The sequence below is a fragment of the Phyllopteryx taeniolatus genome, chromosome 17 (genome assembly GCF_024500385.1).
Source record: "Phyllopteryx taeniolatus isolate TA_2022b chromosome 17, UOR_Ptae_1.2, whole genome shotgun sequence".
NCBI lineage: Eukaryota > Metazoa > Chordata > Actinopteri > Syngnathiformes > Syngnathidae > Phyllopteryx > Phyllopteryx taeniolatus.
In genome coordinates, this window is record NC_084518.1 from 5,897,422 (window position 1) to 5,969,510 (window position 72,089).

The 72,089-nt window shown below is 40.5% G+C and overlaps 3 protein-coding genes across 5 annotated transcripts in view; all 3 read right to left on the minus strand.

Moving 5' to 3' along the window:
* The window catches only part of capns1a (calpain, small subunit 1 a), a 17,188-nt gene extending 14,614 nt beyond the window's left edge, over positions 1-2,574 (minus strand). Inside the window, exon 1 of the mRNA XM_061751158.1 lies at positions 2,410-2,574. The gene's annotated coding sequence lies outside the window, so the exon portion shown is untranslated. The remainder of the gene's footprint in view (positions 1-2,409) is intronic.
* Positions 2,575-17,641: 15,067 nt separating this feature from the next.
* nova1 (NOVA alternative splicing regulator 1) lies at positions 17,642-48,667 on the minus strand. 3 transcript variants are annotated; one of them, XM_061752868.1, is made up of 5 exons: positions 48,566-48,667; positions 48,011-48,224; positions 39,355-39,498; positions 19,430-19,596; positions 17,642-18,696 (listed from the first exon to the last, which is right to left on the minus strand). In XM_061752868.1, the coding sequence occupies exons 2-5, from the start codon at positions 48,180-48,182 to the stop codon at positions 17,677-17,679; spliced, it is 1,503 nt and encodes a 500-aa protein (XP_061608852.1). In that variant the 5' UTR covers positions 48,183-48,224; positions 48,566-48,667; the 3' UTR covers positions 17,642-17,676. The 3 variants fall into 3 exon arrangements, with proteins under 3 accessions (XP_061608852.1, XP_061608853.1, XP_061608854.1); XM_061752869.1 differs by lacking the exon at positions 48,566-48,667 and having other exon boundaries at positions 48,011-48,460; XM_061752870.1 differs by lacking the exons at positions 48,011-48,224; positions 48,566-48,667 and adding an exon at positions 42,531-42,912.
* A 3,747-nt stretch (positions 48,668-52,414) lies between these two features.
* kptn (kaptin (actin binding protein)) overlaps positions 52,415-72,089 on the minus strand; it is a 19,862-nt gene continuing 187 nt past the window's right edge. Inside the window, exons 1-12 of the mRNA XM_061752292.1 lie at positions 71,575-72,089; positions 65,865-65,947; positions 65,711-65,795; positions 65,582-65,636; positions 65,295-65,373; positions 64,714-64,787; positions 61,754-61,860; positions 59,799-59,903; positions 58,052-58,115; positions 57,747-57,882; positions 57,264-57,437; positions 52,415-56,283 (exon numbers count right to left, since the gene is read on the minus strand). The exon at positions 71,575-72,089 is cut by the window's right edge and continues 187 nt beyond it. Of these exons, the coding sequence (XP_061608276.1) occupies positions 56,122-56,283; positions 57,264-57,437; positions 57,747-57,882; positions 58,052-58,115; positions 59,799-59,903; positions 61,754-61,860; positions 64,714-64,787; positions 65,295-65,373; positions 65,582-65,636; positions 65,711-65,795; positions 65,865-65,947; positions 71,575-71,776 (1,326 nt within the window). The 5' untranslated portion in view covers positions 71,777-72,089 and the 3' untranslated portion in view covers positions 52,415-56,121. The remainder of the gene's footprint in view (positions 56,284-57,263; positions 57,438-57,746; positions 57,883-58,051; positions 58,116-59,798; positions 59,904-61,753; positions 61,861-64,713; positions 64,788-65,294; positions 65,374-65,581; positions 65,637-65,710; positions 65,796-65,864; positions 65,948-71,574) is intronic.

The window sequence follows — 72,089 nt, forward strand, 5'->3', positions numbered from 1 at the left end:
AGCCTATCCCACCTATCTTCGGGCGGGAGGCAGGGTACACCCTGAACTGGACGCGAGTCAATCGCAGGGCACATAGAAACAAACAATGATTCACACTCACATTCACACCTATGGGCCATTTAGAGTCTTCAATCAACCTACCACACATGTTTTTGGGATGTGGGGAAAAACTGGAGTACCCGGAGAAAACCCACCCAGGCACGGGGAGAACATGCAAACTCCACACAGGCGGGGCCGGGATTTGAAACCCGGTCCCCAGAACAGTGAGGGAGGGAGGGAGGGAGGGAGAGAGAAAGAGAGATATATAGATATCTATATAGATATATAGATATCTATATAGATATATATATAGATATCTATATAGATATCTATATAGATATATATATATATCTATATATAGATATCTATATCTATATATATCTATAATCTATATATATATATATATATATATATAGATATATAGATATATATATAGATATATATATAGATATATATATAGATATCTATATATCTATATCTATATATAGATATAGATATAGATATAGATATCTATATATATATATATAATCTATATATATAGATATATATATCTATATAGATATATAGATATATATCTATATATAGATATCGATATCTATATATATATAGATATCGATATATATATATATCTCGATATATATATATATATATATATATATATATATACCTCGATATATATATATATATATATCTCAATATATATATATATATATATATATATATATATATATATATATATATATCTATATCTATATATATATAGATATAGATATCTATATCTATATAGATATATACGCCACAGCCAGTCTGTGAGAAAAATGCCTACTCTAAACCGGTCCGCGGTGCAAAGAAGGTTGGGGTTAACTGGTGAACTGTATATTTGATTTTTTTTTTTTCATAACATCCGCCTTCTAAACCCGACGCTTGTGATTGGCTCTCTCTCGTCATGCGCCATTCTGCCACAAGACTCAATGAATACTCAATTGACTGTGACAATGTCGAAGGCGCACAAGACGTTCCTGGGTTGGAAATACAGAAAACACTTGATACAGACTAAAGGGCCCGGACATTTTAGTACAGTGCATAGAGTGTTTGCCGGCACTCCCGCCAGTGAAGGTGCAGTCGGTGTCGAAACAGTCGATATCAAACCTGAGGACACATCTACAGTTATGTAGCCTACTAGCTGTAACTGCAAGCACTGACATACATGAAAAATGAGGAAGAAGTGCCAATCTTCTGTCTGTATTTCCATGCCTAGCAGGTTAAATTATGACGATGCCAAACTCTGCTTTAGTTTCATATGATTTCTAATGCAAGAACAGTGTTATGAAGTAAAATGTAGCCTAATATTTAGTCTAAAAATGACAATTTTCCCCATATATGATCTCGATGCAGCAGCTTGTGGTGCAATCAATTATCTTATATGAGATTTTGAAAAGGTTAAGACAGGTTAAACCTATAATATTAAACTTTGGAACACAAAAAAGAACAGTGAACTTTTGATTTTTTTTATCTTTATATACTTTTCGAATTTTTTATAGCAAATTAATATCATACATTTTGGGTTGTCATGTGAAACTATTGTCTGAATTGTGCACATTTGTCATTAGGTCAACATGGTATCATGTTTTCCATATGTTGTACAATGCAACAAACACATTTGTATTGAAAATGTAATCAAATGTTATTTGTTATGTTACTTTGGGAAAGTAACTGCAATAGTCACACTACTACATCATTTTCAACAGGGTAACTGTTAATTGCAACCAACCACATTTCCAAAGTAATCTCCCCACCATCTATAACGCAATGTAACATCACGGTTTACGTTTAGACTTAGAGTGACACGCCCACCAAATGTTTCCTAGGAGCCGCACCCCGAGTGCAAAAAAAACCTAAAATTAAAAAAAAAAAACCTCACCAACAATTACAAAGTTTGTTTTGTATTTGTTTTAGTTTAAGCCTTGTAACAGTGAGCAAATTGTCACAGCCCGGTAATTGGGAAGAAATACTGTCAGTCTACATAGATGATTCGGTATCATTTGTTCCGTGACTCACGCTTGAAAACTTAAGTGTAACGTTGTGTTATTGGAATCAATCCGGGGGGTGGTGGAGACGAACGTTATTTTCGTGGCTGAAATTAATTTTAAAACATACACTTAAAGCAGTGTTGATTTTGGAGGCCTGCAACAGCAACGTTTGCTTGAGCTTGCTAATACAGTATCGGCTAACACGAAGCTAGCTAGCTAACTAACTACGAGGGTAACAACCTTGTCTGTCGAATTGGACCAACCTTTTATTTGAGACAATAGTTATCTAACCCTACATTGGTCGTCAGGTATAAAAAAAAAACAAAAAACAAGGATTTACCGTAATAGGCAACAGCGTCACGGAAGCAGTTTAGCTGGACAGTCGGCCGAGGTTTGGTAAGTCTCGAAGTAGCTGGCACTAGGATCCGTCAACACAAACACACCCTGACCGCTGCTAGCAGCACGAGAGTACGTACAAGTTGCAGAACTGCTTCTGCCAGAACCCCTGAAGCGCTCCTCTCATTTGCGTGCTTACTGTTACATGGCTGCCATCTACTGGACAGAGAACCAAACTGCAAGTGTGCCCCCCCCCCCCCCAAAAAAAATGCTGTCAATAATTCATATGATATTTTGCTCCAGTTATTTTCAGGAACAGTGGCTATAAAACATAATTTTGTTTACATGCCGGATGCATAACAGCTATATTTGTATTGCATTATATTTTATTTGGAACATTTTTATTGCAATTTTCTGATAATGTCCATAATACTCTGTGTGATCGTTTTCCACTGGCGTCATGCACCTCTCGCCGCCATGTTGGAGGTCAACGCAGTATTTTAGTTTTAGTTTTTCAACTCTTAATCGAACCAATTAAGCTATAAACAAACACCAAAAAAAAACAGACAACATAGTCATTAATTGTGTTGGAAAGATATACCTTGCAAGTGTACATGTTGGTTACAATTACCAATTATTCTAATTGAAAATGTCAAGGTATTGTTTTTAGTAACTATTTCAATTACTTTCTTTTTTACTTACTTTAATGATAAGTTTTTGGTGTTTTGTTTTTTCCCTTTTTTTTAATAGTCACATAAAAGTACACAATAAAGACCTCCAATTTGAGACCAAATTCAATTGGGTATAAAGTTCCAAAATTCAGTTTTATCCAATTAGTTGTAAATGTATTATTTCAGGCGGCAGGGTGGACGACTGGTTAGAGCGTCAGCCTCACAGTTCTGAGGTGCGGGGTTCAATCCCCGTCCCCGCCTGTGTGGAGTTTGCATGTTCTCCCCGTGCCTGCGTGGGTTTTCTCCGGGCACTCCGGTTTCCTCCCACATCCCAAAAACATGCATTAATTGGAGACTCTAAATTGCCCGTAGGCATGACTGTGAGTGCGAATGGTTGTTAGTTTCTATGTGCCCTGCGATTGGCTGGCAACCAGTTCAGGGTGTACCCCGCCTCCTGCCCGATGACAGCTGGGATAGGCTCCAGCACGCCCGCGACCCTCGTGAGGAGAAGCGGCTCAGAAAATGGATGGATGGATGTATTATTTCAGATTGGTAAAAAATGAGGCCGGCATGCTTAGCACATCTGCCTCACAGTTCAAATCTGGCCTGGCCTGTGCGGACTTTGCGTGTGTGTTTTCTCCGGCTACTCCGGTTTCCTCTGAGGTTTATTTCTCCACAAAAAGATTCATTAGAATGTTGAGCTTTATTCTCATTTGTCCATTGCTCATTGTCAGCGGACCATTTCAGTGTGTATTGATGGTTGTTTATGACACGCACTTTGTCATTGTAGGTATGTTACTAAATCCAGAAAAAAAATAAAATAAAAAAAAAAAAGGCCACCATTTTCTTTCCATTTTTCTGTGCCGTATTTTGGGCACGGGAATTTAGCGGAGGTCCACTAAAATCACATTTTCTCATTGTTTCGCACAGGGTAATACTTGTCTTTTTAGATTACGTTGTCGGGACAAACCTCGTTTTTTGACATTTTCAATTGACATTTGAGATTTTCTCTGGTTCTGCAAATCCCACGTTCATAGGATTTGGTGACGATCGAAAACTATATAGTGGTGATTCACTATTCTTCTTGTTTTCTTGTGAGGTTTAAAGTTCATCTGACGATCCGCTTGCTCTCAAGTTTGAGCCGCAAAATGAGATGGCCCGATTGGACGCCGCCATCGAAAAATCGGAAAACGGACTGTTTAAACATCACCTTTCTGTCTCAACCAATAAGAAACATTTGGGCATTTTTCTATTCACACATTTCCGAATGATTTACTGTACATTGAATTATGGGGCAAGAAAATTTGGGTGGATTTGTGACACAAAAAATCGTTAATCCTTATCCGATTCTTACAAACACGGGCTCATTTTATTCGAGTATCACTCCTCTATCCAAAGATCTATTTTGATATGCAGGTATTTTGAAAATTTTAGTAACATAAAACACTCATTGCATCACGTCTTTGTCACTGAATCCAGTTTATCTATTCTCTGTCCACTTTTTAGCACTCATCTTAGCACATCTGCAGTCGCTAGATTGTAACATTCATAAAATAGCTGCTATTAACTGATTATGAACGTGTAATTCAATTACAGTTGCTTTTGGAAATTTCCATGATTATAATCTTGAAAAATAGCCACAAAAGCTTTTTTTCATATCACTTCCTCCTTCCAAAGCCGACATTTGTGATTGGCGCTCTCTGGTCATGTGCCATTCCGCTGTAGTCTCAAACATGACATATTTGTCCAAATATGACTTTGTGGTGCAATCTATCAGTTTGTCTGAACATTTTGAAAAGGTTAGACTAATTGTTCAATTTTGTTAACACATAAAAGAACAGTGACTTTTGCACAGGTTCATCTTTATAATTTATGACTTCTTTATGGAATATTCACTTATCTGGGTTGCAGTGGCGGGTGGTGAGTTTCGAACCCGGGCCTTCAGTTACCTAATCCACCTCGTTACCAATGCCAACGTGACTTCAGCCTACGTGATGGTCCAGAGTGGTAAAATCTAAAATCTGATTGGCTAGACCATTTCAGCATTGTGTGCGGGTGTGTGTGTGTTTTTTTTTTTTTTTACTTGTTTGATACCAGCACTCGGGATTCCGAAGGACTTGGGCAGATTACATTTACATGGCAACACATAGAAGCTGAAATCTGATTGGACAAAAAAAAAATGCAGTACTGTACATGACTGGGAGCTGGGCAGCCAAGACTGCATGATATGAAATTAAGATAAAACACTGTTGGAAATGAATTAAAATTAATACTATTATTATATATAGTTCATTATATTATAACATATACTAAAAATAATTAATTAATAATTTTAATTAAGTTGTAATTGTAGGTCAGTGCTTTTGAAAATGTTTAGGCCAGCACAGAAGGCTCTGAAGGCCCTCAGTAAACACCACTGCTGATTGGTTGAGCTCAAAATGAGGCAATGTTGCCTAACTTGTCCACATTTGTCATTAGGTCAACATGGTGTGATATAGTGTTTTTCCAAAAGCTGTACACATATAATGCAAGAAACACATGTTTATGATGTATTTACATTTTATTATGTTTTGTTATCAGTTTATTATTTGTGTAAATAACAAATATGTGGTTAATCCCAAAATAATGATCTATGGTTTATATTCCACTTTTTTAGAGGAAACAGCCAAGGGTCTTGTTGATGCATTCATTGATAATTAGGAAAAGTAATCAAAATACAATTGTATAATAAAATGTAATTAGTTATATTACTCAGATAAAGTAATTCATATCGTTAACCTACTATAACATTTTCATTTAGGTAATTGTAACTAATTCCATTTAATTTTCCCAACAGTGCCTTCAATAAGCACAAAAATGAATATTACAGCATATTGCTTTTTACAATATGGAAGTAGCGAGATTATGAATTCCATATTTGACGTTTGTGATTTTAAATGATTTTAAAGTTTTATATAAAGCCAAGATGTCAAAACTGGGATAGGCTCCAGCAGCCCGGGACCCTAGTGAGGATAAGCGGTAAAGAAAATGGATGCATGGATACTTCAGTGCTAATAGAATCCCACTAACAAACAATTCCAAATAACTCTTTCAACAACTCTTGCCGGAGCAGTTCGCAACAGAGTGAAGTGGTTGGCATTAGAATCAACACCTCCAAATCTTGAGACCATGGTGCTCATTCAGAAAAGGGTAGCGTGTCCTCTCCGGGACAGTAAAGTCTTGCCCCAAGTCTAGTAGATCCAATATTTTGGGGTCTTGTTCCCGTTCGGGGCAAAATGGAGCAGGAGATCATCAAGACAGATCGGTTCAGCGACTGGACCGATGCAGACTCTGCATTGGTCTTTCATGATGAAGGACCTGAGCTGAAAGGCAAAGCTCTTGATTTATTGGTCGCTCCATGTTCCCACTCTGACGAGCTGTAGGTTGGGACCGAAAAAACGAAATCATGGATACAAGCGGCAGGAATGAGTTTCCTCCATAGTGTACACGGGCTCTCCCTGAGAGATAACGTATGAAGCTCTGTCATCCAGGGTTCAGAATAGTGCCAAACAAAAGCTTGATAAGGTGGCTCGGGTATCTGGTTAGGATGGATGCCTCTCAGGTGAGGTGTTATGGGCATGTCCAACAGAGAGGAGGATTCTGGAAAGACCAAGGACACATTGGAGAGACTGTTTTCCCGGCTGGCCTGGCACAACTCGGGATGCCCCGGAAGAGCTGGACAAAGCGCGTGGCGAGACGGAACCCCGCGTAGGGTTACTGCCCCCATGATTAAACTTACTGACTATTTTTAAAAGTCAGTGTTTCACGGTGCATTGCACCATACTTGGCAATGTCTTGTGAACATCCGTTTATCCGTTTTGTATATTGCATGTCCTCATCGGGGTTGTGGTAACTGGAGCCAGTCGCAACTGAATTGGGGAAAATAACCATTCAGTGACATCCACACCTTTGGGCGATTTAGATACTTTAATTAACCATAATGCATGTTTTTAAAATGTGGGAGGAAACCAGACTACCTGAAGAAAATCCACGTCGACATGGCGAGTACAAACTCATCATGCTGCCTTGTCTTGTGAACATCATAGCGAATACAGTATACTGCAATATGGTTCATAAAATATTAGAATATATGCATCTCAGTATACTGTAGTTTAAGACGTAAGACTTGCTAGTGTATCATGTGCAGTGCAGAAAATGATATCTATCCTTCAGATCCCACTCCAGCTAAAATTACTCCATCCATGAAATAGAGGTATCCATGGTTACATCAGGAGCCATGTTAAAGGGTGCCTGAGTGAGTGTGTCTTTTCTAAAGCAGTCGTTCCTCTCTCCCCCATTCATCATTCGAATACATCACTCTTGTCACCTCAAGGTTGTCTAAAGCTATGATTTGCGTTTGCAAATGGGATTTGCAGTGTATGGTTTCAATAATTTTGATGATAATAGACTGCTTATTAAACATCTCTGAATTATAAATGCAAATATTACTCCGGCAATTACCTGGATGACTTTGAAGGATTGAAATGGAGAGCTTCAATATTTCAGGGGTACCGAGGCTGCAGGTTGAAATATTGTATAGTAGCATCCCAGTGCGACATATTTGCAGTCTTCAGAACAACCTGTTTCCTTGACAACGCAGTTTTATCATTCAAGCCCATTGCTACCTTGTCTCAAAGCAGGAATCAAATGGAGCTTGGATTTATGTTGCTGCGGGGATTCACAACACAGTGAACACGGTGGATATATACAGATGTACAGAAAAACGGGAATCATATTTTCACTGCAGCAGGGAAAGATAATTGGAAGTTGCAATGCATATTCAACAAGTGATTTAGCTTTCATATATATAAAAATAAATATTGGGCATGAAATGAAAGCAGAACTGTATTATGAACACTTAAATGTATGTTGTTTAATAAATACATTTAAATATACAGTATGTGAACGAAGCATCTGATATATATTTGTGGCAAAGATTACAATTGTACATTGTATGGGTCAAGCTGGGGGTGATTATAGAAACAATATGTCGTAGATTCACCTCAAAATAACAGTTTCAAAATAATATGAAGCTGAGTGTAAGTGGCCTATACATGCGCTGCAATGGACAGGCGATCGTTCTGAGGTTTGCCCTCCTCTCACCTCAGGCCAGCTGGCATCGGCTCCACCTTGCCAGTCACCCTGACCAGTGAAAGTGTGAGAAAAAAGACGGATGGACATTTCCATTTTTATGGTTTACCAGCTCGTCATCAAATGTCTCTGTCATTGCTATAACACGCTCATATTACCTAATTTTGTAAACTATTGTATCGTTGTACCATCTTGTGTTCAATAGTGTTGCTACTCGCTATGTCGTTTTTTTGTGCTTGTACAAACAGACCAAATTTCAATTCAATTTAGTTAGATATTGTTTATTATTCAGGCAGATAGGAAAATGGTCCCTTAATGAAATACCAATGTGAATTTTAAAGGTTGTGGAATCAGTGTGGAGTCTTTCCATATGCAGTATATACAATGGGTACGGAAAGTATTCAGACCCCTTTTCACTCTTTGTTGTATTGTAGCCATTTGCAAAAATCATTTAAGTTCATTTTCTTCCTCTTGGATGTACACACAGCACCCCCCCCATATTGACAGGAAAAAAATAAATAAATAATTGTTGACATTTTTGCAGATTCAAAAAGAAAAACTGAAATATCACACAGCCATAAGTATTCAGACCCTTTGCTGTGGCACTCATATTTAACTCGGGTGCTGTCCATTTCTTCTGATCATCCTTGAGATGTTTCTCCATCTTCATTGGAGTCCAGCTGTATTTGAGCATACCAATTGGACTTGATTAGGAAAGCCGCACACCTGCTCACAGTGCATGTCAGAGCAAATGAGAATCATGAGGTCAAAGGAACTGCCTGAAGAGCTCAGAGACAGAATTGTGGCAAGGCACAGATCTGGCCGAGGTTACAAAAAAAATGTCTGCTGCACTTAAGGTTCCTAAAAGCGCAGTGCCCTCCATAATCCTGAAATGGAAGACGACCAGAACCGTTCCTAGAGCTGGCCGTCCGGCCAAACTGAGCAATCGGGGGAGAAGAGCCTTGGTGAGAGGGGTAAAGAAAAACCCAAAGATCACTGTGCCTAAGCTCCAGGATGAAAGCTCCTGGACGAAAACCTTCTCCAGAGTGCTCAGAACCTCAGACTGGGCCGAAGGTTCACCTTCCAGCAAGATAATGACCCCGAGCACACAGCTAAAATAACGAAGGAGTGGCTTCAGGACAACTCTGTGACTGTTCTTGAACGGCCCAGCCATAGCCCTGACTTAAACCCAATGGAGCATCTCTGAAGAGACCTGAAAATGGCTGCCCACCAACGTTCACCATCCGACCTGACAGAACTGGAAAGGATCTGCAAGGAAGAATGGCAGAGGATCTCCAAATCCAGGTTTGAAAAACTTCATTCCCAAAAAGACTCATGGCTGTATTGGCTCAAAAGGGTGCTTCGACTAAATACTGAGCAAAGGGTCTGGATACTTATGGCTGTGGGATATTTGAGTTTTTCCTTTTTAATAAAACTGCAAAATTTTCAACAATTAAATTTTTTTCTGCCAATATGGAGTGCTGTGTGTACATTAATGAGGAAAAAAATGAACTTCAATGATTTTAGCAAATGGCTGCAATATAACAAAGAGTGAAAACTTTAAGGGGGTCTGAAGACTTTCCGTACCCACTGTGCGTGTGTGTCTATATATATATATATATATACACACACACACACACACACACACACAGTTTGGCTGTGTGTGCGTGTGTCTACACATTTATACATACACTCAGTGAACAGTACATACACCATGACTACAAAAAGTTTGGGATTTTCGGCTTTCAGGTAAAGTTTCTGGATTGATAAAATGCTGTTTACACACTTATTCTTAGACTTGAACCGTTCAGCTCTTTGTTTGAGAACAGCAAGTCGTGAAGGAAGTACTAAAATGTTCAACAGTTCAAAAGTTGAAAAAAGACTTTTGTTTACAGTACATTTTTGGCTCATGCGTAAATTTCACCTGAAAGCCAAATATCCCTAACCTTATATTTTAAATTACTATAAACTTGAGAAAACAGTTTTGCTGTACATCTGCTTCGGTTAGGATTCTAATTTGGATCATGCAGTTTTGAAAATACAAACAACATTTTGGGTAGTGAACATTAAGTAGAAATCATGTAATAATTTGCCTGAAAAGGTAGGACATGTTTTGAAGTGACTAAAGAATTGTTTGCAATCTTTTTACTTAACCTGAGACTCTTTTTGTTATATTCTAAAATGACACCGATAAAATAATTGCAAATAATCCGTTTTATAGGGGTTAAATGCACATGTACACTCCACTCGATGAAAACAATTGTGAGAAAAAGAGCCAAATTTAACTTGGTGTACAATCCAGTGGCTGAAGGTGATGACACCCCCACTACCTGTAAAGCTTATGGAGCTGAGCTCAGAAAATTGGGGTGCATTTCCTGGGCATCACACAAGATCGAACCTTCTGGAGGCAATGGCAGTGTGCTGTCAAAGTCATGGCAGACTGACATTTAATTGACGCGTAATTGTTATAACCAAGTTTGGTTAGTTTGCACGGGTTTATTTAAATCGTTTGGCTCGTTTACAACGGATTCGGATTCACTACTCCAGAAATCGACAACGTTTCCCTTTCATGAGATGTATTGTTTGCAGTTCTATGCCAGACAGACTCGTGTGGACAAGGTGGAGAAAACGAAGAAACAGAAGACAAGTGATGTTAAAATGAACATTTATAATGACTCTGTTGCCGTCGCAAAAATAATCTTTAAAAAACAATTCATTATTAACACTGAAATGCTGACTTCACTGGTAGTCCACGAGTCATAAAACACAACTCACTGAATTTCTTTTACAAACACAGTACTACAGTTACATTAAATAGTCATTACCGTTAAATCTATTTATGAATAATGTTCAAATAAACCAATAAAACAATGAATTTTAAAATCTTCCCCCTCTCCCGCCTCAGTAGCTGTCTTTGTCTTCAACAGTTGATCATCTCGAAAACATACTGCTTCTGAGATGTTTCTTTGACAAAAGCCGAAAACAGACTGGCAGCATAACAATGGTGCCTGAGCTCTAATGTCTTAAAATTAGGGTGATGTTTGTCAAGAGGAATGGATCCTACATCAACCATTCCAGTGAGCTAGCATTATGTTATGTAGGCTTGCTGCCTTTTGGCTCAGTATAGAATTATTTGGCACTCATCCTGACAAAAAATTGCTGTAAAAATCTTTCACACATTTTCCACAATGGAACTACAAGGCATTGGCCTAACATTTGTGAATATAATCACTTTTCATTTTCAAAGATATGTTAATTCTGGCCTTGAAAGCCCTTCAGGTTGTTAACGTTTTGGACTTTCTCACATTCTCCTTGTGACAAATGAAAGACAGAAGTGTTCCCAATCAAAATACATCACTTTTCTTAAATTGAATTACTAGCATGTATGCTGTCAGTCCATTTTTTTTTTCTCTGATATGTAACAAACAGAGGTCAACTGAAGTTTAAAAAAAAAAAAAAGGAAATAAAACAACATTTACAATGTCATAAATGTACTGGCGTGCTTCCTTCAGTGTACACTTATTAAGCAAGTGTTCAACCCTGCACAGTAACCAGAGAACCAGAAAAGAAACACAATTATAGCTGTTTGACAGTCAACATGGTGAAACATATCTAACATATACATGAGTTCTTGGGGATGAAAAAGTCAACCAAGTTCATGGGAGGTTACGAGGGTCAAAGACAAAATTATGGCCACGGTTGATTGGCAAGAATCTTCTTTTCTCAGATGAAAGTTGTCCGAAATATTTGAAGCCAGTTAAAGGGTGAACACAGTACCGGGTGGTCATTGAACTGAAACGCAAAGAGTGGGGCTGTTCAACAGTGAGGCGCAGGTAGATGAGGTTTTAAGGGTGGGGGGCAAGCAGCCTTAGCCAGTCTGTAGAGTTTACCAGTCCTAGCCTTCTTGTGAAAGGGCTCAATGGAGGCCGACGAATGTCCAGAACACATGTGGAGTGAATATACTTTGAGAATGGTACAGTAATCCATTTGGCATTCAGATATGGAGCAGCGAATGCAATAGAGTGGTGAGGGCTGGAAGCCTAAGAGAATGAGATGTAAATATCACTCATGTAACTAGGCCTTCAGCGTTCTACATCTAATTGTTTTCCTCCGTTATTTTTGTTATGTCGAGGTGGCAAAGAGAATCATCATTTTGCTGGTGCTGATTATGCCTCTTAGACTTGACTGTTATATTCAAAATGGATCCCTTAGCGCCCACAGGGAATTGGTTCGATAAATTACGTGTATTTTCTTAATTTCAAGACACGGTCAACGAGGATAGCTATAAAAAAAAAAAAGACAAACTATAGATTCCTTGTGGTCGCTCACGTTTTAGTTAAAAACAAAGCACTCAAGTGATTGACACAAACTTCTGCTGAAGGGAATGTGAAGGACAACGCTTTTGAGAGAAGAAACGTGTGCTAATTCTCTATTTTGTCTTGAGACTCCAGCCCTTTCTATCATTCGCCCAACAGGATTAATAAATACAAATTACATCAGAACAAAAACAAAGAGAGTAAGTCAACATGGTTTGCTTCATTTCACACCTACTATGACCCAATTATCAGTAAAGTGCAATTATGCAACACCAAACAAACAAGATAATGTTAACAGTGAATTGGAAATTGGGTTAAACACATCTGGTTCATGACAATGGCCATGAAAGGCCTACCTGACTATAGCTGAAATCTGATATAGATATTAACTCTACATGTTTGTGACATTCCTGCCCTGATTTTTACATTAAAAGACTGAGAAAATCAAATAAAAACTAATGGGTACATTCATAGATTAGAAGTAGTCTTTCAAGCTGTGACCAAAACAAACAAATAAATAAATAAAAATGGGACCGATGAGGATGAACCTGTTTGTAAAATAAAATAAGTGTGTGAAATCCCACCCCCCACCCAAAAAAAACAAACAAACAAAAAAGAAAACGAGCCAATTACATTTTCACATTTGCTTGTTTCCCCTTTTATCTTTTCTTTTAAACGTCTTCCTGAACCTATGAATCAAAACATCTTCTCTGACGATGTCTTTAATCTGAGATATGGGTGCTGTGTCAGTGCTGTTTTTCTGGGCCAACATGACAATAATAAACTCCCTTCCAACTCACAACATTAAAACACAACTTCATAAACATGAGGTGAGTAAACTGAAGTGCACTACATTTGACTGCATGCAGTGTTCTGAATGTTACATACGAGTCACCTCGCAATTTTTGTAACTTTTTTTCGGCGAAATATTTTTCTTTGATACCATGCATTAGAAGACGTGCAAAAAGATAACACCTAACTCCACAAACACACTTTTGATTGTTAATGGCTATGTTATGAATGCTTATAACATGTAATGCTTAGTGCATGCTGGCCAATAGAGACATTGTGAAAAAAAAAAAAAACAGCAGTACTTAAGCCACAGGTCAAACAAACACGCAAAGGATGCATGGAGTGTAAAACAACATGGATCCATAAAAATCACAATCTTTTACTCTTATTCTATGTACCTATGGGATAAAACAATGCACAGACAGTTTCATGTCCTTTGTTTTCTTACATAATGTATTTGATTATCTTTTCTTAACTTAAAAGACAGTGTTTGGTTGGCACTTGATCAGCACTTCTAAACAAGTTATTGATATCTAACAATTGATCGCACATCTACAATTTCAGAAGCTGCAGAGGTCTAGTTTGGCACAGGTTGTACTATGGAGTCTATTATTACTTTTATGATCTTATCAATACTGTATAGTATTCTATACACCTCGTTGTATGCCCCCATCTTGAGGAGCATATTTCTAATCAACTGACCAGACATCTTTTCAACTAAAATATTTTGTATAGTTTACTTATCAAATAGCAGCATCTTCATAACTTACAAAAAGTACATGTAAACCTATTCATTCAAAATTTTAGTAACTTCAAAGGTTCATACAACAGACATGAAACACAAAAACAGGACAACATGCTACTATATTGCTTCCAGTATTCTTTACATTTTCTTACTGTCAAACTAAATAATCAGTGACAGAAATATGGACACCACCGGTTGATGAGTCATCATAATGCACAAACAAATTGCAAAGCTAATCTTAATCAGGCTTAGTTGGCACTCTCATCATCCACACAAGTATAACATAGTTTACATTGTATTGACAACGCTGGACTGCATTTAGACTACAAACTAGAATAGCTACAATAAAGTACATATAGATCATATGACATGACATTGTATTCCACAGAAATGAATTCTAGTCATTTTCAGATAAGAGGATATGCATAAAGGATGTCATTGTTTCAGCTTGAGGTCACAAACAAGTTTCCAACGTACTTTCATTTAACCTATGCATTCTGTTTGCTTTGTTAAGAGGCTGTGACATGAGCTCTAATTATTCAGCTGACATATGAATATTCATGAATGCTCAACCAATATCTGCTTTCATCTGGAAAAAAAAAAAAAGAAGTCATTTTCCATTTTTTTCCCCCCCCTAAGTCCTATTTGTTCTTGTTATAGACTGAATTGGTTAAAATTGCTGGTTGGTCTAGTAGTGGGTGTCACAGTTTTGGAGGCAGGTGTTTTCTGTGCATTTTAGCCTTGTGAACTCTGCAGCCTGGCAAAATAGTTTCGTACCCTTACGACCTAGTGCATAACTCCCACCAGCAGCACACCCAACACCGCTCATGAGAAGACAAGACGGGAGAGAAAGGAGAAAGTGGGGGAGAGAGCACAGTGTACTGTACAGGAGGAAAAAAGCACAGAGAGCTATTAGGTCACCAGTGGAAACCAAGAATGATGACAAACGGCAACATGCAAGGGGGGAATAAGATGTCGAGAGAAAGAGGAAAGTTAATGAGGTGCAGAGAGATATAGTATTTGGCACTGTTTTGATCAGAGGTTTGAAAAAATAGCTCCCTGCAATCAAGCAGTCCAGTTGCATTGATAAACCCCCTTTGTTTTGTGCTTGTGTTTTGTTATATGCTAAAACACTGGGCAGTACAATGTTCTATTAGACAATTGTTTCACAAGTAGCCAGATTGGTAATGGAGGACTTTGCAGTCATCCAGGAAGAGAGGCCTACTGTGGCAATAGCCACACAACATGTTCACACAGACAACCCGTTTGCTTTCAGAAATGCTATGAATTATCAAGAAAAGTGGAGGGACAAAAGACTGTGGGTTAAAATGTTCCCCAAAAATGTCAACGGATCAAATTTTCTTGGATATTGCTTCGCTGTGCGTATAACCCTCACAGCAAGCTGATAATAGAGCTTTGGTTGACAGGGACTGAGGAGATAGATATGATATAATTAGGGAGAATAAACACGTTTGCTGATCAGAACACATCCTCTAATCTAAGAGCAGTGTGCCGGTGCTGACGAACGTCATGAGACATTGGAACATAAATGCGCTTATGGAGATGTCCCTCTCGTCAGTATTGTCAGGTCTTGTCTGTGCGTGACACAGATGTGCACATGAAATATATCCACACATCCCAGAAGTGACAGACAAGCCTCACATTGTGTTCTTAATGTCTCACAGTGCAGTCTTCATAGACCAAGAGTACTCAAGATGAACACAATGGATAGCAGCGCGGCGGGAGGCCAAGGTACTCTTCGAGTGCTTAGAAATGCTCTAAATAGTTGGCCTCCCTGCTTTAGATTAACTATTATCCATGAAAGACGGTGATTCAAAAATATTGATGTGATGTTTTATTACATTGTCCGCCCAAAGTTAGTGACGAGTCACGTGTTTTGGGATTGATAAAAGGCTGCCTGGACAAACTGAAAGAATCTTTTTTTTTTTGTCTTGATGCAAATCGAGAAGGATGGCTCACACGGAAACTGTGACCAAGCCTTCTTTTCAAGTGTCACTCTATTTCCCTTTCATTAGAGGATGCCTCTGAAGAATATTTGGTACCCTTGTATGTAAAGGCAATCGTTCGTTTGTTCACAGATATTGATTCATACAGCGTTGTTGTTCCCTTTGCTCCGAAGAGGGTACATACTACTTACAACTTGAGCGCAAGTCCGATATTTGTATTCATTATAGGGCTACGCGCATATGACAGTAAGGCAAATGTTTTGGCTATAGCAAATTTTAAGTGGGTAAGGATAGGCTTGAGACCTAAATACTGGATTGAAATGCTGAAAACCCTTTCCATCATGTTACAGCATGGGTCACATCTTCTGGGCTACTTCATGACTCGGCAATAAGTCAGCCAAGTGGGAGTTGGAGATTTTGATGTGATAATGGGGAAGGTATATACATCTAATCCTGTAGCACCAATAAAGGGTTAAAAAAAAAAGAAAAAAGAAAAAAGAACCTATTTCAGGGTGTTTGTTGCCATGACTGGATATAATTCAATGTTTGTGCATTTGTGGGAGTGTTAGCTACTGTATGTGTGTTTTCGTGTTAAATATATTTATACATTCCTGTGTGTCTTCTCTATCCTCTCACATGGATTATTGAGCCCCTGAACTATAATCGCAGACTGCAACTGTGAAGTTCAGACTGGGCTTGACTTTTACATTTCTTTCACTGCAAAACATTTGATCCCTGTAAATAAAAAGTATCAATAGGCAAATATTTTTTTATTTTTATTATTTTTTTTTTTTTTACATTCAGATCAACCTGCATTCACAGGTTTAAATAACCAATTTTTAATTGAATCTGATCAGTTGAATAAATAATGGATAAAAATATAAAATACCCAAATTTTGAAATTTCAATGACAATGTAAGATTTCAACAAATGCCAACATAGGTATTAAGTAAATTATTTGCTTCCCGTAAACTGAGGTGACCTCAGGTGCTTGTTGTAAAATGGCTCCCCCCATAACAGTGCCTTCTGCATTATATACAAAAAGAAAGATTTGTGAAACACCCCCATTTGTTGGCTGGGACCTCACTGGACATGCTCAACTCACCGGGAGCTGAGTGAGGTCTGCAACTGACATCAAAACCATTGAACCAAAATGAAAAACAAAATGAAAGAAAGTAAATCAGCAATGAGGTTTTCGAGGAAGGTGAAACCATTTGCCTCACCCTTGAATCTGCAGCTTGGCAGTGGACCAGTTCAGCTTACTCTGATCACCATCGTCAGAAAGGACTCAACACAAACTTTTAAAAAACATCAGGACACATCAGTCCTAAAACACATTCAAATATCACACACACTTGTCTTCGGTGTCTCCCCCTCCTCCTCCTTTTTGATCCTCTCATTTGATTCTGAAATATTAAACAAATATTTGGACATTTCTCTTTCTTCCTCATTGTGACCCTCTAGAATTCCCCCATAGCTCTGTCCTCATCCTTTCCTTCCTTCCTTCCTTCCTTCCTTCCTTCCTTCCTTCCTTCCTTCCTTCCTTCCTTCCTTCCTTCCTTCCTCCCTCCCTTCCTCCCTCCCTCCCTCCCTCCCTCCCTCCCTTCCTTCCTTCCTTCCTTCCTTCCTTCCTTCCTTCTCTCTTTCCTTTTAGCCCACTTTCTGCGGGTTGGTAGCACGCACGCCCTGCTCATAAGTGATCCGCTGGCTGATCAGATACTGCGCCGCTTGCGTAGCTGCTGGCGACCCTGTTATGGTGACTTTACGGTTCCGAGTACCAGGAATGAATTCTCCCTTTTTGGAGATCTGGATGCGGGCTCCTGTTAGCTCCTGGTACTCTACCAGCGTTTTTCCTCCTTTTCCCAAAATTGCACCAACCAGATTTTCAGGTACAGCAATTTCAACCACGTCCTTGGCTCCATCTGCAAGCTTCTCTGTGGCTAATAGGGAGGAGGCCATCAGTGGGGATGAAGCGTTTAAGTAACCGTTGGAAGCACCTGTAGCAGCTGCAAGAGAACCCAGGGAGAAACCACCAAGCCCAGTCGCAGGGTGGCCAGCACTGCCGGAGGCATCGCTAGCGTAGGAGGCTAGGAGGTTAGCTGCAGCAGCGGCCGCCGGGTTAGCACTCGCTGCTACTGCAGCGAGGACACCAGAGGCTGCTGCAGGGTTAAGGCCCAGGCCCAAGGTGTTGGTATTGTAGCCATAGCTGGCCAGTGTGTTGAGGGCTGACGTGATGGCCAGGAGGTCATTGCCGGAGAAGCTAGACATGGTAGTAGGGAAGGCACCCATTCCTGTCAAGCCGACCTGGCCCAGAAGGCTGGATGCAGTGGCAGCTGCCGCGGCTGCGTTAGGCAGCACCTCGGCCGTGTTGGCATAGGGGGATCCGGTGGGGTTGGAGTTAGCAACTGGGCCGGAGACGTTGGAATAACTGATGTTGAGGCAGCTGCTGCTCTGAGGGTCCTCCTGGATTTTTTGTACTATGATTTCCACTGCCTTACGGTTCTGTTCAGGCTCACCACTGATTGTTACCACTCGCTCCTGCAGGTTGATGCCCTCCGGCTTCTGGGAGAGCTGCACCCAAGCCCCTGACTGCTCCATCACTGCTTTGACTGTGGCTCCTCCCTTGCCAATAATCAGCCCAGCTGTGCTGTTGGGCACAATCAGTTTGGCCTGCAGAAAAATATAAATTATATATATAATAGCAGCAAATGAACAAGAGGACCTTTTAACAGCATAAACACAACGAGGGACAGCTCTGACTGAGTCGGGGCTATGCCAGCGTCCGCTTTACTCAGCGATTTGTTAATCCTCGGGGTTTAAGCTACAGCTGTCACATGGCTCTGTCTTGCTATGAAAAACTGTAGGTAAAAATAACCACATCCCCTCACTTTTTCCTGACCTTGCCAGCCGGTGGGTTACGGCCCAGAGAATGACTAACAGTGGTAACAAATAAACGCGGTGTCCTAGAAGTGAACTTTGCCTTGCACATAGAGACCACACACAACACAACTAGATTGTATTCAATGATGGATGACATGACAACTCCCGCGAAGGCCAAACAAAAATATCTCAATTGGCCCCTTGTGGCTGGTTGCAGTACAGTTTGTAATCCAGGCTTTTATTTGAGTGTATTCTTATTAAATCGGATTTAAGGGTGCAAAGTGAGGATAAATTACTGATTTATTTGTATTTATTTCAAACTCAAGTCATGTTATTCTGCTGTCTATAAATTACTTTTGATTGGGTCCGAATGACCCATCCACCAATCAATATTGTGGTTTCATCTATGACATCAGCACAAGGTGGCAGCAAGTTTATCTGACATCTTTTCCTTTCGGTTATAAACAAGAGGTCTTCACCATCTTTATTATACACAAACAATCTTTACTGTACAGGAACACACCTGTTTGATACGGTCAGGGTTGACTGTGGTCTGTGGCTGCAGTATGCTAACTGGTTCTGGCTTCTGAGCACTCTGGGGCATCTCACGGACTTTCTCAGCAATGAAATTGTGGACACCATTGAGGGCTTCGACTGTACCCTGTATCAGACAGACGCGCTCTGTTGTTCCTGCAATGACAGAGTAAGAAGAAAACAAACAAGTGATCAGTTACGTTAATAGGCTCCGAACGGATTTGTGGGATTTGCCTGAATCTACATTTATATGAAGACTTGTTGGCAATGAAAAATCTTCCTTGACATTTGATAAAAGCGACCCAATTACTGTGCTATTCCTTCCTTCCCCCATTTATACAATCAACGGAGAAACAGCTGAAAGAAAGAAGCATGCATGGCTAGTGAGCCACAGGGGGGAGAAGGATTCCTCTTCAGTGATGTAACTCTTTCACCACACTAACACTCAGTCTTACTTGCCATGCAGTTCTAAGAGGCTCAACAACCTCTGGGGTTCTTTTTACAACCACATTGTTACGCTCAATTTCAAAAAACACTCCCCCTTTTGCATGGACTTTGCTGTCTTGCGCTCTTTTAAATGTTATTGTCGCTCAGAAATTACAATAGTAGTCAGATTGCAGACCTACTCCAAAGCTGAACAATCCTAAATATGGCCACATGACAAATATGTTTGAAAAATCCTGAGGGGTTGGGCGATGCCTTTCCACTCTAGTCCCAGGGCTGGTCGTAATGTACATGGTTGGGTGGGTGGTGGAGGTGCGGCTCGGTTAATCGAAGTTTTCCAACCTTACATCACAATCGGCGAGGGAGGGGATGTCTGACAAAAAAAAATTCCCTCTGTCTGGAGGCTTAAGATCCGTTTCAGGGGGGCTAATACACATACATTTTGGACTCACCAGAAACAACCAAAACATTTTGGGGGCACCTTAAGACATTTTTAGGGGGGGCTTCAGCTTCAGAATGGAATCAGCTGGGAGAATTGGAATCAAAATGAACAGTTTTGGCTTTTGTGTAATCAATTGGCTTCTGAACAATTAAAATATTCCATCGAATAACTTTTGATGCAAATAGAAAAGTTTTCAAATCAATAAACTTTGCATGATCTTTCATGGATAACTGGCTCTGAAGTTCATGTCTTAGCCTCAAAGGAAAACTTTTTGTCCTGTAATGGCTCAGGTGGTAGTGTAGAGGAAAATTACTGGTGCAAGCCCCAGCTCCTCTGAAGCCTAAAGGTCATTGAGCGTGATTCTACACCCCTAATTGCTCTTTGTCATCACAGCGTGAGTGTATACGAGTTACAATAATGAGCAAAGCCCCACCACTTCGCCAAGCCCATCTTGGGATGTGAGTGCCAGTGAGGCAACATGATAAAGTAGCAAGATCTAACTGCGGCCTTTTTCCAAAGTACAAATATGGCATAATGAAAACAACATGTGCATTACACTGATGTAAAATCACGCCAAGCATGCCAACAGTGTCTAGGACTTGTCTGGAGAATGTTCTGTGTTGCTCAAGAACAAATACCACTGGGTCTTAGGTATATGTCAGGCAGCCTTTACACTTGGGAAAAGTGCTAGTTTGCTATCTCTGCTTTTAGAACATCTCTGGGGCTGCATTACTGTCACAGGAATCGAGCCAACTTGGGTCTAAAAAGTAAAACCAGAGTGAAAATACCTTACACCTGCATTCTACATTCTCCCTAATTGCCCAGCAGATGATAATAGCAGTATCTGAATTTTATTTATTTTTTTGACACATTTGAATTAATTTACAACCAGTATACTTTTTTTGCAATTACTTTGTGCTGTCATGTGGTGAAATGATGCGCAAAAGACAGCGATTTGTCATTCCAACAATACAAATAAGAAAGGAAATAATCTTAGTCTGACAACAGTGTTCTTCAACGTTTCCGTCACTTCTTTTTGCGCTTTCGTGACAATAAATTAAACTAAAATGTTACTTTAAGGTAAAAAAAAGTCACAGTTGTGTTTGTGGAGGCCAAACGCAACTATGTAAGTCACTTTTTTTTCTGCATTGCAGTGGCTGCAAAATGATTATTAGGGACATGATGAAGATGGCCGGCACGGCGACCGACTGGTTAGCGCATCTGCCTCACAGTTCTGGGGACCGGGGTTCAAAACCCGGCCCCGCCTGTGTGGAGTTTGCATGTTCCGTGCCTGCGTGGGTTTTCTCCGCGCACTCCAGTTTCCGCCCACATCCCAAAAACATGCGTGGTAGGTTGATTGAAGACTCTCAATTGCCCGCAGGTGTGAATGTGGGTGCGAATGGTTGTTTGTTTCTATGTGCTCTTCGATTGGCTGGCAACTGGTTCAGGGCGTACCCCGCCTCCCGCTCGATGGTGGAATAATGACAGTCGCTGCCCAAATCACGAGGTTATAGGCTCATGTATCCTACTTCTAAAGTACTGTAATGATTTGAAAATGGTAGGACCTGCTCTCGGTTCAGTGTGCTGTTCCCGTTTATTTACTTCTTGGCACAGGTCTGTCGGCCACATCACTGACAGCAGCAAGAAAACTGTATGTTGTATGTCCTTATGTATGTACAAACAGTAAAGAGGTGGTTTCTTTATGGCAAAGATACATTATGACTGTAAAGTTGCCATTATAGAGAGTCTCTGTCGTGGCAACTTTACAGTCAGTCATTCTGTATTTAATAAGGGTACCCACTCACATTGTCTGTTGCCGCACCAGCCAAGAGCAATGACAATGCTCCACCCACGCACAGATCGCTGCGATTACGTATCGTCCTCTTCCGCACAGATATGTCTCCGTCGAGACGGTTACTGCGGCACATTTAAAGGGAACGGGAGGAGCCGCTCTGATTGGCAGCAAATGAAGTCGGCGGTAAACACTCCCACAGCGGAGCAGTCTGCCCACTCTCAGATCCGCCGGGCTGCGCTTGTCGACGAAGTTAATTAGTCTTACCCACCCCTAGCCACCCAGTTGTGGCGCTTGTCGTGCCAGATTTACACCGTTCAAGAAAATAGCGCCCTTAAACTTTAACATTCAGAGAGCGCTTCTTCCAGCTCAACTCTAAACAGTGAAGGAAGTTAGATTAGCCATGTTAACAAGTCGGTATCTCAGTAATACTTCAACTTTGTTTTCATTTACTGTCACTTGTCACCTAGTTCATGTTTACATGATGATCTATCATCATGTAAACATGAACTAGGTCAAGGGACAACAACTTGTAAACCGCACATATTTCATTTTATTTTATATGTCATGTCATTGTAATCTCAGTCTCTAACAGGGATGAGTTGCATATTTTTACATGATTTGAGTATTGGCTGTATTTAATATGCATCATGGACTATATAAACCCCCTTTACAAAGAAGCCAATTTATGCATTTATCCAAACACAAGGCATGTCGAGAAGCAAATAAGCAGGCAGCAAATGAAATGTCTAAAGAGTTTGGGGCCGCAGAGACACACAGTTGGTGTTGTTGCACCTGCTGGTCATTTTTGAAGTGATAATGTGACAGAGGGAAGCATGCCAAAGCAGGCTTTTAACCTAATGTGTGCTTTTATGTCAACTCATAAATTCTTCATTATTTGTAATATTTCCAAATGGTAACATGCACAATTCATTGTTTTATTTAAACTAATGTTGCTTTGTAGCCATGTTCAAAGGAATGAAAAATCCAGGTTGTGTTGTTAAATAAACAACGGGTGTAATTTCCGATTAATCCTCTTCATTTGTTTTCATTTTATTTCCATTAGTCGAGAAAAGATATGCCGCACACATAACGGTAAATGAAACACTAATTGTTAAACAAGACAAGGTTCACCTCACTGTGTATGAATATTAAAACAACATTCATGTCCTTAAGAGAAAATCACCTTTTTGCCTGCTGACACGGAAAAAAAAAAAAACGTAATCAGGCAATTGCTGCAGTAGCTTGTAGTGAAGATACAGTTGTGCGTAAGCTTGTCGCTGAGCAATACTACAGCTGCCAAGCCTCTGTGATAATCTGAAGCATGCAGAGACCCGATTCAAATGTTATCTTAGATGAGATGCCTTCAGGACATACAACCATCTACTCTACAACTACTACATTTAGATTTCACAACCTACAGTAAGTTACACAGATTTCAATTCCAGCCTCTTTCTCTATAGTTGACCGATTTCACTATAACTACTTCAGGCTATACTGTAAGTATTCTTTTGTTGGCAGGGATACAGAAATGCTCTCGGGAGTAGACTTCTCTTTCCCTCAGCTTTGTCAAAGATACCAGTGACTTTCAAGGTCTTTAATCTTGATTTTGGATGAACAAAATTGTAATTCTTCTGCTAAGTTGCTTAAGCTCTTCACTGCAAAGAACGTAATGCTGCCTAAACGTTAAGTCTACTGTTTGATGTCTTCACTGTATGCCACATATCACTCCGACTTATTCATCACACTCCGATTGTCAAAGACAGTCACACAGTAAATTAAGGAATATCAAGTGATGGAGTGGTAATCAAACATTTTACAAACAGTTCACTCATTCATTGACAATCATGCTGTCAACAGGGAATAGACACATTTGTGCATAAGTGAATATTTGCTGCAATATATGTGAAAAATAAGCTCAAGGGATCCATCCATCCATTGTCTGTACCGCTTTATCCTCACAAGGGTTGCGGGCGTGCTGCAGCCTATCCCAGCTAACTTTGGGGCGAGAGGCGGTGTACACCCTGAACTGGTCGCCAGCCAATCGCAGGGCACATATAAACAAACAACCAATCTCGCACACATTCACACCTACGGGGAATTCAGAGTCCTCAATCAATTTACCACGGATGTTTTGGGGATGTGGGAGGAAACCCACACAGGCAAGGGGAGAACATGCAAACTCCACACAGGCGGGGCCGGGATCTGAAACCCGGTCCTCAGAACTGTGAGGCACATGTGCTAACCAGTCGTTCACCGTGCCGCCAGCTCAAGGGATGAGAAAGGAAAACTATGTCAACCAATTGAACAATGATGTGATTTTAATGTGCTTGTGAAATGCCGCTGGATTTGCAAGAATACAGTTTTGTAATCGCGCAACTCAAGTTTCTAGCTACTTTCAACTATTTATTTATTTATTTATTTTTACTATCGCCACAAATTAAATTACAAAGGTAAAATTTCTTCCTGGTGTGCCTTGTTGGCCATAGCATAGTAGCAGAGAGATCTGACGAGTTACAGGCCAAATTACTGTCGCGGTGTAATTGCAGTCAACTCTCAAAAGATAATGTTTTTTGTAACTGCACGAGACTAAACAAAGAGATTCACAGTGCCACAGAAGAATAGCTACCAACTTTGATTTGTTTTTAAATAATGCTATTAAAATTAATAATAAAAAATATATATATATACAAGATTTGATTAAAAAAAAATTCAAATCTGGGATGACCGGACATGTGGCCAGAAATCAATATTGTTTTACATTCAATGTTAACAACAATATAGTCTTATGGTATGAAAATATTTGGCTTTAAAAACAATAATAATAATAATAATAATAATAATAAAATAGTATAGTGAGGATTTTGTTATGAATGTCATTATATTTCAAACACGCATGATGTGTTTCGAGAAACTGTTTACATCAAGTCTGCGGAATATCTTGGCATGCATTGAACAAGGCTGTAATTCCAGCAGGTTTAGCTCTTTAAAACTAACATAAATTGTGACAAGTGACAATATTTGCAGGGTGAAAGTCCAAGATTTTAAGACTGTGGTGTTAATGGTCCCTAAATGCCATCAAAGTCGCCTGTGCCAGGGTTGATTGAACGCTCTAAGGAGGTGTTATAAAACAAACAAAAAGATATGTAACTGGTTGGCTCAACTGACACACACGACACATTGCATTTTGTTATTTTAGGATGGCTTATGTTTCAAGTTACTTTTGAAGTCACACAAACGTGCGTGTGTGTGTGTGTGTTAACAGGTCAATATACAACTGCCAATAAATAAAAATTACAAAAGGGATCAAATTCAGGGAAGCAGAAGAATTGTTTAGTTCCCAGGCATCTTCCTCAATAGTTGTATTTTTACATCAGTATGCCATTAAAGGGTGCTTTCAGTCTGATAAAACTTTACAATCCACGGTGGTTTTTATTTATGCCTACATAGTGGAGTGGGGGCAGCACAATGTTGCACTCAAAAATTATCCAGCCTCCGTTGTTAAGTACACTTAGTTTCAAAATGTGCAAAGCAGCACGGTCGTCTAATGGTTATCACGTCAGTCTAGTTGTTATCACGTCTGCCTCACAGTTCTAAGGTTTGGGTTTGAATCTCAGCTCCGGCCTTCCTGTGTGGCATTTACATTTGCTCCCCGTGCTGGCACTCCAGCATCCTCCCATATTCCGAAAACACGCATGTTGGGTTTGGTGGTAAATGTGAATGTGGATGACAAGTACCGTAATTTCTCGTGTATAATGCGCACCCCCAAAGTTGACCTCTAAATTCTGGAAAACCCTTCTACCTATGTATATTGCATTTTTACAATGCATGATTTTGCTTCTACCCATACGATCAAAACATTAAGTATTATCTGTATTTTGTTAGTTTTTTTTCTAATAATTATTCTGAAGTTAAGCACTTTATTTGAACACGTAATCATTTTTTTAATTTACTTGCTCTTATTTTGAAATTAACAGCCCTACTTTTATTTAGTAAATTTGAAAACACACAGTTGTGCTCATATGTTTAATTACCCAGGGAGAATTTGTAAGATGGGTACAATTCTTTAAAGAAAACATGAAGGGCCAGTCGAAACACATTTAGTTTTATTTTAATGGGATTCAAATTAAACTGTCAAGCATTTCAGAAAAGCATTATCATCAAAAATGATTAATGATGGTAAAATTAATGATGTTGTTCAATAAATTGTTGTTCAGTCAGTCATATTTAAAAAAACAATAATTCACAAATTGTGCCAGGGTATGTAAACTTAGGAGCATAACTGTACATATATCCAGTCATACATATCCCTGTCATATTGGAATGAAAGTGTCGGCTACAATTTCTTTATAGCCACTAGGTGACGGTGGCATTTCGGAATGAAAGTGTACAGCTTTTTCATAACCACTAAATGGCAACATACAGTTATAAAATGTGAAAGTTTTTTCCATTTGCCCCTATACCTATGTATAATGTGCACTATTGACTTTTGACAATGTCTTTGGGAGGGAAAATGCGCATTATACACGAGAAATTACGGTACGACTGAAAATATATGGATGTATGGATGGATGGTAAATTTATCAAGTAAAGTACAAGGTAGTAAGGTACAATGGTTAATGGTATTGATTAAGGGCTGTTAATTTGTATGACAGGTAAAACATCGCCTGCACAGTTAATAAAGATTTTATGATAGCAACAGTTTGGACTCAGAAAAAATGATTCCAAGCATAAAAAAATACTTCTATATATATATATATATATATATATATATATATATATACTTATTTTGTCATATGAGACCTCATCATATCTTGCCAGATTTCAGTTCAGTGAGCATCTAGAGGATTATCTTTTCTTTGGCTTTTTTTAAGATGCCACCGCAGACGAGAGACAGCAAAGATGATGACCATTGACAGCTAAGAATGTTAAAAGGTGTGATTCATGAATTTGACTTGCCTTGAGCAATCCCCTCTCTCCACTCCATGCATCAATCACTTACTAATGCGTGTGTCATTTTGTCTTTTATTTCAATTTGTTTAATTGTATTTGATTTTACACGAAGAATTTGAGCATACGGTTTGTTACTTAAATTATTGCCTGTCCGCTTAACAAACGTTTTGGTGGCAGAACTTGGAACAGATGAATTACAGTATCTCACAACAGTGAGTACACCCCTCACATTTTTTGTAAATGTTTTAATATATTGCATCTTTTCATGGGAAAACAATGAAGAAATGACATTTTGCTACATTGAAGAAATGACATTTTGCTACAATGTAAAATACTGAAGTATCCAGCTTGTATAAAAGAAAATTTACTGTCCTTTCAAAATAAGCACAAAGCCTGTCTAAACTGCGAGCAACAAAAGTGAGTACACCCCTAAGTGAAACTATCCAGGTATGTGCCTAAGGTGTGTGTCCAAGGTGTCAATATCTTGTTGGGCTACCATTATTTTCCAGCACCCGCTTGGTCATGAAGTTCACCAGAGCACCAGTCACGACTGGAATATAACAGCCATATAGACCAATTTGAATGCGTGTGCGCTATATGGTCTGAGTCCTGACAGGCTGACACCCGACCTCTTCAACCTCTGCAACAATGCTGACAGATATATGTCTATTTTCCAAAGACAACCGCTGGATAGGATGCCGAGTGTGTGCACTCAACTTCTTTGCTCGAACATGGCGAGACCTGTTCTGAAGAACCCGTCCTGTCAAACTGCTTCATGGTCTTGGCCACCATACTGCAGCTCAGTTTCAGGATGTTGGCAATATTCTTATAGCCTAGGCTGTTTCTATACAGAGCAACAATTCTCTTTTTTCATATCCTCTTGGCCATGAGGTGCCATGTTGAAATTTCATTGACCATTATGAAAGACTTTGATAGTAATGACACCAAATTTAACACACCTGCTCCCCATTCACACCTGAGATCTTGTAAGACGAATGGATCACATGACACCAGGGAAGGAAAATGACTAATTTGGCCCAATTTTGACATTTTCACTTTTGTTGCCAGACACGCTAGAATGTTTAGACTCTCATGTAGACTGACTGCTTTACATTGCGGCAAAGTGCCGTTTCTTTCGTGTTGTCCCATGAAAAGTTAAAATGTAATATTATAATATACACATTAGTGTCTATTTCCATTATTTCAAATGGGAAAATTAAGTTTCTAACTATACGCAAATTGGAGGTCAACCAGCTGCACTGGTTGCCACAAAGGAATACCACTGTATATCTCCTAATACGTGAAAATTACATTGTTTTCAGAATCCACGTGTTCCGTATGCAGTAGGCGAGCTTAGCATTATAAATCACAGCAGGAGATTTAGATAAAATGGGCACTACACGTGCATATTTTCCAAAACATTTATTACCTCTGAAGGTTGTAGCAAAATTGTAGTCTGTTTGTTTTGATCATGACAAAATCCTACTGGAAAAAAAGACAATCCCAAAAAGTTTTCATTCCTCTGCTTTCCAGTGCATGCCTCCATCTTTCGAACTGTTCCTCCACCTGCTCCCTGCTTTCACTGCAGATCACAATGTCATCTGCAAACATCATGGTACACTGGGTTTCCAGTCTAACCTCATCTGTCAGCCTATCCATCACCACTGCAAACAGGAAGGGGCTGATCCCTGATGCAGTCCCACCTCTACCTTCAATTCGTCTGTCACACCTACAGCACACCTCACCACTGTTCTGCTGCCCTCGTACATGTCCTGTATTATTCTAACATACTTCTCTGCAATCCAGACCTCCGCATGCTGTACCACAGTTCCTCTCTGGGTACTCTGTCATAGGCTTTCTCTAGATCTACAAAGACACAATGTAGCTCCTTCTGACCTTCTCTGTACTTTTCCATCAACATCCTCAAGGCAAATAATGCCTCTGTGGTACTTTTTCTAGGCATGAAACCTTACTGTTGCTTGCAAATACTCACTTCTGTCCTGAGTCTAGCCTCCACTACTCTTTCCCATAACTTCATTGTGTGGCTCATCAACTTTATTCCTCTGTTGGTCCCACAGCTCTGCACATCACCCTTGTTCTTAAAAATGGGCACCAGCACACTTTTGCTCCATTCCACAGGCATCTTCTCACGCACTAGAATTCTATTGAACAAGCTGGTCAAAAACTCCACAGCCACCTCTCCGAGATGCTTCCATACCTCCACAGTAATGTCATCAGGACGAACTGCCTTTCCATTTTTCATCCTCTTTAATGCCTTTCTAACTTCCCCCTTACTAATCATTGCCACTTCCTGTTCCACTACACTTGCCTCTTCTACTCTCCCTTCTCTCTCATTTTCTTCATTCATCAACTCCTCGAAGTATTCTTTCCATCTATCTAGCACACTACTGGCATCAGTCAACATATTTCCATCTCTATCCTTAATCACCCTAACCTGCTGCACATCCTTCCCCTCTCTATCCCTCTGTCTGGCACCCTGTATAGATCCTTTTCTCCTTCTTTAGTGTCCAACCTGCCATACATGTCATCATATGCCTCTTGTTTGGCCTTTGCCACCTCTACTTTTGCCCTGTGTAGCTTCTCAGTGTATTCCTATCGGCTCTCCTCGGTCCTCTCAGTGTCCCACTTCTTCTTAGGTAACCTTTTTCCTTGTATGATTTCCTGTACTGTGAGGTTCCACCACCAAGTCTCCTCTCGTTTCCTGCCAGAAGATACACCAAGTACTCTCCTGCCTGCCTCTCTGATCACCTTGGCTGCAGTGGTCCAGTCTTCTGGAAGCTCCTCCTGTCCACCGAGAGCCTGTCTCACCTCTTCCCGAAAAGCTGCACAACACTCGTCCTGTCTCAGCTTCCACCACAGGGTTCTCTGCTCTGCCTTTGTCTTCCTAATCTTCGTCCCCACCACCAGAGTCAAGTTACACACCACCATCCTGTGCCGTCTAGCCACACTCTCCCCTACCACTACCTTACAGTTGGTAACCTCCTTCAGATTACGTAGTCTGCACAAGATGTAATCCACCTATGTGTTTCTACCTCCGCTCTTGTAGGTCACCCTATGTTCCTGCCTCTTCTGGAAAAAAGTGTTCACTACAGCCATGTGCATCCTTTTTGCAAAGTCTACCACCATCAGTCCATCCAAGTTCCTTTCCTGGATGCCGTACTTCCCCATCACTTCTTCATCACCCCTATTTCCTTCACAAATATGTCCATTACAATCTGCACCAATTACGACTCTCTCTCTGTCTGGGATGCTCAGAGCTACTTCGTCTAGCTCCTTCCAGAATTTCTCTTTCACCTCTTGGTCACATCCTACCTGGGGGGCATAGCTATTAATCACATTATACATAACACCCTCAATTTCAAGTTTCAGCCTCATCACTCGATCTGATACGCTTTTCACCTCCAAGACATTCTTAGCCAACTCTTTTTTTAAAATAACCCCTAATCCATTTCTTTTCCCATCTACGCCATGGTAAAATAATTTAAACCCTGCCCCTAAACTTCTAGCCTTACTGCCTTTCCACCTGGTCTCCTGGACACACAATATATCAACCTTTCTCGTAATCATCATGTCAACCAACTCCCGAGATTTTCCTGTCATAGTCCCAACATTCAAAGTCCCCACATTCAGTTCTAGGCTCTGTGCTTTCCTCTTCCCTTTCTGCTGAACCCGGGCCACGACCGATCCGGTATGGAATTCTTTGGATGAACGCTCATATTTGTTTGGCAAGGTTTTAAGTCTGATGCCCTTCCTGACGTAACTCTCTCCATTTATCCGGGCTTGGGACGGGCCTACAGTTTGCACTGGCTTGTGTCCCCATAGGGCTGCATTTAAACCCTCATCTTTGACTAAAGGAAATAATCAGGCCAAATTCAAAGTTGCGGCACGGTGGACGACTGGTTAGAGCGTCAGCCTCACAGTTCTGAGGACCCGGGTTTAATCCCCGGCCCCGCCTGTGTGGAGTTTGCATGTTCTCGCCGTGCCTGTGTGGGTTTTCTCCGGGCACTCGGGTTTCCTCCCACATCCCAAAAACATGCATTAATTGGAGACTCTAAATTGCCTGTAGGCATGACTGTGAGTGCGAATGGTTGTTTGTTTCTATGTGCCCTGCGATTGGCTGGCAAACAGTTCAGGGTGTACCCCGCCTCCTGCCCGTTGACAGCTGGGATAGGCTCCAGCACGCCCGCGACCCTAGTGAGGAGAAGCGGCTCAGAAAATGGATGGATGGATGGATGGATGAAATTCAAAGTTGTTGTTTTTTTCCTAGCCCTACCATTCGAAGTCAGCAAAGGCCCGATTGTGGAATGTCACTTACAGATTATCCTGACCGATTATCCTGTTCGATATTTACGATTGCAAATATTTATGTATGTGGTCAACGTCGAGTTTGGCAGAGCGAGGAACTCAGTGCCAATTAGGAAGTGACCTGTACCTTGTGCTGTTGGGGACACAAATAGGGGAGCAAGTGACATGTTGAGTGTTTGTACAGTATATGTCTCCTAAGTCATTCACCACAATATAAATGACAAGGACAAAGAGTTTCTAACCGCAATGTAGATACTATGTAAGCTAATAATTAGCCTAGCTTCTTATATTTTTTCTTTGACTACTACTATTTACTTTTTGGGGGGTATGTGCTTATATGTACACACACATATGGATTTTTAATATCTCAACCGATTTTTAAATGTGACAGACTCCACACATGACAAGGAAAAAATAAACGTGTGTGCTTACTGTTCAAAGATGGCCATATTCTTTCATATGTATAAGAGGGAACTGGCGTGCAGCTGCACGCTCTTCTGGGTGCATAGATTTTCTCATCCACCCAAGTAATTTACACACCTTCATGCCAGATACGTGCTCTGGGCGAACCAACTCTAAAATGTGGGTGATCCCTGTCAAATTTGGCCTTGCATGTATTCTCCCATTGACTTAAGCATTTTTCCTCTTACACGCTTCAGATGCTGTAGTAAGTCAAGCGCCCTGGGAACGTGAAACATCAAATATATTTAAACTGCCACTACCACCATGTTTCCGGCTTTTTATTTTCCTTGTTTCTTTTTTACCACAGTCTCATACAGTATGCCAATGTTGGCATACACATATACATTGACTTAAAGGCTCAGCTGTCCAGCCACACCAATTTGTCACACCATGTCTTTCCAGTGCTTAACAAAGTAACAAGCTAAAAGTGACTGCACATAGAGACTGAACAAAAATATTTTATATTGTTGATGAAAGAAGCACTGTGAGTCTACTATAGACGGAGAATATTGGGACTAGAATACGTTTTTTTGACATTTTCTCATGATGATCACCTACAACTGTGAGGTGCGACTCTGCTTCAAACTTGTTGCTGGCGACATTGAACGACAAGCCTTGAGTATTTCTCTCTTTTTTTTTGTGGAAAGGAACAAAGATTATTCAAAGATGACTCGTTAAAGAGAAACGAGCACAGAGCCCACTAATTACAACTACTCCATTTATTGTAATGGTGAGTCGTTTTTAAATTGTTTTTATGGCGGTCCACAAAATATGTTGACGAGGAACCAGTCCGTGGCACAGACAAGGTTGGGGACTGCAGATGTAGAGTAGCGATTTCCAACCTTTACGGAGCCAAGGGATATATTTTACAATTGAAAAATCTCACGGCACACCAACAAACAAAAATGTCACAAAAAGTGGATAAATCAATTAATGTATGTACTTCCTGCCATCTAATAGAAGAACATGTATTTGTTTTGTCTGTCACTATGCCTCACTGGCATAAATAGATGAACAAAGATACCTTTTTTCTTGTAAATAATTTTCTTTTTGCACAATTAAGTAAACTTTTATAATTTCCCACGGCACACCTGTAAGCGCTCACGGCACACTAATTGAGAATCACTGATCTAGAGCATAGTAGGCCAGACCCTTTTTATACATGAACCTCCAAGTATGCATTCAGTCATAATCACAGTATTCCGATTCAATTACTTTTATTGGATTTATTTCATACAAAATAAAGAAAAGAACAACATGCGCTCCGTTAAAGTCTAAGTGTTGTCGGAGCAGTTTGCACACCCCGACTGGCTGACTACACACTGCATCCCCTACATAAGGCATTTTTTAATTTTGAGTTTGCTTTATCTTTTGCATGTATTTCAATGACATTGTCAAGTCTCAGGAAAAGTATATGTTCTAGTATTTGCCTTGATGTGATCTTGCCTCTTTGGTGTTTCTGCGTTCATTCACATCTTAGGCGTGGATGCGTCTAGATGAAGTGTGCAAATCCAGGCACTTAAAAAGAGGACACGCACGAACGGGGGAAATTGTCCCACAGTGTGTGGTGTACTTTAGATGACTGACACTGCACGCTGCACACACAACTATCTCCACAAACAATCACGGGTCTCCTGCTTCATACCAGATATCTGTCATACGAGAAAGTACCTGTGAGATGTGACATGAGCTGTCAACTACTTTGCAGCCTTGTCATTTTTTGGGGGGGAGGGGCGGGGTGGGGGTGGAAATGACTTGGGGGACACGTTATGCAAACAATGTATTCGTGTCCAGCAACAACGCGAGCTTCAGGTTGCTTCCTAATTGCCTATCATTCCATTCCACATCACATTTACAGAGTCTGCGGCTTGGTCTTCCTTGATGTTGACCACACACGAAGATTTTCTATATTTAACATTTACTATGGTCAGCCCTGACCTTTTTCTGAGATTAACGGTAAAGAAAAATCACTCTTAACACACCCCACTAATAATAATCACTAATAATCGCTCTGAATATGTTTTTAGAGACACCCAATAATCAAGCCTTTGCTGGCTTTGATCAGAAATGGGCATTTGGTGAAATGTTCAAATTTGTCCCAATGATCAGTATGTGTACTGTACACCGCTTTAGCGGTAAATTATGCCAGGGAGCGGTTACATACTCAGTTGATATTGTAACGGGTGTACTGTATACCGCTTTAGCGGTAAATTATGCCAGGGAGCGGTTACATACTCAGTTGATATTGTAACGGTAAAATAATGAAGTACATTTTGTTGTGCATAACATCACAACAAAAACCAACAAACTAACACGAACATATAATTGGCTCCAGCAAAATAGGATTGAAAATAAGGTTTATTTATTATTTGGTTTGTATTCAAATCCTGAATGCCCACATCTCTCCCCTATTTTGCAGCTGCTTAAACATGGTGATGTGAATCACTCACTGGGTGTGAGTGGGTGTGTGTATGTGCCGCTTGCACTGTGCGAGTGGGTGCATGTAAAGTACAGTGCGCTGCACAAACGGGGGCTCAAGAAATTCAGTCTGGCAAAGTTTTGTTTTCAAGCCAAATGTGAAAACTCCTTGTAAAAGGGGCTGTGTTCCAGGGCAGGCGTGCAAGTCAAATTTCAGTATGAGGTCATCGTATCTGGCCCAAGCTTTCCCAACTACTAGGAACCAAATCTTAAAGAAAGGCAGGATGGGGAGAAGGGAAGAGGAAACTTGGCTTGTGTTCGAGTAGCTTGAGTACAGCTGGGAGAGGGGTCATGTCTACTGAGAGAGATTGAAACGGGCTATTTCTGGGATGGCCCGCCTGTCCCCTCTCACATACGATCATGCATCATCCCCACTCTTCACTATCTCTACTCACTCATCTCTGCCATCCACACCGAGGCCTAATTTTACAGTTCCCTTCAGGACTTTTTTGAATGCTCACGTTCATGTTTGTCGTGGACACAGATGCAAGGCGTGAGGTGAGGTTGGTGGGAGTTTTAGTTCTCATCGCAGAGAGGCGTGCAGGAGAAAATGGCTGCACCGGTTGTTGTCCCCTGATTTCTCCCGTGAGTGATTGTGCTGCTGTTGGAGTGTGCTCAGACTGCCGCAGGATGACAGATGCGGGTGTGAACTGTGTGTAGTGGTATTAGCATGCTACATCAGCCAAAATGGCGAGTGATTTGTCACCAAAGGTAAACCAGGTAGCACAAACAAACATCTCGCATATTTAAAATTAAGGCACTTTAGTGTTGCCAGTCTGGACGGACTCTTGTCCAATTGTATCACAGAAGCGGCTGTTTCATATTACTTGTGTGGGCCAGGACAACCACCCGATCAAATCCCTGCCAGCACCCTCTCCATGAACTCTTCTTGTCACTCATCACAATTATGAGATGGGCAGAGCAATGGGCAGCACAATACAAAGAGAGAAGTAAGAATATACACCAATATCCTCACTTGGACCTATGCAAACAAATGGGTCTTCATTCTTAATAACCCAAAAATAAGGACAATAACCCCCAAAGGATACTATAGTAGGACCCCATTTTGCGTCGTACAATAATTTTCATTCATTTATGTTAGGGATATTCGATACCACTTTTTTCAGACCGATACAAGTATGAGTATTCACTCTTACTCACTGATGCCGATACAGATACCGCTAATACTATTGATAACATTTCAATTAATACAATGACAGAAAATTGTGAACAAAGACCTTTCTCACTGACGCACATGTTGATTCGCCAATGTGTCAAACTACCGCAGTGTAGCGGCAACTACTGGCGAGGAGGACTTACTCAATGTCAGATTTTTTTTTTTTTATACCTTAAGTATTGGCGGCGGCGGCACGGTGAACGACTGGTTAGCACATCTGTCTCACAGTTCTGAGGACCGGGGTTCTAATCCCGGCCTCGCCTGTGTGGAGTTTGCATGTTCCCCACGTGCCTGCGTGGGTACTCCGGTTTCCTCCCACATCTTAATTGAAGACTCTGAATTGCCCGTAGGTGTGAATGTGAGTGCGAATGGTTGTTTGTTCCTATGTGCCCTGTGATTGGCTGGCGACCAGTTCAGGGTGTACCCCACCTGTTGCCCCGAAGATAGCTGGGATAGGCTCCAGTACGCCCGCTACCCGAGTGAGGAAAAGCGGTACAGTAAATGGATGGATGGAAGTATTGGTGGCTGTTATCAGCAGCCTTCGTGAGTACCTAATACCTTGAAGTACGACTGGAATTGGTAAGATCCTGATACCCGGTATCAGTACTCACCCATCACTAATTGACATTAAAAAAATACAGTACAACATTGAGCCAAGCTATACACTTAAATATAAATTTTCATTGCTGGGGGTGATAGCGAATGTATTGCCTGCATTACACCAGACAAATAACTAATTTACACACATGTAGGCAAGGGGGTTATCACCAAATTTGTTATGTCCCTAATCTGAGTTGGAATGTGGGGGAGGGGGGGATCCGTGCCCTGCTCAAGGGCACCTTGATAGTCTTCGGGAAGCAGACAAGCATCTCCCCAACAGTCAATGTCCACAGCAAGATTCAAACCTTTGGTCATCCAGTCCCAAATGCTTTTGGACCAAGAATCCTTCCTCCTTTCCTGCAATGTTTCCTCCAGCCGTCCATTTTCTACTGCGTTAGTCCTCGTTAGGGTCGCGGGTGAGCTGGAGCCTATCCCAGATAAGTTCAGGCAAGAGGCAGGGTACACCTGGACTGGTTGCCAGACAATCGCACATAAAGAAAAACAACACACAACCACTCACATTCACACCTATGGGTAATTTAGAGTCTTCAGTTAACCTAAGAAGCATATTTTAGGGACGTGAGCAGAACCCGGAGTACCCGAAGCAAACCACTGCTAACAACTACCTCAACGTGTTGCCGAATTACCATATGTCTGTTCAGTAAGTGTCACACTACCTTTTTCATCAATAGGCAGTAGGGAGTCACTCTTGACACTGTCTGATATTTTTATGTTAAGACACAAGTGTCAAACTCAAGGCCCAGGGGCCAGATCCACCCCACCACATCATTTTATGTTGCCCACAAAAGCAAATCACGTGCCTCAACTTCCATAATTGTTGCTTAAATCTGGAGCAAAATGTCAAATTGTTGAATATAACAAATACACATATTTTTGTGACCAAAATGCTTTTTACATTAACTACAACAATAGCTGAACAAACTATTATCCTTGAGTTCTGATTTCCAAACTAGTTATCCATAAATTTGTTGTGTACTGTATTTTTCATGTGATGAGGCAATTAAACATTTATATGGTTTCACGGACATGACGGCTCTCTGAGGGAAACGGTAACTACAACGTGGCCGGTGACAAAAATTTGTTTGAGACCCCTGCAAGAGCAAACTCTCACGGGACTATTTGTACCATACTGTTTTGTTACAATTATCCCTCCTTGCCATGCCCCCCCCCCCCCCCCCCCTATATTCTTCACGGTAGAAGATATTAGTCTCTGCTCGGAGGAACGATCGTGTTTATCTGACTTGTCTACATTGTACACTGTTCACAACCATGTGCATGAGAGAGCACAGTGTGGGCTGATTATTTGTTCTGGTTATTTCTATGATATCAGGTGGCTGTTATGATTATAAATTGGCAACGAAGCGTATAGGAAGCATGACTACTTGCTTAGTGTGAGTGGTCCCTAAGACTCTAACCAAAGCTGGTACAAGGGCGTCCTCGAGTTCCGTTCCTATGGCTGTTCAACTCGTTTTTTTTTTTTTATTGACTGGGACCCACTACTACATATTTACAATTTAAAGCAGTAATTGTGTTCTAAATATAGACACTGTGGGGTACACTGCAACACATATACTTTTGAACGCAACCATTTAATAAACCTAATAAGCAGCGAGATGCACAGCACAGCACCTGTTATCTTTTTTTTTTTTTTTTTTAGCTGTTTGAAGCATCCCCTGAGGCATGAAGGACAAACACACACTCCTCTACGGCTCGGGCATTTGTGTATGGGGAAAAAAAAGAGAGCACTGTTCACCTGTTGCAATGTCTGTGATTTATTGAATGCTCCACATTCTTCAACTTGAAATTTGCATTTAAAGGAGCCCGGAAAACTGAATACATGGCGCCGAATATAATAGCACACTAGCCAAGCATTTTAAGTGAAACTCAAATGGTCAGCTATAACATAGTATATACAATATACACATACAGTGAATATAAAAAGTCTACACACCCCTGTTCAAATGTCAGGTCTTTGTGATAAAAGGAGACCAAGATAAATCCTTTCTAAACTTTTTCCACCATCAATGTGACCTATAACCTTTACGACTGAAAAAAAAATGTACAACAACATAGTTGCGTAACTATCCGCACCCTCACATTAATACTTTGTTGCAGCACCTTTGGCTTATATTACAGCACTCAAGTCTTTTTGGCTAGTGTAGTGTGGCACATGTTGATGCGGCAATATTTCCTCACTTCTTTGCAAAAAAGCTCCAAATCTGACAGAATGTGAGGGCATCTCGTGTGCACAGCCCTCTTGAGATAACCCCAGAGATGTTCAATGGAAGTGTTCATTATTCCATCCATCAGACCCAACGCATGACACTACCACCAAAATGCTTCACTGGTGTTCTTTTGGTGACGAGGCAGTGTTGTGTTTGCGCCAAATATACCGTTTGGAATTAAAAGTGCAAGGTTGGTTTCATTGGACCATATCACATTTTCCCACCTGCATTAGGGAGATTCCAAGTGGGGGTTTTCTTTGTATTGTGGGTTGTAACATGCACTAAACAGCCAGTACTTGCCAGAAATTCCTGCAGTTCCTTCAATGTTGCTGTCGGCCTCTTGGAAGGATGTCCAGTTCTTGGTAATGTCACTGTTGTGCCACATTTCCTCCACTTGGTGATGACTGTGTCACTGCATGCCACGTTACATTTAATATATCAGAAATTCTTTTGTACCCATCTCCTGACTGACTAATGAGATCTCTCTGGTGCTGTGGAAGCGCTCTGTGAACCATGGCTTGTGCTGAAAGATGTGACTACAAAAATGTCAGGAAAAGCCTACTAGAACATCTGAACTCTATTTAGGGTCAATCAGAGGCACTTAAAATCGTGTCAGTTGTGTGCTGGCTCCCATTTATCATGAGTTTGAATGTGATTGGTGAATTCTGAACACAGACACATCCCCAGGATTATGAGGGGATGTGCACGCTTGTGAAAATACATCATCTCAGTCATTTATGTTTACCTCCCCTCTATAAAAGATAGCACAAAATAATTTAAGTTGAACAGGTTATATGTCACATTATTGATGGGAAAAGTTTTGAAAGGATCTTAAGTCTCTTTACATCACAAAAACCTGGCATTTGAAAAGGGGTCTGAAGACTTTTTATAACCATTGTAATGTATTCCCTCATGTCTTGTTTGACATTTTTGTGATTGGTCCGTGACTGCAATCGATTTCAATTTTTACAAGAATTATGAATGACCCTCTTACCTGGGTAGAAATCTTTGGATTTCGACAGCTTAATAGTGGCACCCGTCTCTTTCTGAAGTTGTACAATGGTCTGGCCGCCCTTGCCAATTATAGAGCCGGCTGCATAGCTGGGAATCAGCACCTTCAGGAAGTATTCACCCTCCTCTGTGAGAGAGACACAAAATGTAAAAAAAAAAAAAAAAAAAAAAAAAAAAAAAGTCACATCTCATAAAGTTGCTCTGCAAGCTTATCATACACACCAGGGGTGTCAAACTCATTTTAGTTCAGGGACCACATACAGCTTACTTTGATGTCAAGTGGTCCAGACCAGTAAAATCATAGGATGATTGATATAATTACCAATAAGTTGGTGTTTTTCCCCAATAAGCACATTAGGAAAATGTATATATTTAACGAACTATCCTTTTACAAAAGATTAAGAACAACCTCTGATTTCTTAAGAAGAAAATGTGCAATTTCTTTCAGTTTATGAAGGATGACGAGGAGGTGGTCGATCAACAGTCTCTTTAATGCACAAAGGATGGGTCACTTTCGGCTAGAGCCACGCCAAAATACCAAAGTATAACTTAGCTGTGTGCTCAACCGTCTGTTACTCCACCCAGACAATCAAAAATTACAGAACTCTTAACACAACACATAACTGCTGGGTCACGACAGTATTTTTATTATTATTATTATTTATCATACCCTTTCAAATTCATCCTGCGGGTCTGACTGAATAAGGAGGCCAGTGTTTGGCCCGCCTGCCATATGTTTGACATCCCTGGTAGATACCATACTTGTCTCATTACCTGCACCTTCACAGTCAAATATTATCAATTGGAAGACATACTGTAGCTTCAGTACCACACATAATCACATTTATATCAGTCTTGTGATGTGTTCTGTGCCCTGTCCCAGATATTTTTGAGAAGAAATGATGACCTTCTTTCTGGATTGCGAGGGTCTAATTTAAGCTCTTTTCAATAGGTTTTAAGCAGCCTCTGTCCAAATGCAAAGCCATAGCAGTGTCACTCTCCGCTGCTTACTCAGAATCAGAATTGTCGTTATTTGCAAAGTTTGTCAAAAACATATAAGGAATTTGCCTCCGGTAGTTGGAGCCGCTTTAGTGCGACAACAGAAAGCCATTGTGACATTTTGAGACATAAAAACATGAAAACACACTACTACGGAGAGTCATTAAGCAATGAAAGGTTACCGGTCATGTGGTAATGCTGATACAATGACAATTGTGCAAATGATGAGTCCTCTAGCAATTTAGAGCAGTTGGAAATGACTAATAAAGTGATCATCTGGTGCAGTGACAATTGTGAAAATGGTGCAGTCTTCAAGAAATTTTAAGCAGTTTAAAGTGACTAGGAGTGCGGTTTACTTATTGTATTCATTTTCAATGCAATTCATGAATGCAGCAACACGCTGATCTATCACAATAAGCAGATAGGAGAGGAATGTATCACAGCCAAGCCCACAAATTAGTTTAGATTACTTCAATTTTGAAAGGGGCGTCGTTTGAAGACTGTCAAATGTGATTGCCTCCTTTTAGATGGTAAAGTTTTCCCGTAAAAATAAATAATTGACTTACAACGTATCTGCTGCCAATAACATCCTGACTGTAATGAGTATGCTAAATTTGTATTGACCTTGATTGTAAATAAAAACCAGAGTGCGGCAACAATATGACGACAATTTTGTGTGAGTTTGTATTGACTTAAAAATATATATGTAAATTTATGATGTCATACAAAATATTGGATAGTGGTTTGGTCCTCCTGTTACGGAGCTCTGTTACAAATGATTCCCCTGCATCCTGATTCCGATGCAGTGACGTCATGTTCAATCTTTTTGAGCTTCCTCAAAGGGTGACGCCACTCGAGTGGGCAGAGAAGAAACACTGGACATGATTTTCTCTTGAACGCTATATTTTTTTAGTTGAATATGCAGTTTTCTTTCCATCCACAGAATCGGACATAAGAGGAAATCAATTGTGGCAGGAGAAAGACAAACGCATAGAGGTGGAAACCAACCTGTTGCCTCATTATTGAACACATTTCAGTGTCATGTGGGGAATATGGCATTAGTACGTAAAGGAAGTGCACAGCCTAAATGTTAGCCCCTCTCCTCTTTGCATTAATATGCCCCTCATGTTCCATTCAGACACAGATTTGTTTTGAGAGCACCGCCCATCATGAAAGGTTCTAGCAAGCAGGGACAAATACGTGAGCGTAAATAGAATTATGGCAACATTGCGACTTTCCTGTACATTATGCTAGACAAAAAGCAACAAACTCTCGATTTATTTCTAAGATCTTTGTCAAAGAGGAAATGGCAGGAAAAACTATGTCCATTTTTCCGCAAAGGCCATTGCCCTATCTTTGGGTTTTCACGATGTGTACAGGCAATCTGTTGTTCTGTCGCAATCCTCACATCGAATAACAATAAAATGACCTTGGTGAAAAAAATAAAGATCACGCATGATCAACATGGTTGCTGGAAAGTATTTGAACCCGCGACTACTATCGCAGAATATGTAACTAATGTCAGCATACTGAGAATTTGAATTGAAAGATACCGGTTGCAGAATCCAAACGTCGAAAGACCTGTTGTTGACAGACGTGCCCAAACCCACTGCGTAACTTTCGGCTGAGAATCAAGTAAACCCACGGGAAGAGAGAAAAGCACTCTGGTTCTCTCCATCACCCTTGCAGTCATGTTTGCAGTCATTAGTCAATAATTAATTCCAACCTAGTGTCTCAGATCACAGTAACAGGTTTTAATGGCATCATGTGGTAGAGTAAACACGGCAATCTGTTGCTGCAATCCGCCAGGGAAGTCGAACAGTGGGGCACATTCGGATGCTGAGCCAGTGGGGTCCTAGTTCAAACCCCTTCTTCCAATACTGGGACGGCGGCTTGGAAGAAATGCTGAACCGAATGTATTTAGTTAAGTCATCCAAGGGGGGTGGGTCAGGCGGAGATGCCTTATGACTGTCCACGCTCCTTCCCACAACCAGTGCCCATTCTGCATTTCAATAGACTAACCTGCCGCTGAAAAGAGGCAAGGACGGCAGAACCAAAATGACCGATAACGGACATAATTAGGCCCTGAAGTGCACAAAACTGCATGTCTACAAAATGGATAAATTCAACAAGTCAGAGAAAAAGAGTTTGGAAGCTTACCCATTCTGAGATCTGCTGGTTCTCAAGTCCTGTGTCAGATCGCCATCAATGCCGGGGCACAATCGCTAAAGGGTGTCTTAACATTAGTCTCGGCATAGGTGCGACCGTAGTGTTGAGGAATGCGGCCAGTGGACCTTTTTCACTGACGTTTGTTTCATCGATGGGTGCAGAAAAAGAGATTTCACCGCAGCGTCCGAGCCATGCCTGCAGCTGGCCACAGCCTCAATTGTCTGCGAAAATGCTAATGCCGACTCTCAGTGTTTTCAGTGAAAGACGGCACGCATTGTTCGAGCCTGCATCGGTGTGAAGGAGGAGGGGGGGTCTTCCCTGCCGCATCACCCTTTTCACTGCTCTCATCCATATTCATCGAATGGCCTGTCCATCTGCGCCACCGCGCAGGAATGACACTTCACTCGACCAATGGCTCGCCTTCTCCTGCGAGCACGTCATGTCCCCACCCCCCAAAGCCAGTCCCAAAAAAATTGAATTTTCTTCCCCTACTCCGCCTCTTTTGACGCAGCACTATAAAGTATGGCAGTCCCTTCACTCACTTTTTTCGTGGAAACTGACAAGGTGAAGCATTGAGGGGGAGCGCTTTGAGCCGCGAACGGGGAAGCATGTAGCGTGACCTTCAACGCTGACTGAAGCGCTGTATTGATAATATAGGCAGATGATGAAAGATGTGGAGGAGGAGTGATCGGAGACAGCGTGCCATACGCCACCCACTCGCCTTTCCCCCACCCCCAGTCGCTTAGACGGCCATGTTTGAGAGGGCGGAGGGGCTCATCAACCATTGCAAATGGCAATGCCGCAGAATGGTGGAGGGGGGTGATGAAGCCAATCATTACGCCTATAAATCCCACACCGAGTGGTATCTTAAGAGAGTGCACATAAAGACTGCAATGTGCGTGTCTTTTAACTGTCTGCGTGTAGGCACAGTGGGTCGAGCATCATTTAATGGAACATTCAGGGGAACCGGCAAAAAAGGAGGTGCTTTTCCATCAGCATCTTCCATGAATCAAGGCCTAATATTGGTCTTGGAGCCTTCCAGAATATTCGAACAGTGTCATACAGACTCTATATAGACATAGCTTCCCCATAGACTCCATCTAGCGCTCACACTGCTCTGTCTTCCGATCCCTCGCTCTCATTCTCTCTTTCACCGCCACCTGGCAAATTCACAGTCCACTCACGTCACATCGCTGTGCAAGGGCACCTGTGTCCTTCCCACCCAAAAATTAAAAGAAAAAAAAGAACTACATCTCACATTCCTGTGCCAACCCCTCCATTAGCAAACAATAGATGATCACTTGTAATCGGGAAAACAAAGCCACACGAGGATTTTGTATATTTGTACATACTTGCCAAGCGACACAGGCTCGATGAAATGGTCACGAGAAATGAATAAAATATGTTCATTTTGAGAAGAGCAGGGCAGTACTGATAAAAAAGAGGGATTTTCCTAATTCAGTGTGTCCATAGCTTCTAAAGCATGCTGAGGGGGGCTCGGCTTGAAGAGCACACGCTTGCTTTTCTTTGTTACAACTGACAGTCGCGTTAATGATCAGTTCCCTACAAGGAACATGATCAATATCAGATGCGGACAAGAGGTTGGTGATTGTAGTGGCGGCTCAGTGCCACCATGCTGTCTGTCATATTGTGTTTTGAAACCCCATTTGTAATGGGAGCTGATATTAACTCTACAAAACATGTGCAGTATATGCGGCATCACCATATAACATCGGAGGAATTGCATTAAAGAGTGGACCGTTGGTAGCGCTGTGGTTCACAGCTAACTTTCATGCACCGCATGACCCTGAACAGGATGAGCAAAGCAATAAAATAAAAGGATGAGAGAGCGATGAATGTACTCGAGCAGCTAACCCTTCATTGGGAAAACATATCTGGTAAGACCCCAAAATATATCCATCCAATCCATTTTCTTTACCGCTTCTCCTCACTACAGTCGCGGACTGCTGGAGCCTATCCCAGCTATCTTCAGGCAGGAGGCGGGGTTGCTAGCCAATCGCAGGGCACATCGAAACAAACAACCATTCGCACTCACGTTCACACCTACGGGCAATTTAGAGTCTTCAAATCAACAAACCACACATGTTTTTGGGGATGTGGGAGGAAACCGGAGTGCCTGGAGAAAACCCACGCAGGCACGGGGAGACCATGCAAACTCCACACAGGCGGGGCCGGGCATTGAACCCCGGTCCCCAGAACTGTGAGGCAGATGTGCTAACCAGTCAGGCAGTATTTAAAAAAAATCAAAATTAGTGTGCTACTATGAGGGGCTAATATTTTGTTATTTAAATGTTCACGGTTTGTAGTTAAAACACATTTGAAGGCGTATTTTAAAAAAACAATGTTTTGTTTAAGCCTGTCTTCTTCCTGTCAGCCATTTTTTAAATGTGGTCATTGTTGGATGCCTATCAGAAGCAGAGAGCTGTGATTGAATTTCTTCCTCTGGAAGGGGAACCACCACTTAACATTTTCAAAAGGTTGCATAATGCGTATGGGGAAGCTGCAATAGGCTACGGCACAGTAAAAAGTGGGTGTCCAGGATCAAAGGTGAAGAACGAGAGCCTGCTTTGAGTGACCTCCGTTAAAAACAACCATATTCAGCGGTTAATCCTGGGAATAGGCACCGTCGTGTTTCATCATTGATGACATAACCCGAACCCCATACACATTTTGCAACCTTGTGAAAATATTTAGCGGTGGTTCCCCTTCCCAAGCAAGAAGTTTAATCACAGCTCAATGCTTCTGACGGGCATCCAACAATGACGTCATTTCTAAAATGGCTGACAGGAAGAGGACAGGCTTAAACTTTTTTTTTTTTTTTTTTTATAAATAAACCTTCAAACAAGTATTTAAATGACAAACTGTGAAAGTTTCTGGGGGAAAAAAAAAATCAAATACTATTAAATTGGGCTCATTACTTTATGACTGCCCCACCTATTTTTTTGTACTGTATCTACCGCCATTACTTTGGTAGGAATTTAAGGCAGCCAAATGTTATAGCATCATTTTGTAAATCCAACCATCCATATTCCGTACCGCCTATCCTCACTAGGGTCACGGGCGTGCTGGAGCCTATCACAGCTCTCTTTGGGCGAGAGGCGGGGTACACCCCCAACTGGTCGCCAGCCAATCGCACGGGACATATAAACAAACAACCATTCATACTCACATTCACACCTACACACAACTTAGTCTTCAATCAGCGTACCATACAAGAAACCAGAGTACCCGGAGAAAACCGACACAGGCAAGGGGAGAACATGCAAACTCTACGCAGGCGGGGCCGGGATTTGAACCCAGGTCCTCAGAACTGTGAGGCAGATGTGCTAACCAGTCATAATAATTCTGTTCATATAGCATAAAACCGTTATATTGGGAAGTCTCACAATTTCAGTGAATTGCATGCACATCTTATCACATGTAAAATAGGCAATGTCCACGTTAAAGACTATCATGCATTAGCAAATTTACATGGTGGTTGAAAAAAAAAAGAAAGAAAGAAAGAAAGACAGCCACCTGTCGTGATCGTGACGAGTGCCATCTGTAATTAGATTGAGATTTTCTAATCTACCAATTCTAGCACCTTGAAATTGTCATAGATAATTAATTCTACAGTTAAGTGCTAACTCCCATACTTCCTAAAGTAAGAACACCACGGGATTTGTCTGTACCAGGGGTGCTAATGCAGGACAGATTGGGACTGGGTCCATTGAAACATTGACTGGTGACATAAGGGTCCGCAGAGATGACATTTTTGAGGAGAGCTGAGGTCCAGCCGTCGTGCTGTAGAAAATAGGACATAAAATGGACAGAGTACCTGGGACACAGAGCCAGACAAATTACATTTAAGTAACATATGCTCAAAGAAAGAGGGGTCCAATGAGCTGCAGACCAGAACCGAGTACACTTACTGGCACACAGAATCAGTATGTTGGACTCCATGTTCATATACAATTTCACATTATTGACTATTTCAGGCGGATCGGTGCGGCATCTGCAGCGATGCGGACTTTGTATCGTTCCGTTGTGGTAAAGAAGGAGCTAAGCCGAAAAGCCAAGCTCTCGATTTACCGGTCGATCTACGTTCCTACCCTCGCCTATGGTCACGTGACCGAAAGAACGAGATCCCGGATACAAGCGGCCGAAGTGAGTTTCCTCCGCAGGGTGTCCGGGCTCTCCCTTAGAGAGAGGGTGAGCTGCTCCTCCACATCGAGAGGAGCCAGATGAGGTGGCTGGGGCATCTGATTCGGATGCTTCCCGGACACCTCCCCGGTTTGTCTTAGAAGACGTTTCGCTTCTCATCCGAGCAGGCTTCATCGGTTCATGCGACAAGGCTTTACTTAGGACGCACTAGCCACTGTTTGTGTGGAAAACGCAACTATTTATGCTCTGACTTAGAGGTGTGCCCCCACACCACGTATGGAATCATTGTCTTGGAAGTGGAGGAAGTAATTTAGTGAAATCTACTTTCTATGTCAATGTCAAACAAACAATTTATTAACTACAATAAGCTTTGTGGGCAATATTTGATATAGTTTATTATTATGATGAGCCTGCTGTGGGTAGTGCTAACACCACTAACAGTCGTAGTGCTTGCGAAGGAAAGACGACTATCATGCGAATTTATTAACTCTTACACAGTAATTTATTATTCTGCCTTTTTCCCTGCGTGATTTATTTTATATCTGCACAAAAGAGGTATCTCGGTCGAACGAGGATCGAAGCTATTTCTTTTTTTTTTTTTAAGAAGTCCGTGTTCCCATGGTGACGCCATTCCTCAAAAATAACGAAATTTAGTCCCATTGAAAATAAATGGGACACGGTGTCAAAGTATTAGTAAGTACTATCAACATTTCTGTGGAGATTTTCTTTGTATTATTATTATTATTATTAAATAACATTAATGTGCAGTGCATGCCGTCTGCACCAAACTGTAACTTCAGGTTAAAGTGGAGCTCAAAGAGAACTTGCAACCAATGTCTGACATAAATGCCTCACAAGCTATTGCACTGTCAATCTTATTTTTGCACTTTACATCATTCATATTTGTCAAGGGGGGCGGGAGGGGGGGTGGGTTTGTCTCATGCTGCAAAACACAACTTAACAGAGATGGTTATCAGTCGAGAGAATGTTTTTCCTCCTTTGACACTATGGAACTCATCGCGTCTGCTGTGAATGGACCCATACGTGTGAGGCAAGTGGGGGGCTGGATTGATATGCAAAAGCGACCTGCTATAAAGAGGCCAGTGTGTCAAGCAAGACGTGTTGGAGTAACAACCGCATGACACACACACACACGGCAACTGCCCCCCTTCAAAAGCGTCAAGTGCACAGGTGCAGCGTGTCGGGGGTTCGAACGCGCAGCTCGAATCTGCAAATTCGCGATCCACAAGTGATCGCAAAAGCGGTTTGGCGTCGACGGCTATGATGGAAGAAGCTGCTCCTCTTACCTCCGGTGTTGGTGCGCTTGGTACAGCCGGCCTCCTCCGCCGGAGTTTCCAGCGGCCGCTTACGGGAGTCCGAGTTGTCCGCCTCCATGTGGCTGTGCTGCAGGTTCGGGAGGTTCGCTGCTGAGTATATCCCGTTGTGCTCCATTGCAGCTTCGCCACCACCGGCCATCATCTTTCCTTCCCCCGGAGCTGGAGATGATTTTTTTTTTTTGCGCTAGTCCCACACACACACACACACACACACACACACACACACACACACACACACACACGCACGCACACGCACGCACAGAGAGAGTCCTCAGCAGCAGCAGCAGCACAATGACGCGCACCTGCAAATGAACAAGTTTTGCAGGGCTCGAATGGTTCGAGCAGGACGGAGCGAAATCGCATTGCGTTGAAAGGCGCTCTTTTAACGCACGCTCGCTATTGTTGAGGCGCCAAACAAAACAGACCCCCCACGCGCCCCCCGCCCTAAACACAAGAAAGAACATCGGCTGCAGTTTACCGACAGGACCGCTCTTGAAACTTGGGGGAAAACAAAGGTATTTTTACCTCAATTTGACGCCATTGGTCGGTGCCAGGTTCCTCGAGTGTGTGACGAGCGCAGCTTGATTGTTGTCTTTGGAGAGCTCAGGGAGGGGGGGGGCAGCCATACAGTGCCACTGACCGGACAAAAGACACAAGTTTGTAATTTAAAGTTCAGCACATTTGCATCTCCAGTATTTTTAGTGATGTTCACTGCCTTTCTTTTGGAAATCCGGAACATTCAAGGCAACATTACAATGAAAACTCCACCAATGATCCCAACAGACATCATTAAAATAAAGTTGCATAGTAGGCCTAGGTGTGCATCGAAACACAAAGAAAAAAAGGTTCTATTCCTAACAAGTATATTTAAGTTTTTAAGTAAGCCACTGCAACATGATGCGCAGCTTGAACATTGAAACTGCACTTAAGGTTCCACCTTATAGGTGGGGGGAAAAAAATTATTTGCTAAATGATTCAACGAAAAATGTATTGCACAGAAGTTCAATCAGAATTGTACTTCAAATGATTAAAAAAAACAAAACTTAAAACTGTAAATAAATGCAAAAATGTTGTACTTAAAAGTTAAACAACTGAAATGTCTTTTGAAAAATTACTGTTGTTAAAAAAAAAAGTACTGTACTGAATTTTAAAAAAAATGAAAAAGTTGAAACAGGCTGTTTGGATAGCTACAAGCTTCGTTCTAATATTTTTGATATATATATATATATATATATATGTATATATATATGTATATATATATAAATATATATATATATATATATATATATATGAGACTAAGATAATCATCATTTCAAACCTTTTTCTACCATCAATTTGACCTATAACCTGTAAAATGAAATACCTTTGGAGAGGGGAATTACAACTGAGATCATGTGGTTGCACAAGTGTGCACACCCTGTTACTGTATAACAGGGGATGTGACTATGTTGAGAATTAGCCAATCACATTCAAACTCATATTGAATGGGAGTCAGCACACAACTGCCGCCATTCTAAGTGCCTCATTAACCTCAAATAAAGTACTGATGTTGTAGTAGCCTTTTTCAGACTTTTTTTTTTTTTCAAAAAAAAATTCAACCTTGGATTCATCGATATATCTTTGAACACTGACATCCCGCTCAATCTGTGGAAGCACAAGCCGTGGTCTCCATGGTGTACAACTGTGCTTACTACAGTTTTGATATGAGAATTATTATTTTTTTTTTTAATCGTGCTACAAGATGGAGGACTCCCAGAGAAAAAGTTACTAATTGTGGATGGTCAAGCGGTGTAGGCTTTGTCGGATAATTTTGCCCGAGGAGTGCGGTGGAAACTGCAGCCACAGTCAAACTGATACCAGTACGAGTATTCTCTCTTTGAGTACTCATACCACTTGTCCGTGGTAGCCACTACCTAACTGTACTGCCCGTTCCAGCCACCCGCCCCCCAAAAATAAAAATAACACTATTTAACATAGAGTAATAACATTAAAAGAATGACCAGAAATAAAGTTTTGCATCACGATTTCATGCGTCAATTCAATGGAAATTGTGCTGCTCCTTTTTGTGTGCGGTCACTCATATGATAGTTCTTTTGCTTACCATGTTGAAGATGAAGCACAACTAGAGCGTAATGTCACCACCTCGTGGAGACTTTGTGATTACACGTTCATTAACTGTGACAGGAATTCAATTGGCAGCATTTTGGCTTTGTGAAGTACTAAAAATATTAACATGTTCGGAATAAATTGTGACTTGTTCTGATGTTCATCCCAACACTTTTACATGTAATTGAAGAAATATACAGCCTGCACATTGCACCTTTGAGTCAGTCCATTTGCCAGCCACAACATCACATGCACATGCAAAATCTTATGCAGTTTTCCAACCTTTACTGAGCCACGGCACCCATTTTACATTATAAATATCTCTCGGCACAGCACCAAATAAAAGAAAAAGTATGAAGACTGAAATCATGATCTTGTCTCAGTGTCCTTAAAAATGTATTACCTCAGTGTGTGACCTGACAAATGCGATTCTGTGTGTCTGTGTATATATATATATATATAGTTAAACATGAATAAAAATATAATACAATGATTTGCAAATCATGTTCTAACTATATATATTTAATTGAACACACTACAAAGACAAGATATTTAATGTTCAAACTGATAAACTTTATTGTTTTTAGCAAATAATCATTAACTTGGAATTTTATGGCTGCAATACGTTCCAAAAAAAGCTGGGACAGGTGGTAAGAAAGACTGAGAAAGTTGAGGAATGCTCATCAAACACTTTTGGAACATCCCACAGGTGAACCGGCTAATTGGGAACAGGTGGGTGCCATGATTGGGTATAAAAGGAGCTTCCCTGAGTTGCTCAGTCATTCACAAGTAAAGATGAGGCGAGGTTCACCTCTTTGTGAAAATGTGTGTGAGAAAATAGTCGAACAGTTTAAGGACAATGTTCCTCAACGTACAATTGCAAGGAATTTAGGGATTTCATCATCTACGGTCCATATCATCATCAAAAGGTTCAGATAATCTGGAGAAATCACTGAATGTAAGCGGCAAGACCCAAAACCTACATTGAATTCCTGTGACCTTCGGTCCCTCAGGTGGCACTGCATCAAAAACTGACATCAATGTGTAAAGGATATCACCACATGGGCTCAGGAACACTTCAGAAAACCAATCTCAGTAAGTACAGTTCGGCGCTACATCCGTAAATGCAACTTGAAACTCTACTATGCAAAGCAAAAGCCATTTATCAACAACACCCAGAAACGCCGCCGGCTTCTCTGGGCCCGAACTCATCTAAGGTGGACTGATGCAAAGTGGAAAAGTGTTCTGTGGTCCGACGAGTCCACATTTCAAATTGTTTTTGGAAGTTGTGGACGTCGTGTCCTCCGGGCCAGAGAGGAAAAGAACCATCCGGACTGTTATGGATGCAAAGTTGAAAAGCCAGCATCTGTGATGGTATGGCGCTGTGTTAGTGCCAATGGCATGGGTAACGTACAGATCTGTGAAGGCACCATTAATGCTGAAAGGTGCATACAGGTTTTGGAGAAACATATGCTGCCATCCAAGCAATGTCTTTTTCATGGACGCCCCTACTTATTTCAGCAAGACAATGCCAAACCACATTCTGCATGTGTTACCACAGCGTGGCTTCGTAGTAAGAGAGTGTGAGTACTAGACTGGCCTGCCTGCAGTCCAGACCTGTCTCCCATTGAAAATGTGTGGCGCATTATGAAGCGGAAAATACGATAACGGAGACCCCAGACTCTTGCACAGCTGAAGCTGGACATCAAGCAAGAATGTGAAAGAATTCCACCTAAAAAGCTTCAACAATTAGTGTCCTCCGTTCCCAAACGTTTATTGAATGTTGTTAAAAGAAAAGGTGATGTAACACAGTGGTAAACATGACCCTGTCCCAGCTTTTTTGGAACGTGCTGCAGCCATAAAATTCTGAGTTAATGATTATTTGCTAAAAACAATAAAGTTTATCAGTTTGAACATTAAATATCTTGTCTTTGTAGTGTATTCAATTAAATATATATAGTTAGAACATGATTTGCAAATCATTGTATTATATTTTTATTCATGTAATCATTGTATTCTGTTTTTCTTGTTTAACACAACGTCCCAACTTAATTGGAATTGGGGTTGTATAATATATACAGAACTGAAATAAATATTTAACACGTCACCATTTTCTCATTAAATATATTTCCAAAGGTGCTATTGACATGAAAATTTCACCAGATGTTGGGAACAACCCAAGTAATCCATACATACAAAGCTCGTAGAACAAATAAGATCAGAAATTAAGTTGTGTGTAATAATATGAAATGACACAGGGAAAAAGTATTGAACACGCCAACAGGTATTTATTTCATACTTTGTACAAAAGCCTTTGTTTGCAATGACAGCTTCAGGACACCTCTTGTATGGAGAAACTAGTCACAAACATTGCTCTGGTGTGATTTTGGCCCATTCCGTCACACAAGCAGTCTTCAAATCGTGAAGGTTCCATGGGCTTCTTTTATGGAGCTTGAGTTTCAGTTCTTTCCATAAATTTTAAATTGGATTCAAGTCGGGTGATTGGCTGGGCCATTCTAGCAGCTTTATTTTTTTCCTTTGAAACCAATTGAGAGTTTCCTTGGCATTATGTTTTTGATCATTATTCTGGTGAAATGTCCACCATCATTTCATTTTTATCATCCTTGTCGATGGCAGCAGATTTTTGTCAAGAATGTCTCGGTACATTTGACCATTCATCCCTCCTTCAATAATGTTTACCAGTACCATTTTCTGAAAAGCAGCCCCACACCATCATGTTCCCACCTCCGAACTTCACTGTTGGTATTGTGTTTTAGGGTGATGTGATTTCTCCTCCAATCATAGTGTGCATTATGGCATCCAACATCCACTCTCATCCGACCAGACTATATTCTCCCAGTATTTAATATATATACTCCGTTCTTTGAAACAGTTGCTAAGAGGACGACTGGCGTACTTCAAGTGGACCCTAAAGTAATTAGCAGGTCCCCTCTTGGTTTACAATCATCAGAGTCCTTTTCTTCGTTTGAACTGAGAGCGCGAAATGTGCACTCAAGGCGCCACCCACTGGCGTTGGAGAGTATTGGGGACTCTGTGCAGGCCAGTCAAGTTCATCCATACTAAATTCTTTCACCCATGTCTTTATGTACCTTACTTGTTAGACAGGAAGGGGTAATCCCCAAACTGTTTTGAATGTCCAAAATCTCTTGGTATTCTGAAGCATTCAGAGTCCCTTTCACTGGAACTCAGGGGCTAATATTTTGGACCTTTCCAACTTGGTGGGAACAGTTTGGAGAGTGCCCCTTCCTGTTCAAACAAGCAAGTTCATAAAGACACGGATGAGAGAGTTTGATGTGGATAAACTTGACTGGCCTGCACAATCCTGACCGCAACCCTATAGAACACTTTTGGATGAATTAGAGCAGAGACTGAGAGTGTGTATGTAACCTCTCAAATGTGCTTCTACAAAATTGTCCTAATTTCCCATAAACACACTTCTAAACCTTGTGGAAAACCTTCCCAGAATTTAAGATGTTATAACTGCAGAGGGTGGACCGATGTCATATTAAACGCTATAAATTAGGGATGGGATGTCACTTAAATCATGAGTCAAGGCCGGTGAGCAAATACTTTTGCCAATATAGTGTGTGTGTATGTATATCTACATTTTATATATATATATATATATATATATATATATATATATATATACACACACACACAGCCTTTGTTTATATGGTTTTATTACTGCATTCCAATTATACATATATGACACCTCTCTGACAGTTGATCAAAACAGAAAATGTTTGATTTATTACCATTGTAAGTTTGACAAAGCTCTTTTATTCTCAGCTGTATATTTTGGACACCTGGCCTTAATTGTGTTTCATATTTATGATAGACAATAATTTCTGACCAATTTGTGTTTTAACAAAAAAACTTTTTCTGTGGCACATGAACATTAAAGTCTTAATTGAATGTAAAATGTTATTGTCAATTATTTACCTTGGTAACTATCCATCCATCCTCAACACTGCTTATCCTGTTCAGGGTCGCGGGGCACTGAAACCTATCCCAGCTGACTTCGGTCGAAAGGCGCACTACACCCTGAACTGTTCGCCAGTCAGTATAGACACGGACAACCACTTGCACTCACATTCCCACCGTCACTGAGTGGGAACTGAACCCACGCTGCTTGCACTGAAGTCAGGCGAGTGTACCACTACACCATCAGTGACTCCTTTTTAACTATATGAATATAATTATTAGTGGTGAGACAAAAACAATCCAATTAATTAATTAATCTTGATTAATCACATTTTAATCCTATAACAGTATTTGTCTCCCAAAGTATTTTTTATTGTCATTTAAATGGATTTTAGTGCTCAACTAAATCAAATAATAGACATCGATATGAATACTGTTAACTGTGGAAAAACGCAATTAATTGCACTGTATTTCAATACAAAAATGGTACAAAAACAGATTCAAAGTTCAATACACCTAAACTTAAAAAGTGTCATTTCATTATATTTCTTTTAACTTCAAGTTTGCATCATTAAACCCACTATCAACAAGGCTAATAGTGATGGCTCTTTGCAATACAAGGCATGTGTTGGAATGGGAGGTGTCTTGCTGCAGCCGTCATTGTCCATGCACTGTCTGTTCCAATTATGGTTACCTTTTGTAGAATTCCCCATCTGCCACAGAGAGAAATTGCTCTGCACAGTTTTCAGCATAGTGTCTGGTGACTGTATTCTCCACAGCCAGGGCAAAAGACTGTAGATGTCATGTCCCGTCTGTGACATCAGCAATGTGTGCACTGACGCCTATGTAATTTCTATTATTAACATGATCCCCAAGCGTCCAATTTTGCTTGCTTTTCGGTGCCATAATGTTGTTAAATTTTGCCTGAAAGTCTTTCTGCATGGCAGCTGAAAACTTGGGTCGTATGTCGCTATCTGTCACACATTTTAGAATCATTTGTCTGCAAAGAGCACTACATGTTGACTTTCTAGGTTTGGTCCTGAATCCAGTCACTTGCTCTTAAAACTCGTATCGTGACTGCTAGCGCTAACTTTTCTGTGCTGGCTCCGACATGCTTTGCATTTAGATTGTACAGGAGGGTTGAAGTGCTCTGATGGTAGGCAAACTCTTCTTTGCATAGTCTGCACAAAACCACGCTTTTATTGCGGTTTCCAATGAGTAGTTTCTTGGAGATTAAATTTGCCTCCCAACAGTCCTTTATCCGATTCCTCCATTGTGTTAGCCTTTAGAACACAAAGATATGCACAGATATGTATTGGTAGATACGACACGCCCATTTTGAGCGCCGTGCCGACTGCAACACTAAGCTAGGGAAGTCAAAGTTGTCAACGGATTCACCGTGCGTGTACGGCAAGAAAACCAAAAGACCAACGATGGCAGTACAATGTGCTGCATATGGTTGCGTAAATCGGCGTATAATTACAAGGGAACTGTGAGTCCCCTTCACATGAAAAAATATATTTAAATGTTATTTTTTGCTCTCTAAAAAACGTTGATTGATAGCATAGGCTTTGGCGTTGACAAAACAGTAACCCTCATGAAAATTGATTGAGGAAAAAGCAAGTTACGACTTCATTTCAGTGTCCATGCATTGCCTTCTATGGGACCGTCGACCTCCGCAACATGGCCGCTATATGGCCATGTCGGTTAGCCGGGCTGCTTCATTGGGCTGGCGTATGTACCCATTCATCTATGGAGATATGGTTAGTCAATATCTCTGACATGTACTTCAGTGTAATCGGTGTACCAGGAAATCGTGCACAGACAGACAACGGTTCTGCGTTTGTTTGGAAAGCAAACTGTGATTAAAATGCGTCAATATTTTTCACACACTAACTTTTGTAATTAATTAATCATGATTAACACGTTAAAGTTCCACCACTAATAATTATAAAGCTCTTGTAAAAATGTGACTATGTAGCTAATGTTGGGACGCGTGAGTCAAAGATGCACCAAAATACTGTTTGTTAATTTGAAGATGTATGACGTGTGAAGTCCTCCTCCTTAGGCGCATCCTTTTCATGGGTATGTCGACCTTCAGTTGACTCTGGCTTGGAGTCAACAGCCAGATCTGCCACCCTCCTGGCAAGACGCTCCAGGACCAGATCAGCAGTGCTAGTGAGACTATGCTAAAATGACACAGAGGAAAAAAAAAAAAAGTAGAATAACAACCGAGTTATCTGACCACCATCCATTCTCCTAGCAATGCATTCATGTGTAAGGCTGACACTTTGAAAGAAATTGTTTTCAATAAAAGGTGAACTTCTTGTGACCTGATCTATAGGAGGTGTTTGGGTTGTTTTTCAAATTTAGGGTATAGATGGGGTCAGCTCAGTTGGGGTAGTGCAACACTAGAGAGGTTCTGGGTTTGAATCAGGCCCTTCCATGTGTAGGTGTGGCATGCTCTCCCGGTGCTTGTTTGGGTTTTCTCCAGGTACTGTGGCTTCCTCCCACATTTCAAAACTGTTTGGTCAATTGAAGGCTCTAAATTGCGACTGGTTGTCTCCATATATAGGTGCCCTGCGACTGACAGGGTAGATTATTGCCATTTGCAACATATATACAGTATCTGCCCTGGCTGCTCAGTGCAATATGGCACTATAGGTCTACAATGAATTTTCAATAGGGCAACCACTCATTTTTAAAAAAAAATATATACATCACTCCCTGTGCACCCAAACCAATGCGCCAGATTCTTGCCAACCACCTTGCAAATGCATGTGCCTCACAATTAAGGAAATACAAGCAAATTAGCCAACTTGTGTGACAGTTAAGACTAAAATGAGACTACACTGCCTGTACTGTTTCAAGGTATTATGATTCAAGGTGTTATGATTCTGACAGTTTGGCCCTAAAATACATAACATTATTTGTTATTGGAAAGACACGATTTGGAGATGACACAGCATCCGGGAACAGATTGTGCTCAACCAGAGGTGCCATTGTATTGGATATTATTCTCCAGGTGATCATTTGAGGTCAGTAATACACTTTTCCACTTTTGTGCTGAGTTGGTGAGTAATTCTAAGACTGAAGGCGGTGCAGAACATCGGCATCACTGTGGCTTGTATTATAATTGTAAATCTCTGACGGCTTTGGTGCCCCATACCTGTAAAATATGCAGTCCCTTCAGCGTGAGGACAGCCAGCTCTCTCAAACCGTCCCCTGTCAGGTCTAAGTAGATGATTGACAGCAAAGGACTCTTGAAGCTCCGTCGCCACAACAACTCAAAGTGTCCTTCTTCTCCTGCTGCCCCATGCTGGAATTTATAACACAGAAGTTCCTACACAAGTGGAGGAAAAACAGATTGTACAGTTATTCACTTGGCCTCTTTTGGGCGAACCATCTCTCAAACATTTACCAGCGAAAGGAAACTAAAAACATTAACATGTACTTTCTATTATGAATCATATTCAGTGGCTCTGGATATTTACAGGAAACACATGGTTTTGTGCATTGTCTTAATGTTTTATGTGTTGTCCCCTTACTCAGGAATACCAAACAAACACAGCACTTTAAAACTAAACTGATTAAACAGGGAACTATTTTTGCCAATAATGTAGAGTTTTTTTTGGCCTTATCACTTTATGACCTGTCCATATGTTCCCAGCAGCACCTCCTTCTGCCCATCAAAATCCAGGTCAATAACCAGAGCACAAAGCACCGCATCCCACTGGTCACTCTCAGCGAGGCATAGCGAGTGGGATAAGCCTCTCACATGGACATTTCTGAGACACAAAAACAATGTTCCGTTATCATAGGGAGGGGCTTTGTGTAATGAAAAGTCAGTGGAATTCAGAAAATGTAGCTTATCCTTTCTAATAAACTGGCACAAAATTAGGTTTCTTGGCAATTCATTCTAAAACATGATTAATGAGATGAGAATGAGATCATCACCTGTAGACAACTGCCATCTCTATTGTGCTAGTTACTAGAAGATTGTAGCCTTCAACTCCAAAACCTGAGAAGAAATGGAGTTAGTATCACTTCAATGGTCATTTAGGTTTTGGTGGTATTGGACAAATCCGTGTATCATTCTTTCCATTTTCAATTGACATCAATGGAAAAATTCATAACAAAAAAAAAGAAAAACAAAAGACAGCTGATTTTTCACATCTCAATTATAATCTCAGAACAAAAACACAAAATTGAAAAATAAGCCACAGGACTGAATTTGATTTGATGAATTATTTGGTTGCGTTTCCGTGACCTCTAAGTTTGGTAACCAACATTAGTTAAGATACATCAGCTTGTTGAAGCCACAATCAGTTCGGACCTCTACCACGATCCATCAAGCCATCTGTATACCAAGGACAAACATGTTTGAAGAGTTATCATTATTGGCTTATTATATATTACGTCTCACACAGACGACATGCTTTTGCCGCAGTTCAAACCAATTTGTGAACATTTTCATTCTGCGCCATCTATTTGCCCTATAATAACTGTTTCGGGCCATCTTCCCCATCCAAGACATATACCGTAATTTCCCGTGTATAATGCGCATTCCCCGCCCCCCTAAAAAAATTGTCAAAAGTCAATAGTGCGCATTATACATAGGTATAGGGGGAAATTGAAAAAAAAAAATACTTTCACATTTTATAAATGTATGACGCCATCTAGTGGTTATGAAAAAGCTGTACACTTTCATTCTAAAATGCCACCGCCACCTCGTGGTTATAAAAAAAAGTTTAGCCTACACTTTCATTCCAATATGAGAGGGGTACGTATGACTGCATATATGTACAGTTGAGCTCATAAGTTTACATACCCCGGCAGAATTTGTGAAGTATTTTTATTTTTTTTAATATGACTGACTGAACAACAACCATCATTAATTTCTTTATGGTTATGTTTTGTTTAATGACAATGCTTTGCTGAAATGCTTTAATTTGAATCCCATTAAAATAAAATTAAATGTGTTTCGCATGGTCCTTCATGTTTTCTTTAAAGAATTGTACCCATCTTACAAATTCTGCCTGAGTAATCAAACATATGAGCACAACGGTGTGTTTTCTAATTTATTAAATAAAAGTAGGGCTGTTAATTTCAAAATAAGAGCAAGCAAAAAGGATTACGTGTTCAAATAAAGTGCTAAACTTCAGAATAATTATGTGGAAAAAAACTACCAAAATACAGATACTTTTTGATCATATGGGTAGAAGCAAAATCATGCATTGTAAAAATGCATTATACATAGGTAGAAGGGTTTTCCAATGAAAGCCGACCTTCTGTGTCCGATGTAATGAATGAATAATAACACATTACACATTATAATAACACATTTGTCCTTGATATAATACGGGTCATTTGATGGCTCATGGACATGGTCTAGACTGATTGTGGCGGCTAAAGAGCTTAAATACATTATCTTTACTGATGCTAATTACCAAACCTAGGGGTCGCTAAACCCCACCAATTAAACAAAATCTAATTCAGTTATGGCAAGTTTTTCCATTTCATATTTTTTTTGAGTCTAAAATTTTAATATGGGGAACAAAAATAATAATTAAAAAAAAATAATAATCCCCAAAAAATTTCCTGCTTTTTGTGTGATTAAAAAAAGTGACTTTCATTTTTTGATTGCCCATTGAAAATCGAAAGAACGAATGATCCACAGATTGGGACAAATTACATTAGATACTTTTTTCTCCACTGGGCAGATCAGGCTGTGTTTGGCAGATGAGAGGAAATAGCAGCACAATGGAGATTGGACTGTCGAACTGAACACGCCAACTCTGCAAAACCTCTGTTAAAAACAAAGTACATCAATCTACTAAAAACATGTACCTTTTAAAGTAACACAAAAAGAATAATCATTGGTTTGTTTTGTACCCCGAGGGGTCCCACGACAGAGTGCAATTTGCTTTTTGAGTCTCGGTGGTAAATACAAATTCACAGCCTTTCACGATTAGACAGGTGGAGAAAAGGAAGTTGTCTGATGCCAGTCCTAATGCCAACACAACATGAGATGATTTTGGTGTGGCCCAGCAGCCATAAACATTTCCGTCAATTATACTATGTTTTTGTAGAGAGAAAAAAAATCTCCTTGTGAATCATTTGAGACAAGACGTATAGACTACTGATGTCCATCAATACTATAATGAATTTCGAGCAGGAATGCATAGATGATGCGCTGATTAATAGGAAAGTAGTAATTGTCAAGGAAGTACGTTGAAGTGATCGACTGTTCTAAGATCTTTGAATGTCAGGAATGAGCTAAGTTTAGTCTGGGTTGTTAGCGGAAGTCACAGAGTGACTTTGTTGCAAGTGTATGTTTTTGCTCTGATGAGTGGCTTTTAAAAATGCTCAAGCCATTTATTTAAACACTCTTATATAAGCAGTCCATTCCCAGCTTTGCTCCAGCACTTCTATCCAGCAGCGCCCAGATGGCATGCAGAGCCCACGAGATTCCAACAACATGTTGCTAAGGTGCTACCATAGTAGCAAGGCGTAAATCTTGCTTGCTTAAAGTCATTTATTGACACTCCATTTGCAGTTCAAAGTAAAATTAAAAAGACATAACAAAATAATTACACCTACTGAATGTTCAAATACATTACAGACTCTGTTTGTTTCTTCGATTTTTGTTTACAAAAATTGCTTTATCAAAGTTCAAACGCAATGTATGAAAAACACCACTGACAAGCTAACAAAAATTAGCATCGAAGTTGTGGGACATATCTCTCAAAATAATGAGTATTGGTACAAAAACCATGTATAAACACACACAAACAGGCAATATAACAATATCTCTGGCATATACTCTTCTAACTGTGAAAAACGAGTTATATTCACAATATTCAATCGTGACTTCTACTTTCTTTGTTACTGCAAGTGTGTATCTCTTTGCGTGCACCACACTGCCCCTCAGACGTCATGACGTGCACAGCAGTTACTTTATGTAGCCCATTGTTTAATAATAAATGGGTCGGTTTTTCTCACACCTACTGTTGCTGATTATTGTTCTCTGTTTGAGTAATATCACTTCATCAAGCCTTTTCTAACACGCCATACTACAAAATAAGTAAATCATTTATTATTTCTGCTGAAACGAATCGGACAAATATCGGTATCGTCCAAAACTCAAGGTCGCAATATTGGTATTGGATCAGAAGTGAAAAGGTTGGATCGGGACATCCCTATACAGTATTATGGAAAATTTATGTTTTAATTGCTTATATACAAAGTTTTGTCTCTGGGGTGACTGCCCACCCATCGAGTGCAAAACTAAACAACTAAGTAAATCTTTTATCATCTGCCTATTTATGAACATGTTTCTGCAAGCAAGCTGTTCTGCAGCAGTGTTAGAAAACAGTGATTTATATAATAACCACCCCACCAAGTTTCTGCACCCATGAGGAAAATCACCTCGGCTTGGTGAAAGTTGTTAAATAAGGTTAAGGTAGCCACATATCTAGTAAGATCCACAGCCACTTGCAGGCTTGGCTGCATGAAATAGGTTGCAATTATTGATCCTTGGGGTAGGTTAATGAAAGCATATCACCTGGGAACTGTTTTAAACAGTTTTAACACAAATATTTTCACTTGAACCACAGCAAATTTGAGAGAGAATTTCATTTGTCAGTCTTGACTTACCTGGTCGAAACTGTTTGACCACAGCCAGTCCAACACAGCCGTTCTGACAGCCAAATGCAGACAGTCTTTGGCCACCAGATATACACATCATGTCCATCCATAACACACTGTAGGGAGGGAGGGGACACAACAGTCAAAAACCAGACAGTACCTGGATTTATTTACAAGGTGGGGACAAAACCAACAGCTCAGTTCTATTTCAGTATTCATACCAACATGCATTCCTTGTTGTCACAATATATTTAGCTAGTGGCCATTATGCATCGCTCTGCACCAAACTCACCCAACCATTCCTTTATTTATTTTCTATGTAGTAGGGAACAGTCATGCTGGAACAGAAAAGGGCTTTCAACAAGATGTTCCCACAAAGTAAATTTAAGATTCAGGGGGAAATAAGGTCCAACCTCTGACTGATTAAATTATTGTCATGAAACGTTTGCCTATATCGTTAGTGTACGTACCACTGGCTGCTTGCACGCTCATAAAGATCAAATACAAGACCTGTGTCAAAGTTCTGTATCTTTTCTGTGTTTATACAAACATCATAGATCATGCTCAGTATTGATTTATTTTAACTTTTGTTAACAATGTGTATTTGTGTCTTCCCCCCACCATTTTCTTTACTTTCTCAGTGAATAACTAATTGATTCATTTTGGCATACTTTATGTACAGTGCCTTGAAAAAGTATTTATAGCCCTTGATCTGTTTCATATTTTGTGTCCTTGTAATCACTAACGTTTTAAATTTTATGTGATGGACCAACAAAGTAGCACATAATTGTGAAGTGTAATGAAAATAATATACAGTTTTCAAAATTTTAACCAAATATAAATCTGTAAAGTGTGATGTGTATTTGTACTCAGCCCCTGTAATCTGATCACCATAAATATAATACAATGCAACCAATTGCCTACAGAAGTCACCTAATTGGTAAAGATAGGGCGCCTGTATGGGATTTACTCACAGTATACATGCCTCTTCTGTGAAGTGGTTCATTAGAGTACATCATGTATTGTATTATTTGTCTGGCACTGTGTGCTAAGCTTTAAATGATCAGGATTTTTGGGGCCGATCACCGATCAGCGAATTTTAAAAAATGATAACCGATCAGCAATCTGATCACAAGATGGACCAATTTGTCTATTTAAATTACTTCATTTACTGTATATACTTGTGTAATGTATAGTGACTATCTTCAAAAGTATTCTCTTGTCAGGTCATGTATTCAGTTAGGTCAAACCAACATTACAACATGAGAAATAATGGGTGCCAACTTACTGTAATTAAATTATTGTAATTAAATTACACACCAAAACTTTTAGAGCATGATTCGACATAACACTGGCATGTTTACGTACAACCATTAGTGCGAGCAGTGCGAGCGTAGCTTGCTAGGCTACATAACGTTTTGTTGCCTGCTTGCGAGCCGTATCGTATTAAAAGTACGTGACGATACCTCAAGCAAACCTTGAATTAAAGTCCTCTCGTGAGCACCGGTGACCACCAGCACATTCCCCCCCCCATTTTGCTCTTATAGTACACAGGACGTGATCTATTGTTGTTGTCGCCGCCATGGTAACGAGTGTATTTGGTCGCGTTTGAGTTGACAAGATAAAGGCCAGTGATCGTAAAAGATGGGAGGGGGTGGTATCGGAATACAAGATTTTATTGCAGTAGTCTGACATAGTGCAATCGTTAAAAAACTAATTTGTGGTCTGATCCAGGCATTACGTGTTGTCTGTCTCGGACATGTTGTCCATCCCACACTGACCACGTTTTTTTTTTTTTTTTTAAACTAACTATATTGCCGCTTAGATATTTACAGTACTACATCTTGATAGCATACAATGAATTTAAATGTGTAGAAATATCCCACCGGTAAAATATAAATGCCGCAAGGTTTGCACCTTACCTGTCATAACACGGTCCTCAAACCTGCAAATATTTTATCTTCACGATTACAGACCGTCAATGTCGACAGAGGAGTACGTTAACCGCCTCCCCCCACAGATTTCTTTGCAAAATTACACGATTTACATAAATGATTTCTCTACGAGGAAAATTCTGCAGTTCCGCGGACTTTTCACAGTCCTGTAATCGATCATATAATCTCTCAATATAAAAAGCTTTGAGCTTGTGGTTATAAGGTGGCAAAATATGAAAACCTTCAAGGGCGGAAAACTGTTTCAAGGCACTGTATGTGTGATGACACTGTCAATCGTTGTAGCGGCTACCTTGACTTCAAATTTTGGGGTGTCCTGAGTGCAATGAAAAAAAAACCTGGGAGGGTTTTTATAGAGGGTAATCACAACTGTTGAGTTCTTTGCAGTTTGTGACCGTGGAAGACTGATCAATGGTCAAGCAGAACAACAGAGGCGTACCCGTCCTTAACAATTCACTATATTGACGGGGATTTTCAAATGAAAAGTTAGTGCTGACCGCCTAATGTTATTGCGTGTAATGCATGAACTGAATTTGCTTCCATCAACTTGCAATTTGTGGTTGCACTTTATAATAGAGTATTCTTTCAGTTAATACTTCCTAAAGTAGAAATGTTTGGGTAAAATTTTTTTTATTCATCTATCATTTATTCTTATTTAAAGATAAATTTTGCACTGAAAACTGTTACGTACTGTTTGTGCAATAAAAATAAAGATTTTTCCCTAACGTGAGGAATTAATGGTTATTACAGTATTGCTTAAAAAAATTGTTATTATTATTTTGGCCATAATCGTGGAGCCCTACCTCCATGTGAAATTTGAAAGATTTAATTTCTCATTCAGATTTTGACACTAAAACAAAGAATTACAAAAATAACAAAACCCAAGACCTCCATGGGAATGACATGTACATAGAACAATATATAGTCTTCATCATCTCTTCAGTTTTCACATAAATGAAACCTGACCCTAAATCATAGGTGTGGACACACAGAACACAGGATTAAAGGTAGACCAACTTGCTGGGCAACTGCTGTAGCTCTGGGAACAGTCTCTCCACTGGCTGCTCTTCAAACTGGTGGAGTGAGGCGTTCTGTTGAAAACAATAGTTCTGTGATTGACTCGACTTGATATGTAATCACAATCGATTGTAGTTGTATGATAAAAATAATTTCTTCATTTGACAAACCTTGCCGGCTATATTTTGTCCAGTTGAGAATGACAAGAAATACTAAATATTATCAAGATCATGTCACATAAACAACAAAATAAATACCTTGCGGTAATTTTTTTTGTCATATATTAAAATTAGATTTCTTTCTACGTAATTTGAAAATCTTAGACAAAAAGGCAAATGATATGTATATAAAAAAAAAATTTCCTAATGGGGCCATAAAATACTTTTAATTATACATTAAAGTAAAACTAGTGGACTCTTGCAGATGACAAGTCCACCCTTAATCAGCAATGAAGAAATACGTTGTAATTAGCAACAGATAAAGCGCTAATGCATTTATCTAACCCCCTTTTCACCAAGCATCTTGCCTGAAAATTAGGTCATTGTCATATTCTAAAAATATCCACGCATGCACACACAGACCTCCTTGTACAGGTGGATCCTCTGGTCGTGACCACTAAGCAGAAACACAGTTTCTCTGCCTCCATCATCACTCTGCACTCTATGAAAATGGAATGTTGAAATAATTGGCTCAGATTTCATGTATGTACCGTATATACCTGTGTGTATATGCACTGTAGTCATCCGTGTTTACCTTAAGTATCAGTGCCGTTGTATCGGAGCATTTTTTTTTTTTTTCCATGTCTGAGTACAAGTATCGGCACCGATACCAATATTGGGAAATGTAGTCTTTATACAATGTAACTTACTCTGTGTGGTACAGTTGAAAGGGCGTGAACTGCAACTCCAGATTTAGGCAACTCTCTGTCCAGACAGCCAGATCAACATCAGTTTATGATGCAGAATTTGAGAGGGAGATTGGGCACAGGTTCACTCACGTGCAATAGACTCTAGGTTGAACTCTGAACCGGGCTCATAGTCACAGTAGATATTCAGGAAGGGCGTGGCTTTGTCACCTGAGTCCTGTTAGAAGATCACACTGATTAAAATATTCCACTCAAGTAAAACATATTTTGTCAGTCCTATTCTTACCTTTATGAATGTGATGCCCACCACAAGGCCTCTCTTGGGTAAAGACTTGTTGAATGCATCAATTGACACAATCTCTGCATCAACTAGGTAGGGAAGAAGAGATGGAAGATTGGCAACATCGCTTTAAAAATCACTGACATCACTGTGAACATAATCCAACTTTTAAGCAAAAATGTATCTTCTGGGATAGGCTCAAGCCCACCTCAAACTTGCCTTAGCCCACCCTATGAATGCGTCCTCAAATTAATTTGGAATTTTTTTTTTTGAAGAAGAAAAAGATTCTGTGGTGGTAGCACACCCTTTGACAAAAAGTAAACCTCATGAAAATCGGTTGTGAAAGTTACGAAAGTAAGTTATGACTTATCCACATGTGACCATCCCCCGAGCAGAGAACAATAAAAGATTAGCTGACACTTTCTATTGCAGATTTGAAAAGGACATTTTCACACCACACACCGACCCCATCACACCTCTGACACCCCTTCCGCGTTGACCATCCACGAACAAGATGTGAGACATAACTTCAAACTACAAAAGATCAACAAAGTAGCGGGCCAAGAACATCCAAGAACACCTCGACGGCGCCGGGACCTATGCGAGGATCGTGGACTTCAGCTCTGCGTTCAACACCATCATCCCTGAACTCCTCTCCTCCAAGCTTCTCCAGCTCAGCGTCTCGCCTGCCATCTGCCAGTGGAGTTACAGCTTCCTGATGGACAGGACACAGCAGGTGAGACTGGGGGACACCACCTCATCCACGTGCACCACCAGCACCAGGGCGCCCCAAGGATGTGCCCTCTCTCCGCTGCTTTTTTCTCTCTACACGGACTGCAACTCAACGCACCCGGCTGTCAAACTCCTGAAGTTTGCAGACGACACCACAGTCGTTGGCCTCATCAAAGACGGTGACGAGTCTGCGTATCGACAGGAAGTGGAGCGGCTGGAGCTGTGGTGTGGCTGACACAACCTGGAGCTGAACACGCTCAAGACTGTAGAGATTATCGTGAACTTCAGGAAGCACCCTTCGCCACAGCTGCCCCTCATGCTGTCCAGCTGCCCTGTGTCAACCCTCGAGACCTTCCTGGGAATTACAGTCTCTCAAGACCTGAAGTGGGAGATCAACATGAACTCCATCCTCAAAAAGGCCCAGCAGAGGATTACTGTACTGCTTCTGAGGAAGCACGGCCTGCCACAGGAGCTGTTAATGCTGTTCTACACAGCAGTCATTGACTCAGTCCTGTGTTCTTCCATCACAGTCTGGTTTGGTGCTACTACAAAAAAGGACAAACTCCGACTGCAACGGACAATCAAAACTGCTGAAAAGATTGTCGGTACCCACTTACCCACCCTTGATGACTTGCACGCTGCCAGAACTAAGACAAGAGCATGCAAAATCCTCTTGGACACTCCACATCCTGGTCACCACCTCTTCCAGCTCATTCCCTCAGGTCGGCGCTATCGAACAAGCAGACATTCCAACAACTTCTTGCCATCATTAACTTCTTAAACAGTTAACTTACAATTCCACTGTTACTGTCAGGAGCTATGCTTGTAGTTCCTGTTTTGGAGCTTGGGTGGCGCTTTGCACCCCTCTCGCTCCCTCCCTTTCCTGTAATCAGCACCACCTTGGCCGCGCACCGCCGTCATCATCTCTGCCTGCATAAAACCCTGGCAGATCCTGGAAATCCTCGCCAGAGTATTAACTTTCTCTCGTGGTACACTGGCCTAGTACTTGCATTTAAGATACGCTTTATTCGCATTATTCTGAGTTCCATGTTCTTCCTCGTCCTCAGTGCTCTTTCCGTGTTCCCCGTCTTGCTGACCTCTTCCACCACGCCGCCAAGCCATCCACCTGCTCACGCCACCGCCTTCCGCATGCTCCCTGTCTCGACGACCTGCCAGTACACCTCGAAGGTCCTATTCCTCTTCAATAAAGCATTCACCACAAACATCTCTGCCTCCGTTTGCTTCTGGGTCCAGTCACTACAGATACCTTTGTATCGTGACAGTCACATGCTGACCATTTTGTCTTGAGATTGTTGTCACATCTCTGTCGGGCCAATTATACATTATTCGTGCACTCACTGTCGCACTCTCGTCACTCTGCACTATTTGCATATCTGTTGTTGATCAACACTGGCCACTCAGGCTTAACTGCTTTCATTTCTTGACGTCTCTGTGCCATTTGCACAATGATCACTAGACCAGATTATCGTTCTATTATTCATTTCAAACTACTCTAAATTGCTAGAGGACTCTGCATCATTTGCACAATTGTCGGAAAATGTCTCAAACGTATTTTCTCTCAAATGGCTGTTGTCTGTTGTTGTACTGGAGCGGCTCTCCAACTCCCAGAGACAAATTCCTTGTGTGTTTTTGATATACTTAGCAAATAAAGATGATTTTGATTCTGATTAATTTCAATGTCCATAACCTTTGAAGGGAACATCGACCTTCCCCACATTGCCTCCACTACAGTGCACTGGCGTATCGTCTTCATATCTATGGTCAGAACCGCTACACACATTTCCAGCTGCGTTAACGCTAATGACCAGGTAATGCTTGATTTACAACTGACACAATCTATGAAATGACAGTTGACCACACGGCAATGCTTCAATGCCTCCTCTTGAATTGTTATATGTTATGTGTCGGCACTGACTCGGCAGGGGAATAATGGGGCGTAGTGCGTAGCTATTAGCTAATAACTCAATTAAGCACTTGGAGCTATCGCTAGATAATTGAATAGCAGACTTTTTGCGCAGTGTATCTGATACGATATGAAATGTCTCCATGAAGTATTTTATGCCAAGATATGCTGTGTTCATACATAGTGTATGGGGCAGAAAAAGTTGACATGCACTGCAAAAATTCAAACACTTACCAGGAATATTTTATTTGTAGACAAAACTAATTAAAATTTGACGCATATCAATGTATAATTTACATTGAAAATCAATGTTTTGCAGAGGTGGGAATCGCTCCATTTACTCCGTTACATTTACTCAAGTAGCATTTTGGATGCATTGTACTTGTCGAAGTTGTTTTAATACTGCATACTTTTTACTTTTCCTCGAGTATTTATGTTCAGAGGTAACAGTACTTTTACTCCGTTACAATGATCTTAATGCCACTCGCTACATTTATTTAACAAGTATTGCTTATTTATCAACTATTTCGTGTGCGACCTATCTTTTTAGACTACTACTTCGACTTCCGCATTTGGTGATGTTTTCTCAAATCCAATTCAAGCGCTAGTGATATTTAAGTCTACTTTACCAATCAAACGATACAATAAAGTCACGTGATCACACACGTCTTCTATTGGGCTTCCCGAGCATATTTTAACACTAGATAAGCCAGCCCGGCTAATCGTCGTGTCTATGTGGCGATTATGTTGGGAAGTTCGTCATTGAAGGCAATGGCGCGTGACTCGTGTTTACATTTAGACAAAGAAAAAACAAAAGCTTTTATGTATTGTATTATTTGTCTGGCACTGTCTGCTAGGCTTTAAATGATCAGGATTTTTGGGGCCGATCACCGACCACCGATCAGCGAGTTCAGAAAATCGATAACCGATCACCAATCCGATCACATGATGGAGGAATGTGTCTATTTAAAAGACCTGTTCATTTACTGTATATACTTGTGTACTTAATTGGTCAAAAAATTATATTTACAATAAATAATGTATCTTTGTTCCTCTATTTATGCCAGTGAGGCATAGTGACAGACAGAACAAATGATAAATGGTATTCTATGAGATGGCAGGAAGTACATACAGTAATTAATGTATCCACCTTTTGTGACATTTTTGTTTGTTGGTGTTCCGTGAGATTTTTCAATTGTAAAATATGTTCCTTGGCTCCATAAAGGTGGGAAATCACTGCTCTAGTCAGGTCATGTATTCTAATCAGTCAGGTCAAACCAACATTTCAAAATGACAGAAATAATGGGTGCTAACTTACTGTAATTAAATTTTTACTTTATTTTAATTAAATTACTTCACCCACACCGACACTTTAGCGCATGATTCGACAGAACGGCGGCATGTTTACATCCAAGCGTTCGTGGTACCACTAGCTTGCTAGGTTACATAAGGTTTTTGTTGCCTGCTTGCGAGCCGTATTGTATTAAAAGTACATGAACATACCTCAAGCAAGCCTTAAACGAACGTCCTCTCATGAGCACCGGTGACCACCAACACACGTTTTTTCCCCATTTTGTTCTTACAAACACACGGCGCGATCCATTACTGTTGTCGTCGCCATGGTAACGAGTGTATCCGGTCGCATTTGTGTTGACACGAAGCCCAATGATCGTAAAAAACGGGATGCGGTGGTATCGGAACACAAGATTTTATTGCAGTAGTCTGACATAGTGCAACTGTGAAAGAGCAAATTTGTCGTGTAGTGTGATCAGGCATTATGTGTTGTCTGTCTCAGATGTGTTGTCTGTTCCACACCGCCGAAAATATTATTATTATTTTTTTTTAAATAAGTCAAATATTTACAGGACTACGCCAAAAGACACGCGACAAGGCTAAAAATAAACTAGCTTTTGGATTCAAATTTACTGTGCACGATGGCGACACGGAGTAAATGACGTCATCGATCAGATCGGCGAATTATGACATTAAAGCCGATCAGCATAAAATGCTAATTATCGGCCGATACCGATAAGGCTGATAAAATCGGCGTAAAGTCTACTGTCTGCCCAAACATGGCAATTTCAGCCCACTTCTAACTTGAGAAAACACCATGTGGTAAACTGCAGTTGTTTTGTTGTTGTTTTGGCTGTGCATATTAGCCCACATTAGCCGTATTTTATCACAAGTAACTGTAAAATATGCATCTCTTGGGGTACGTGCTAAACTCGCTCACACTGCATACACACACAGTAATACCAGAATTTGCACATTCACATTTTATTTTTATTTCATTGATTTCTTATTTCTTCTTTATAGAGCTAGAGACTAGCCAACATGTTTTTTATATTCTTTTCATCTGAGATGACTCATATTGTCCGTGCTAAAGTCTGTGCTTTTCTGACAATAATCCAGACTTTTATAATGTATTAAATAAATACATAAATAGATATAATAATAATAACAATAATGGCAAGGTTAGCTAGTCATCCACCAAATGGTCTTTTTCAAGGTCTAAAAAGTATGATCTAATTTCAGAAGGTACTTTCCAAAATTGGTTCATGGGCTCAGTCCACCAAAAGTTCTCACCCCTGCTAAGGGCGTATACAAATTGGATCTTTTTTGGGCAATTTTAAAAAAAAAATGGACGTTGTCTTTTTTGTTTCACCTTTGTAAATAAATATATTTATTAATTGGTGTTGAATTATTTTAAGGGGGAAACCTGCACCATTATTTTTGGTAGTGTATACAATTGACGGACATGTTTTATTATTATTATGAACTATTTACTATTGTATAACTTCATTATATACAGCAAACATTTTTTTAAATAAGACAGATAATCAGCAACACACAAAAATCAATGGGTGTACTTAACACTGTTAATGGGGTGTATTTATTGAATGCTGGGTGGGTTGTTAACTTCGTTCAGATCAACAGATGGTAAACCACAGATCTACATTCCATTCAGTTTAGTTGCCCAAAAAAATAAATACAACTCGTTGAGATAACAGTGATTTTGTATATTTTGCACAAACTGTGCTCAGGTCGTTCGGGGTCTACCTGGTATGTAGGTGAACTGAACCTCTTTGGCCACTGGTCTTATTTTCTGCTGCAGCTCCTGGTACGTGAAGCTGACCACCTTCCCTTTGAGTGTAGCCGCTAGCAACTCCTGCTCCCCGGCCTGACACAGTCCATAAATGTTACTCTGCGTGGGAAAGCGGCTAAAACTGTCCTCCACGAAGGGATACAACTCTCGAAACATAACGTCAACAAACTGTCCAAGAAGTTATCACCAAAGTTAAGTCTTCACACTTTGCATAGCTTTATTTCATAGCTACTCCCTTTCACTGGCTGCTCACGGCATACATTTGTTTTGTAACGTTTATCTCTGATAACAATTTATTTTAATTTCTTCTTCGGCTTCTTCTTCTTCTTCTTCTTCTGCTTCTTCTTCTTCTTCTTCTGCTTCTGCTTCTTCTTCTTCTTCTGCTTCTTCTTCTGGCCCTTGCTGAGATACGTCAACGCGTCCACCATATTGAATGTGTTATCTGCCTGTATCTAATGCAGGTCAAGAG

What these genes read in the sequence shown, in the direction of transcription:
- nova1 (XM_061752868.1), bottom strand. Translation starts at nt 48,182, where the DNA reads ATGATGGCCGGTGGTGGCGAAGCTGCAATGGAGCACAACGGGATATAC. An exon ending in CAAGCGCACCAACACCGGAG is followed by an intron (nt 39,499 to 48,010) that starts GTAAGAGGAGCA and finishes TCTCTCTCACAG; the next exon opens with AGGAGGGTGAATACTTCCTG. An exon ending in ATCCAAAGATTTCTACCCAG is followed by an intron (nt 19,597 to 39,354) that starts GTAAGAGGGTCA and finishes CTGTCATTGCAG; the next exon opens with GAACAACAGAGCGCGTCTGT.